The 70,256-nt window shown below is 45.3% G+C and overlaps 7 protein-coding genes across 7 annotated transcripts; 4 read left to right on the plus strand and 3 right to left on the minus strand.

Annotated features, from left to right (window-relative positions):
- Positions 1 to 20,556: 20,556 nt before the first annotated feature.
- Positions 20,557 to 21,700, plus strand: PtA15_8A28 (uncharacterized protein; the record flags this gene model as incomplete). The annotated part of the gene is made up of 3 exons (XM_053171703.1): positions 20,557 to 20,830; positions 20,948 to 21,553; positions 21,639 to 21,700. 3 exons carry the CDS (start codon positions 20,557 to 20,559, stop codon positions 21,698 to 21,700), a joined length of 942 nt encoding a protein of 313 aa, XP_053022682.1.
- A 452-nt stretch (positions 21,701 to 22,152) lies between these two features.
- On the minus strand, positions 22,153 to 22,501 carry PtA15_8A29 (uncharacterized protein; the record flags this gene model as incomplete). Its single annotated transcript, XM_053171714.1, has 2 exons — positions 22,153 to 22,280; positions 22,381 to 22,501. The coding sequence occupies 2 exons, from the start codon at positions 22,499 to 22,501 to the stop codon at positions 22,153 to 22,155; spliced, it is 249 nt and encodes an 82-aa protein (XP_053022683.1).
- Positions 22,502 to 23,661: 1,160 nt separating this feature from the next.
- Positions 23,662 to 26,355, plus strand: PtA15_8A30 (uncharacterized protein; the record flags this gene model as incomplete). Its single annotated transcript, XM_053171726.1, has 16 exons — positions 23,662 to 23,774; positions 23,849 to 24,001; positions 24,101 to 24,263; positions 24,364 to 24,401; positions 24,479 to 24,614; positions 24,693 to 24,726; positions 24,792 to 24,912; positions 24,989 to 25,034; positions 25,106 to 25,195; positions 25,270 to 25,314; positions 25,395 to 25,451; positions 25,522 to 25,556; positions 25,645 to 25,777; positions 25,838 to 25,977; positions 26,071 to 26,155; positions 26,233 to 26,355. 16 exons carry the CDS (start codon positions 23,662 to 23,664, stop codon positions 26,353 to 26,355), a joined length of 1,512 nt encoding a protein of 503 aa, XP_053022684.1.
- Positions 26,356 to 28,457: 2,102 nt separating this feature from the next.
- PtA15_8A31 (uncharacterized protein) lies at positions 28,458 to 30,638 on the plus strand (the record flags this gene model as incomplete). Its single annotated transcript, XM_053171737.1, has 5 exons — positions 28,458 to 28,681; positions 28,837 to 28,894; positions 29,013 to 29,064; positions 29,164 to 30,417; positions 30,499 to 30,638. The coding sequence occupies 5 exons, from the start codon at positions 28,458 to 28,460 to the stop codon at positions 30,636 to 30,638; spliced, it is 1,728 nt and encodes a 575-aa protein (XP_053022685.1).
- A 10,882-nt stretch (positions 30,639 to 41,520) lies between these two features.
- PtA15_8A32 (uncharacterized protein) lies at positions 41,521 to 42,322 on the plus strand (the record flags this gene model as incomplete). Its single annotated transcript, XM_053171748.1, has 4 exons — positions 41,521 to 41,560; positions 41,626 to 41,666; positions 41,735 to 41,912; positions 42,294 to 42,322. The coding sequence occupies 4 exons, from the start codon at positions 41,521 to 41,523 to the stop codon at positions 42,320 to 42,322; spliced, it is 288 nt and encodes a 95-aa protein (XP_053022686.1).
- A 5,759-nt stretch (positions 42,323 to 48,081) lies between these two features.
- PtA15_8A33 (uncharacterized protein) lies at positions 48,082 to 48,821 on the minus strand (the record flags this gene model as incomplete). Its single annotated transcript, XM_053171759.1, has 2 exons — positions 48,082 to 48,786; positions 48,807 to 48,821. The coding sequence occupies 2 exons, from the start codon at positions 48,819 to 48,821 to the stop codon at positions 48,082 to 48,084; spliced, it is 720 nt and encodes a 239-aa protein (XP_053022687.1).
- Positions 48,822 to 61,762: 12,941 nt separating this feature from the next.
- PtA15_8A34 (uncharacterized protein) lies at positions 61,763 to 64,285 on the minus strand (the record flags this gene model as incomplete). The annotated part of the gene is made up of 15 exons (XM_053171770.1): positions 61,763 to 61,885; positions 61,965 to 62,049; positions 62,144 to 62,283; positions 62,349 to 62,481; positions 62,552 to 62,586; positions 62,654 to 62,689; positions 62,770 to 62,814; positions 62,894 to 62,983; positions 63,046 to 63,091; positions 63,177 to 63,297; positions 63,366 to 63,399; positions 63,492 to 63,627; positions 63,715 to 63,758; positions 63,840 to 64,005; positions 64,101 to 64,285. 15 exons carry the CDS (start codon positions 64,283 to 64,285, stop codon positions 61,763 to 61,765), a joined length of 1,419 nt encoding a protein of 472 aa, XP_053022688.1.
- Between the last annotated feature and the right edge of the window lie 5,971 nt (positions 64,286 to 70,256).

Here is a 70,256-nt window from a genome sequence, read left to right on the forward strand (position 1 = left end):
ACTTCAGAAATCCTTGAAGTTCACTTGTGCATGGGACCTCACCTGACTTATCCAAATGTCTCTGCCAGTTGCCCATAATCCTGTAATTAAGATCATTGCTCCAGATCTGGGCAGTTCCATGAATAATCTGAGTAACAGTCTAATGAAGTTATTTGAACATTACAGCTGTCCTGATCACTTCATCATGCGCATGACTGTTGACTGCAAAACGTCTCCTACCAAAACCATGAATTGGCACATCACAAACTTTACACATTACAGCCTGAGGAATCTATTGTCTAAGTCAAAACCATGCTTAGTCTGGTTTTGGTTATACCCAATAGATCCGTCAGCAAATCTAATCACAAAGGTGGATTGTGGGTGGACAAAGGCTGAGTGAAAAAATTTTACACAAGGGGATCATTCTGGAATGAAATCCTCAATATATAAGTGGCTCCTCCTCCTCTGCACTTTCACCTCATTCCTCCCCCATCATCGCATCATTTATTTTTGTGACCCCCCCACATCCTCAAAAACCATTGGCAAAATAACTACTGCTCTCAATTCATATTAACATGGCAGAGCCAGAGTCCAGAATTGCCCCTCAGCTTCCTCAGGAATCAACATCTCTGCAACAACCCCTCCCATCAGATGCTCCGACTCCACCACCAAGTAAGTCGATAGACTTATCCTCATGATCACCCCCCAGGCTGTTTCTCACTTTACCCATATCCCCCTAGGTCAGCAGGTGCTTGAAGCAAACTTTCCAGTCAAGATGTTACCAGCAACCACTTTTGAGGAGTTTGCAATTAGCAAAAGTGATCCCGGCGGCCCTCTTCCATTGAATCCTACCGAACCGATCCTCAATAATGAAATCCAGCAAATTACAGCGGAGGAATTTGGACAAACGATCCAAGCTGCTGAGCAAGCAGCCAAAGGGCTGAGAAATCTCAAGCTTCCCCGTAGTTGGAAACACCTAGTTGATGTCCTCGCTAATTCCATTACCAGCACGAAACGCAGTGAGTTCAAGTTTTCCCAGATTGCCCTCCCCATCCGGATGTTGCCTTCTCTTTTGACTGAAGCTCTTGCAAAGCCTGGGAGGAAACAGGCGAGATTCCGGACGATGAAGCCATCAAAATTGAATCAATCAAACCAAGCTCCACATCACCTCGAACATCAACTGGAGCAACTTTGAGCAAGCCCCCCAAGAAACGAGCCAAAAAAGGTGCCTCTGGTCGGCCAGCCGACTTGTTGGAAAAGAATACCAAGACTCCAACAAACAGTAACGATTCCAATCCAGCAGCTCTCTCAAACAAATCAGACACATCTCAGCTTACCATCCCGAAACATGCCCCTACCGAGAATCCAAACATTAACACCCCAATGGGTGCACAAGCAGCTCTTGCCACCATCAGAGACTTGGAACCGCACCACTCTCCGGATACCCCTGATAATGCTGTGCAGGCTTCACCAACTCTACCTGCCGACTCTCAAGTTGGACCTGTAGCTTGCGACTCAGTGGTTGGAAATCCAGAACATCATATCCCGCCCGAATCCTCTCCATCAGCTGCGACTGAGACCAACAACGCGAAAGCTGGGGTCTCCAACACTAATCTAGCCGCTCCGGTGGAGCCACCTGCACACGGAACAACAACGGCCCCTCAACCATCCCCAACCAACCAAGTTCTGCAACCTTCCCAAAGTATCCCAGAAACCCATTCTGGTCAAGCAAATCCAACCCCAAGTGGCCCATCCAACCCAAACCCTTCCGATCCCTCTTCTCAGCTTGTTGTTCGCCCGCTGACAATCCTCAAGTCTGTCAATGTGCGAATTAAAGTTGTTCATATTCACCAAGATTTCGAGGGATCCAAACCATCTTGGCAAAGGTACCAAACCACCTGGGCTTCCCTCACGTCTCTGGTTCAATTTTGTGTACAGTCCATGCACGCTTCAACTCCTTCAAACCCTGAATTCCAATTCCAACGCACGGCATGCTCATACGCATCATGGATTAAAACAATCAGCTCCCTGGGTAAGTGTTCTTTTCTTTTTTCTACATTTGTGTCTCCAAACACAGCGTAACTAACTGTTAGGTTGTTTCTCCCATGTATCTAGCGGACAGCTTCTTGTCACCATCCACCAATGAACAGTGGTACTGTCCCGACATCATTGATTTCCCCTTGCTTGCCACATTTGGAAACAAGGACAAATCCATCCTGCTGCAATCCTACATCTCTACTGCTGCAAAGACACCCCATCCCGAATCAACTCTAGTCCGGTTCCTTTATTGACTTGCGCACCCTACCAAAACCTCCATCTCAGAGTGGGCAAAGCTTGTTGCCGCTTCTGTGGAGATCATGGCCAATAGTCTGTACAAGCCACCCGTCCCCACAACCCAGCAGAGCAACAATCAAATCATTCAAGGCGTACAAGTACTTCAATACATCGAGGCCATCAAAAACCGCCCCTCCAGCTTTGAGTCTGCCGAAGAAAATCCTACCTCAGATGCTCCAGCCCCCCAGCAATCTCATTCTTTCGATGTTCTCCATGATTTCTTAAACCTCATTCTTGATGTTCTCTCAGCATATGTCATCTTCCAAACTCATGCACTCAGCGAGCCCCCACAGAAAGAGGTGCACAAGAAAACCAATAAGCAGAACCGCGGTGCCACCCACAAATCATCTGATGCTCTCACTCAGACAAACCAAGAATCATCAGAATTGATCCAGCTTCGAGATGAATCAACTCGCAAACTACAGTCCTACCAGCGTTGTCAAAACTACCAGCCCTTGATATTTTTCCTCCTCGGTGGTGTTCGCGGTCTTTTTCTAGCATCCAAGAACCACCGCCACGCCGTTGTCTCTGATTGCATGGAATTCACCCAGGTAATCTCAGTAATTAAACAACACTCAAGTTCAACTCATACGCCCGAAGAACCCATCTGGAAAAACCTCTCAGCATACATTGTTAAGATATTCTCCCCTGTCTTCCGCCTGCCGAACAGAATCTCCCACATGGAAAAGACCCCAACCCGACATGAGATTGCTCAGGCCATTACTCTTGATTTTCTCAGTCATTGGGCAGAATGCCAGCCCACTTCACCTTTCCTTATTCCCCATGCTTCCCGTCATATAGAAGACAGTTGATTTTTTAAACTTGTACATATACATCAGTACATACGCTGAAGTTTATTGCTGTCTGGCCTCTTCTCACTCAAACTGTTCTTCTCGTCTTTTATTCCCTTTGTGATTTGGTCTTTTATATCTCAAATTCAGCTTCCCAGATACCAAGCCTGTACTAGTCAACTGTTGTTCCTAGCCACAATTGTTTATAAGTAATTCATCTTGCCCTGATGCGCTTAAGATTAAAAATTGCCATCGTTCTGCTGATTTCTGAAATGAAGTCTCTCCAATGCTCTCCCTTACATCTGTTTGTGCGTTTTGCAAACCGTGGAATGTGTAACACTTCCAAACACCAAGCAGATTCTTGCCTCAGACAATGGGTATTCATCAACAAAACCTCAGTGACCATAGTAGTCTTCCTTCCATGCATCACTTGCGGTTTCTAGTCATTGGCGCATGGGATATCTTTTCATTTGATAACGGTTTTAATTCATTTCTCCTTTAGGACATAAGTTATATATATGTAGTAATCTTTGAGAAAAATCAAACTAAATGCCAATCGTCACGTTTGGCGGCGGTGAAATTTCTTGGTGGATTTTCTTCGTATAGTGCGGGGTGCCTTCCAATCCTTTGCTTCAATTTTGTATCTCTTTTTTGGATCACTCCTCAAGCCGTATCGAGTTACCTCTGATCGAGAAAGTTTCACTATACACTCAACCTAATATGATATACACCCAGACCACGAGTCAGTGCTTATTGTTAGAGTCAATCTTGATTATATGGAGTATCACATACACCAACAGAAACAAATCCGTAGCGGACACTGGGAACTCGAGCTGCGTTGCCACTAAATCTAATACAATCTCCGTGTTTGAGGTCTTGAAAGTTTTTGAGCGCCTCGGAATTGAGTGAACACAAATTGATTCGACCTGAGTGGGACTGCGCAGGAACAAGGTCAGCAATTTGATGGGGCACACTCAAGCAAATGTTCATGGGCATTTTAGAGAACTGCTATATTTAGTGTTCAGTATAGAGGTAAATCCCATACCTGCTTGATGGTATTATCCACAATTTCAAGATGAGAGACCCTCTCGTGAATCGGATGCCAGTGGACCTGCACAACTCGAGCCATACCAAAGACCTGGGCATTTTCGTATTGATATAGGTCGGGGAGTTCTCCATGGTGAATATACCAATTAAGGTTCTCTACAGTAATCGTTGGTTGGTTGGATACAGGACACAATGATAATTTTCCACATAGGAAGATCTGGCTGAGAGTATTGTCGAAGATTGCAGGAATATCAGGATCATGAAATTTGAGCACAACATGATATTCTTGATACCCAGTGAATGATGGGGGAAGATTAAATGATGCAATAGGGGTCCCAAGGTGTATTTCATCTCCAACTCATTGTATACTACGTGTATTTGCAAGAAGTAAATTGGCAGCAATCTCAATCATTATGATTGTCTAATAGTTTGGAAATACGGCAGGCTGAGTTATGACTGGCAATCAAGGAATTCTAGGGAGGGGTGGGACAAGAAGAGGCACCTAGCATTCAATCCCGCCTTTTAATGGCGATACTCATCTATCCCAAAGTGTTGGAGGGCAAGCAACTTTTGTTTTGGCCTTCCACCCACAAAGGCAAATGACTTGTTCCCTTTCCTTTCCTGCATTATCTCATCTCAGGAATAAAGGATTTTATGTATCAATTTTGAAATGTACAAGTCAATGTGCCTCTTTGTTCTACTGTGTTAATTGGTGCAATTTGAAAATTGCTACAAAGTGTGTTCTCCACAGTAGGCATTTTGGTTTGGATTTGTTTGTCTTTATGTGTAAGATATCCTTTGTCAGGCCTTCCTGTTAACCGTTTTATTTGGATAATACATAACATATTTGTGTGATTAACCTTTGTGATAGTTTCTTGCATACGTACAATGCAGTGTTGACTGCCATGTACGCGCGTACATGATTGTGACCCATTTCACGAAATCCCTTCCACCACCAAAATATCCATGTGCACGACGGACTGCAAAGTCTATTTCTACAATGTGTAATACATAAAAACAACAATACCACCACCCATGCCCCCAAGGTCTTCTCCACCCAATTACCCAAAGGCTAACGTAACAAGAAAACTCTTTCTTGGAACCTCACAAGGGAATCCTCAATTTGGAAGTTCCATCATAGAAATCTGCCTCATTTTCTGACGAGGACTTCATTCCTCTTGTGTAAAGCATGTTTTCTGGCAAGGAAAACTGGACAACATTGTAAATGGTAACTTACTGCTTGTAATCCAATTGTCCTCAAATGAGAAAATGTTTGCAGATAAAAAATTCCCCAGCATACCAGGCAAGACAAGAAAACTTGTAATTGAGTAACATCTGCATAACAACCAATGGCAACCAGCACAAATTGAATCTTCTTAGTAGCGGTTGTGTGAGTCTAATCTAAAACGCCAATTTGGTCTCTCCCGGAGGTTGTGATTATGCCCTGTATTCCTGGGTAGTTCGTTTATATCAAAGACCTGTTGGAAGATTACTGCAGTTAGTTTCCGGAGGGCTCAATCAAAATCTCTCATGATTCCCGCTCAGCTAGCCTTAAATTTTACACACACCTGGATAGTTAATAAGCTGGTACAATCCCCTGGAACAATTGATCCCTTCATCTCGATCTGATCTCCCACCCTGAACCTGGCCAGGTTAAGGTTATTCAGTTGTGGATCACCTACCAGACGCATTGGCGTGGGCTGATTGGCCATGAAATATGCAAAAGGATCAACAGTTGGTTTCCCGCACACATAGCTTAGAGTAGGGAAATGACAAACATTCAATTCGCTGGCATCTACAGCAATCAGAAATCCATGATCTGATTCGTTCCCACCGGGCAAAAAGTCACTTGTGATTGCCACTCTGCCCCCCACATGCATTCTCTCCGTTGCATCCGGTTCCCCCAGGTGGATACATAGCAATCCAGAATGCGGAATCCAATTGCCGTTGTTGGATGTAATAGTTGGTAATGGTATATTTTGTGTAAGGATCAGAGTTCCTGAAAGCAGAATTTGTGTGGTGGATGGCAGAATAACTTCTGGTCTGGGTGTATTACAGAGATTTATATTATAACGTCTCATTTGTTGTGGGTAAATTCTAGCTTGGGAGTTACGTGAGAAGATGACACTATTAAAACTAATCATATCACCATGACTGCTTCGTGGGGTATTTGTGTCTAAGAAGCAATTTGCAAAAGTTTTCATCATTGTGTGTATAATTTGTTGTAGGTGAATATCAGGAAACAAAGGACTGGCTGGCAAGAAATTCCTTTTATGGTTGTGCTGGCATGGTGATATACATCAGGGCCTTCCAGTTTTTGGGTAGTACATCATGTTAAAATTTAGAACTTTCAGGCACGAGAAATAAAAGGGCTAAGATGAGTATTGATAAAAACTCAAGAATTTGGGCAGTGAGGATGACTCTCTCACCGGATGCGGCTCAGCGGGGCGCGGAGAAAGAATGAGGAGAACCGATCAGTGTAATTTCTTGTTGTAGGCTGGCTTTAAATAGACTAAAAACAAGCGGCCAACAAGTGGTTGGAAGACAATAGAATAATGAAAAAGTTTGATCAAGACAAGTTTCATTTATACTATCTCTGAGACTATGCGTGATAACAAGTATGACAAGATATTATCTACTACACACGGTTCAATGACTACTTGGTGTGATAAAATCTGTACTAACAAGGATACTGGCAATGCTTTTGAGAATGACATGAAACAATGTTTTAGAGGTGTAAGTAAGAGGAAATGGCAAAATTCCAACACATCAAATTTATCTTGGCAGCAGAAATAGCTGATATTACACCTGAGTCATCTTCGGAGTCATTATTCTGTTTTACCACTTGAAGATATCCCACCGCCGGAGCTTAATCCTACCATTCTCCGCCCCTATGATTGCTGCCCGTTTAATCATCACACATAATTCGATCAGAAGATCATTCAGAGTTGGATCTTGTTTGAATCTCCATACAAACTTGACTTCCCTGCCAGTGCATCTTTCGATGTCCACCATCATGTACGCACGTACATGATGGGGATGCTTCTTGTTTCCTCTATCTCCAGTTATGTAAAGAATCATGCATGCGCAGACTGAATCATGGGAATACATATGCCCACATGATACAACCTCAGTTCCAGAGGGGAAATAGAATTTTGTACAACTCACTTGAATACAGATTTCATTTCTGCCTTCGCTTGCCCGTACATGACAATGTACTGAGCAAATTGTTTCCTTGCATGTGCCTCCCTGCTATTGAATCTGTTATATAAACATTTCATTTCATAGATATGTATGTAGTCTATTCAAGTGAATTCTAACTTTGTGATCCTTTCAGTGTGATTTCATAGCCAGCAAACTCTGAACAATTGATACACTATACTTTCCAAGATTCGTCACATCAGGCAAATTTTGTATTTGCATGTTCCTCGTGAGAGAGATGTCAAAAAATCACCTCACATGTTTAAGTTCTCAACATGATTTTGTCTGGGTCTGTTTGGGTCCAGATCGGACCTCACCATCATATCCCCTGCTCAAATTGACGTGTACCCAAATAGCAAATCACAGTTGATTACTCAACATGCTGCCTGATATTCATAACGTCATCCAGTTCCCACTTCCCATTCGTTCATTCAAAGGCTTTTCATGTCATTTAGATGTACAAAGCCTCATATGAGGATCCTAACCATCTAGATTCCGAAATTTCTACTCAACTGGACCACATCTCCCTGATCTCCCACTGGCATCTTTCTGATGAACTGTTGCGAAATATTCATGAGGCAAGGGCTTGTTTTGTCATTTTATCATTGAGGACCGTTGAGTACTACATATATGTATTTCCAGTCTGATGTGCTGTTTTATTTTCAATTGGTAGGGTTTTTTGATCTTCTTGTCTGCTCGCTCGCTCTTTGAATTTGTTTCTTACAGCATCACTCTCCCACCGCGCGCCCCTCATTTCAAATGCTTGATCTAGACCCGCTGCTCCTTCCGGTGAGTGCCTCGCACCTGTTTGTACCTCAGCTAACGAACGATCCGAACCTTGTTTTTGAATGTGAGTGTTGCTCTCTAGAGCAAAGACCTCATTCTTCTGTAATCTTCTCCTGGAATCGCTCAACAACCCCTGCCTGCAGTTTTCAGAACCTCTACAACTTGCCTATCAACCCTGATCACTCGTCTGCATCTGTTGTTCAACCCCCACCTTGATCGTTTCATTGCGCGAGCGCTCATCCACCCATCAACCCAGGAGTATCCTGTATCATCCATGGAGCTAACGGATATTGGTTTCAGCAAAGATCGATCAGGAGCGGGCGTAAGAACACCTTTCCCTTCATCTATCCTACAGCGTTGATTCGATAACAGCGCTGATATCCTCTTAAATGACCCATTCTGATTGTTTGCTCCAGGAGAACAATTCGGCTCTTGAACAGGACAGTTCCCCTGCAAGCCCACCTTGGTTTCCTGGAGCTTTTGCACTTCGGGATCAACCCCATCGCCCGATTCCACTTATTTCGGCCTGCCAATCTGTAACAGGTGCAATCGATGCCCCAGCTCCTCTCTTAGTCCACTTTACCAATTGGTGGTCACATCATCCCCTTGTGTACTCCTATCCCACCCGCCAGAGAATCATGTCGACTTCCTTTCCCCTACAGCCCCCATTTCCTCGGACGAGAAGCGGCTCAACGGTGTACTTCCCCCTCATCGATCCCCCAACCATCTTTTCCTTTGGCGGATCGTTCGATGGTGCCTTACAAGGCGATCTATACTCATTCAGCATTGATCCTGCCGTCTCAACACCAAACTTAACCGCAAAACTTGTCGCCACGCGAGGTCCCGCCCCAACTCCTCGATCTGAACCACTTTTAGCTGCAGCAGATGGTCATCTGTTCCTCTGGGGTGGCATGACAGAAGAACCAGGTCGTGCCGAGCAAGATACACGCATCTATTCCCTCTCGCTATCGACTAGTTCCTGAAGTCAATACACAGTCTCAGGACCCTTTCCAGCTGCGACGTTTGGATCAACAACAACAATATTTGAAGGATTCTTTTACGTTTACGCCGGGACTGACATGAATGGATTGGCTCACGATTGCCTTTGGCGAATTGACATCGACCATTGCAAGCTTGTCTCTCTTTCTGGCCTCTACATGATCTCAAAGCTGAGAGCGTCTTCTATTTCAATGTATATCTCTCCAGTGACCTCCAACTCGCTATGGGAGAATGTTTCATACCCCCGTAGCCCAGCAGCGCGAACAGGCCATTCGGCCATTGTATATGCTCGCTCATGGATCGTTTTTGGTGGTTCGAACAGCGAAAACGTTTTCAACGATATATGGACGTTCGATTTTGGTAAAAAGGAGTGGACATCTGTAGCTTGTTCAGGATCTCTTCCCCCTCCACGCCAACAGCACTCAGCACTTCGACTTGGCGAGAAAATGTTCGTTTTTGGCTGAGTAGATGGCCAAACTTCGAAACTGTGCGACATGTGGGCCTTGGACCTCCTGAGTGAGTATCTCTTCTGCTTATTGGTCCAATTGTGCCTTGCTTGCCCTGCACCTGAACACGAGCTTCTTTGTCATATGTAGGTTATGCTTGGTATGAGGTCGCTTGCGAAGGAGGTGCAGAAATGATGACTATCGGCCAACTCACAGTGGCGTGGGATGAAACAATTTACTTATTGGGTAGCAACACTACCACTGCTGGCCTGCCCCTTCGTCATTCGCTCTACCACACGCTTGACTGCTTGAAAATAACTTCATCATCCACACCATCCCGGGATTTCCAGCTAGTATTCGGGGATGTCTGCAAAACTGTTGTGGCGCTGCCACATGAACTGTACCCGACAAACAATCTACCGTGAGTTTTCCTCTGATAGATTCCCTCAATCCTCATGGCTCCCCAAGAATTGGTGTTTTGTAGAGTTAGTGCAGTAGGCGTGCATATCATCCGTGCCACGGCTAATTCTACAAGGCACTGATTCTTGGGGAAGCCGTTGGACCAGGGAGGTTCTGGTGTTATGTACGAGTAGTGCGGTCGGCGTGCACATCAACCGTGCCACGGCTACTCCTATGTACACCACACCTCTTCTGCATTACCACCAAGCGGTGCTCAAGATTATTTGGACCGGCTATTCTCGTCGTATCTCCCTTCTTGTAGTGAATTGTGTAATGTTTTTTTGGCTGATATAAACTCTTCATTTGTTTATTCAGCCCAGGCAAACGCTCACGAATGGGCAAGGACGCTAAGCGATTTGCGCGAGAAAAGGCAAAAAGAGAAGCACCTGTTTGTATCCCCGGCCAGCACGACAACATACACCACTGTACCGTGCCACCTTCTCATCAACACGATCCGTGCCCTGATGAAGTCATTACAACTGACCAAACAATCAGAGAACATTACGTATCCCTGACGCATGGCGTTTGCATCGTTGCGCCGAACAACCTTCCTCCGTTCTGCATGGCAGCTTGGTATCCATTCGAAAAAATGGCGGCCAGCGAGAAAAAAGGTTGGGAAAAATTTGTCCTTCACCTCCTTAGCCGAATCGACTATGTTTCCGAAATCAACACCAACGGGCCCCAAATTCGTGGATCTTTATGGGGTGATGGCTGGCGGAAATGTTCAAAGAACACTGAACACTTTGGACGGTTTTGCTCCGTGGAGTTTTTGCGGAAACAGAGGAAGCTCCTGAAATTCGACCCAGAGGACCAGAAAGCCCGACTCCTTGAAGCTGGACAGTGGATCTCTGACAAATTGAGAAGCTTTGCGCCTGGCGTCCACGACTCGAATCAAAAGCTGCTCATCACTAATCAGTACCCTTCGATGAATCACACGGAGTATGGCGAACCCTATACATCGGCCGACTTCTCCTCTTTCCTGACCTTTACCATGTACGACTTTTACAATCATCCGCACACCAATAACGATGTGAACGACTGGACGCTTGTTGGTTGGATTCCAATCTTCAACCCAAAAAACTCGGATAATCCTCAGATCTTGGCCAATGAAATGTTTGACATGGAGGGGGGTCAGTTCTCCTTTCGTGATTTTCAAGTCTGTCTAGACTTGAACAAAACCCTTGGTGTTACACTGTGTGTATTCAGATCTCAAGACTACCGCCATCAAACTCTGCCTGGCTGTTCCCCTTCTGGAATGTATACCAGAATTGGATTTTCTTGTCAGATAAACAGGAGAATGGCTAATGCTATTACCGCTTATATCAATGGCTTATATAAAAAAGATTTAGACATTGGTGGCTTGCAGAATCAAATTGACAATGCAAATGCTCCTCCAAAGAAAAGAAATAAATAGTTGTTTTCCAAATCTTTTTACAATTAGTTTTAAATGAAATGTCATGATTTCCTCTTTTTTTTATGTTCCTTAATTTCCAAACTCTTCATCCAACCCATGTCTTGAAGTGATCTGTCTTCAATCCAATTCAAGTTTCCTTCTCAAATGTCCCAAACAGTGCTTTGATCCACATCAATTTGTGACAATGTATCTCATCAGTTGTGAAAGTCAATTTCTGAAGAATGAATGGTTTGGATGAATGTGGAATATTAAGTTTTTGATGAAGAACCGGTCAAGTTTCTTTCTCAACAGAATCAATATACCACGCTGAAAATAGTCAAAGTGCTCATGCGGTGTGCTTAAACATTTGTGAAAGTAACTGAGATTAAGATTTCTGGTTCAAATTGACCAAACATATGTGCATTTATGTATGAGTTTTGTCACTTTCTTTCCTTTGGACAATTTGAAACATCACAAGCATTTCTCACTGCATTTTGTATTTGAGGATGAAATCATATATCACAAACCATTCCAACAACTCCCTCAATCCCTTGGCTTTATACTGCAATTTTAATCTGATAAACAATAAATCTTTGTGGAGATTAATTGGGCTTTATTTAAGCCATTCAGAGCTGTAATCAATTTAGACAAGGTGTTTTTAGCACTTGTTTCACTGTAGTTAATCCATGGATAATTCTATGCAAGAATGACTGTGTAACAACGTGAAAATGGAATTATCAAAAATTGGATCAATTCAACATGCCATGAACAACAGCTGGCATCATTGAAATTTAGTACTTCAGCAAGATAAGGTTATTTAGTTGTACATTGAAGCCACTAAGCATTAGCATTAACTATTATTTCTAGGTGCAAGTTGAATGGTTTGTTTGTGCTCAACTGCAAGAAACAACATATCGTTTTCAGAAACATTTGTCACTTCCCGCTGGTGCAATAAACAAATGGCCACAAATAATTCAATTATACTTACAGGAAACTGCTTTGATATGTTCCAGTTCATTTACAACTGATTTGAATTTGAGTTCTGGGTTATATTTCAAGATGAGTTATGGATGATTCCCAAATTAGTTTGAATTCAGTTATGAATTACTTATTGATACTGTCTGGAAGAGTTCAGGGTGAGCTGTGCATCAGTTCTGAATAATTTTCCCCTGTGACAAGAAGACTTTTGGGATGAGTTCCAGACCACTTATGGATGATCTTCCTCACTATATACATCACTGCTTAAGCTATATTTACTAAAGGCCTCCAGCACAGTTATGGAAAAAAATTCACGTAGGGCACTCCCTGGAGAGTGGGAACATATCTCCCCTGGTGTCAAGAGAGTGCCATCCTGTACCCTTTTTCCAGAACTGTACTGCTGGATGCTGTTGGTGAAAAATGAACAATACTTGAACTCATCTCCACAACTTTTCTGAAACTGATTGTGGATTCATCCATAAATCATCAAGAAGTCATGCAGAACTCAACTGGAACTCAATCAGAACACAGTTGAAACAACTAAGACACAATGGCCACAATTAAATCATAACTCAATTCAACCTGTTTGTTGATTGGGATGATTTCTTGGGGTTCAGTTCATATTATTCACATGCTCATGAAGGTGTTCATTTTTTTCACTTTGCTGATTTTTCCCACATGTGCGCACATAAAATGTTGTTATAAATTGCAGGCTGGGCCTCTTTCAGATCAAAAACATATACACACCAGTTAGAATGATGTTAAAGGCCCACCTGAATTCTCATATTTCCCTAAAAAAAAAGGCAGGTATCATCTATAATTGAGCCCAAAAAGGATGAAAATAGGGTGAAAGTATGTCTCAAGTCCAGCTTGGAGGTTTGTGGTACCAGATTTCAGCTAGACAGCCTGGATTCATCATTCTTAACATATAAGCTTGTGAGTCACACTCCATACACTCACTTTTGGAGTGCTTTTGGGATTTTTTTGGAGTGCATTTAGGCTGACCCTTGTTTAAAACCCCTCTCACATAGAGAAATTGATCAACATAAATTCGCCATAAATGATTGATAATTGGGCATTAAGTAAATATCATTTCATTATAGGTTGTAATTGAGTTATCCTTAAAGAATGAAACAGTTCTATACAACATTGCATGAGGTCCTGTGATACTTCCTCATAAATTATGACAGACTTCCCATTGACTTCTGAATAATTTATCAATCATTTCCTAATAGACATCTGACTGACATCTGACCCAGAACAACATAAAATTACAGTCAGGCACTCTCTGCAGAGTGCGTCAAATTCTCCCCTGGTGTGTGCAGCACTTTGGGATCAGTTGGGCGAGTGGCACAAGTCTTGGACTTGGGATTGCCTGCGCATTTGTTGCAAACAGGCAAGTTTTTGCACCATTGTGGCAACAATGGGCCACTACGCTACACTATGCTACGGGCCAATATCCGTTAGTGTATCCATGGTTATTTGGCAAGACAAATGGGGTGACAAATGGGGTATTGTTATTCCCAATTACAGCCCAATACACTAACAGTTAATGTATCCAAAGTTTCTCATTGAAGATCTTGGGTATTGTTATCCAGGATACACTCAAAATACCCTAACAGGTAGTGTATTTCCTTTGGATAACCAAGATTTCACTGAAATTTAGTGTATCAGAGTTAGGATAACAATCTTCTGCACTAGAATATCTGTTATTTCATGGTTTTTGGCCTCTAGAAAATGATTCTCAAAACATTATGTCCTACATTTATTTTTTTGCAACTCAAAGCCAACTTGACTACTAGAAATATACATACACTGAAATTAATTTCATCATTAATTGCAGAGATAGAATAACAGTTATTGTATTTGTTATCAGGAATAACAACAGATAACAATCATAAGAATAGGATCTGGTTGTTGTTGTCCTGTCATATTTCAGCTACACTAACAATACAATAACAGCCAAAAAGAATAACATCAAAAAGATGTATTTTTATTGACAGAAAATCAAGGATAACAGTATTGGTTGTGTAGTGCAGTGGAAAAAACTAGCAATACACTACACTTACAATACAGTTAGTGTATCAGCCCACCATTGATTGTGGGCTGTGTGTATTAGCTTCCAGTGTTGGAAGCACTGTGGGATCGGTCAGATGCAATGCTTGCCTTGGTAAATTTTGGTCTCAAGCAACAGGCCGGGCTTCTCCATCTTTTGTGCAGCCAAGCTTCTGGGTTGAATGGCAGTGAATTTTGAGGCTCTGCAATTCCTTGCCCTCAATACTTTAGTTAGGATAAAGTAGCTCAGGTTTTTGGCCATCCAAACTGTGTTTTTGAGCCAGGCCAATCATGCAAATCCTGCCAACCCACAGAAAATCCGCAAAGATCCACACTGACAGCAGTGGGTGACTTGGCTGCTGCACTTTGCGGCTTGTGTGCACAAATGAGGGGTGGGGATTTCAGGTAGCTTGTTCTCAGAGATACACACCCTAAGACACTTCACTTTTTTGCTGGCTGTGAATGTAACTGGATAAGCAAAGTGTCATTCTTGTGGTGCCGTTGTGGGGAGGTACGGTGGAAGAGCATCCACCACCATTGAGCTAAATCTTTAGCTAAATCACACAAATGTGCTTGGCATTGCATGCATATTTTCCCACGCTTTTTGTGCCAGCCTTTTTGAGATGCCTTTCTCCTTGTTGTCTGTCCCAACATTTCCACAATTATGCGGTTTCAATGTGAGATATAATGAGCTTGGGACTGTCAGAAATCTGACTTCATCTTCCGCTCACATTCTCTGTCTGGCCAAGTGGCCCCTGTTTCCCACCAGGGGGGAAAGTGTGGCACTCCCTGGAGAGTGCCAGACCGTATGTTCCTTTGGGAAGACTGTCTGATGTCAAATTTGTGAGCATGTGGGATTTAGGCTTCAAATATGTTGACCTTATGTTCAACTCAGGCTGATCTTTGATCCACTCCATGGTGAACATTTTGGTAATTGAGTTGAGGGTACCCCCACTTGATGCCTGGTACACCCTGGTATTCTACACTTAGTGGTGTGTTTCAGGAATCAATTTGAGACCCCCTCCACTCAATTAATGGGTTGTAAAGTCATTGAGTGGAGATTCCCTCCACTTGATGACTGTTGGACAACCATTGATTGCAGGTTGTGTCCACTCAATGACCATATCTAAATTACCAGCCACCAAGTGGATACATCCTCCACTCAATGACTGGTTTTTAATGTCATTGAGTGGAGGGATTCTCCACTCGAAGACTGGTGTGTATACTGACTGTTGAGTGGGGGGGTTCCTTACTCGGTGACTGGTTCTACTGGCCATTGAGTGGAGACACCCTCCACTTGATCACAGCTCACTAGGATGGGAAAATCCCAGAGCATTGACCAGTACTGCATGTTGGTCATTGAGCCGGGCCTCTCCCAGCTTTAAGGACTGTATTTACTGTACTCAGCGCGGGGAAAGTCCCGGCTTGATGGACAGTATGTACTATCCATCCTGCTGCACTTTTCCAAGCTGAGTGGCCAGTGTAGGCTGCCTACCGCGCTCGGAAAGGCTGACTAGATGACCAGCATTTGCTGGTCATTGGGCCAGGGCTTCTCGCTGGATGACCAGTATCTACTGGTCATCGGATTTGAGCTCGGAGAGGCTGCAGATCGATGACCAGGGCATGATGCCTGTCAAGCGCGGCCTCTCTGAACTCGATGGCCAGTTTGTGTTGGCCATCCAGTCGGAGAAGCCCTGGTCCGATGACCAGCACCTATTGGTCATCGTTCTGGGCCTGTCTGAGCTTGGTGAGCAGCCTGTACTGTCCACCAACCTCGGAAAAGCCAAGCTGAATGAACAGTATTTAGTGTACTGTTCATGGAGTTGGGGCTTTCCCAGCTCAATGACCAGCAAATAAAGGTCATCGAGCCCGTGTAAACAAGCAACTCGCCAATGTCCACCCTGATGTTCGGCCGAACATGACAGTGGACATAGCGACAAAAAAAAAACACGCTCCCCGGGGACACCCGGGGATACAGAGCTGATCCCTGTTGCCCCGCTGCCACCGTAGTTGACTTGTGCCCAGATTGAAACTCCTGGAACACAAGCTTTTTTGGTGATTTGCTACAAATATGAACACCATTTTTGCCACTACAAAATGATGATGATTTTGATTGTTCTGGATTCAGCAGGTCAAAAGAGCATCATTCTCATCTTACACCTGGTGCTAATAATTACCATGTGATAAGAGCAATCAACCCCATTTTGTTGCACAATGGCCACGGACATAATGGTAGGTGTGATGAAGGTATGCTACCTGGAGGAAAAAATTGCCCAAAACAGTCAGGCAAAAGGTGTGAAGATGATCAATCTACAAGACAAACGGTATGACCCTGCATGCTGAGATGTGTGTGGACATTTCAGAGTTGAATTTTCACCTCAGAGTTCAGACCAGCTATTGAAATCTTTCTCCTGCTGGTTCCAGGATCATCAAAATATTGATGCATCTATTGATATCCACCAATCTGCCCCCTTCCCTCTGTGAAGCTTAATAATTTTAACCTCTAGCTGCTACATTTTTCAGTCAGATGGAGGTCAAGTGAAGGAAAATTGTGCAATGTGTATTCACATACAAAAGGTGCATGGACCCATATGAACAGCTGACCGTATGGCAAACTTTAGCCTGCATAAGTGGACCATCACTTGGTAAACATTGTTGGTGAAAAGGCCTCTTTGATTGTTCACATTTCATATTACAGGGAGGGAAGACAGGTTTCAGAGGTTTTCCCAGCTTTGACACTGTGTTATACTCAAAAAAGAGAAATTTAATTTTACATAACTTTCCTCCCAATTGATGAAGGGAACAGGCATGGCAGAAATATCCCACAAGGATTAATCTACCAGTTAACTGAGTCTTTGCGGTTGCTATAATTTACAGCTATCTTTCATTATGTGATTTTATGTGGGTTTTGATTGAAAAAAATCAGCCCTGAAAAATCTTCCTTCTCACTTGGTCAAGGATATCTTTGAGCATCAGGATAGTTACATTCTTGGCAAAACATGTTGTGAATTGAAGCTCACATCCTGGATTTTGTTTGATATGAACCAAACAGAAAATTTCAACTAAGATATTTCCATGTGTTGGAATTGAGTTACAGATCATCCCGCAACCACTTCACCTACAGTTACACATCTGTTGGGAAGAAAATTGAACAAAGAGTTGCGACTCACATCTAACTCACATCAGACCATTTGACTGACAGAATTACGGCCTGGCACTCTCCAGAGAGTGCCACACTTTCCCCCCTGGTGTCCTGTCTGTCCAAGTGGTCAAATCCTGTCCTGTCCTGTTTGACCAAGTGGTCCTCCTGTTCCTGTTCCTGTCCCCTGTTCCTGTCCCCTGTTCCTGTCACCAGTTCCTGTCACCTGTCCTGTCCCCTGTTACTGTTGTTAGGCCCCCCTTTGGATCTTGCTGGGGGGCTCTCTATTTGTTTGGTTAAAGTCCGCTCCTTGGACATGAAATAAAAATCATCAAGTCTGAGCCCAAACAACCTCTTTTCAAGCTCCTTGTTCCTATCAGTCACCCCAGATAGTCCCTCCCTCTTTGTTGCCTCTTTTTGTTGAGCTGAAATCTTAACAGGGACATTTTTGGAAGTTACAGAATATGTATACAGATTCTCATAGAAAATCTTCAAATGGGTCAAATTTAGAGATTTCTGTGGATTTCTTTATGAGAATCTGTATATTCTGTGACTGATTTTTATGGCCCAACAGCTCTGCTGATATACCAGTGACAGCACACAAGACTGCTTATTGAGTGGTATGGGACAATGAATGAGATGCTGTTGGCCCCATCAATCCATCACAAATACCTGTTCCTTATATGGTTTGCCTTGATAGAATTTCTTGAATCAGATGTCCATATATAATCAGGACACACTTCCAGACCTTCAAGTTGATCTGATCTTGGAAGAAGAGGTACAGAACAACATAGATTTCAAAATTTAATCAGCTGGAAACAACAGTGAAACTGATACTTAACATGTATTGTGTATCATGTGGTATCATATTAAAATGCACATATTTTTTGTGTATCTGTTATACAATACAACACACATTATTTTTTAAAAGTGTTTTAGACTGCCCAATACAGTTTATTTCACTGTGTATTGGGGCAAATACATGTGTATTGTATCATGCTTTGACATATTTAGCTTCCAATACAATACACAGTTGTCCAAATACAGATACAAAAAATGTGTTTTATCAGTTTCACCGTTTCTGGAAATGATGATTTGGATGAATTGAATTTATTGGGTAACAATGAGAATTCTCCAGATTCTTTCATTTTTTACATCACAATTACTGCCAAGGGATGAGGATACAAGTTTGATGGGGACTGGGGTACATGGTAACATGGACAAAGAGAAGTTGATTTTAATGGTGCCAAAGGCTATGAAGAAATCAGAGGGGTATGTGGTGATATGTGGGTTAGAAGGAATTTTTGGCCATTTGGCTGGGCAGCCTCAAGCCAAATGTAGGAAATTAGGCACAAGTCCCTCCTGCAAGCGGGAGGGTGCTTGCACCCCCCAAATACATGGAGGGACAACCTCTTTCAACCTTGTGATTATCACACATGTTCCATGTGATACTCTCTCCTTCTCCCCCAACAGCAAACCCAAACTACACATATCACAAACTACACATATCACAACTGTGAGCTGCCAATTATGGCAACTTGTGGTGCAAAGCTGCCTTGCTGCCGGTTGCTAACACTGTGCCCCAGTAGCTGAAATCAAATATTTGGCAACACAGTTTAGCACCTGCGGTGGAGATGCTCTGCATGAGGACTTGGATATGGAGTGTTGTAGTGGTGTGGTTTCTGATGCAGGTTAGGCTTGAGCTGGGATTCAGGGATGAAGCGGGATTTGAATGAAAGTGTGGCATCTGCAGTACAAGAGATTTGCATGTAGCTGTTGTCTCAGTCTCTCACTTTGTGGTAGGGAGGCCCTAGCTTAAATAAGTCTCTCAAATGGAGGGTCCAGAGGACCCCGCCTGGAGTTACATAGGTGAGTCTTATGGATAATTTCTGCAGGCTGGCAGGGAAAGGAAGGATATTCTACCCCAATATTACTAGAAATTTATCTGAAAGGAGCCAAATGTGTACAAAGAAAACTTAGGCCCCGTTTGGCTGCCGCGTTATACATCATAAATGGTGTAATTTATGACGCCGCGACCCAAAGTTTTCCCCCCGTTGCCACCAAAACTTTGAAACCCCCAGGGGTCGCGCGTCATAAATTTGACCATTTATGACGTATAACACGGCAGCCAAACGGGGCCTTAATAGACAGATTTATGTTCAGTACTGATGCGCATCCTCACCCAAATTTTGGAGCAAAAAGCTCAAAAACCAATGGACAGAATATGATTTGAAGTTCAAAGGAATCCTCAAGGATGTTCCATTGCTCTGAAGATCCATTGTTGGATTTTCTGCAAATCTGCAAGAGTGAATATCATATCAGCAAGAAAATTTCACAATGGGATGGCTACAGGTGTAGGAGCTGAAGATATCTGTGGGTTTGCGAATCCAAGATCCACAAGGCATGAGCATCATAGAACATTTGTTTACATTTCTTCAACTTTTTTTATTTTTGAAATACTAGTACAGGAAGAACAGTAGGGAGTGATGAGATGAGACCAGTTACAAATGAAAGCTGAGGTGCAGAAGTGTCATTTGGATCTGGGGCAGGTCCGCAGGAGCTGAGGGGGAGGCTGGCTGAGGCTTAATATTTTTCCTCCAGCCATTGGACATTTCTTTCCCAGTCAACATTTTGCCATGACATGCAAGTCCCTCGCTGCCGGAGGGGCCGCTTCGCGGCCAGCCACAGCGAGCCTCCCACCAGGGAGGACTTGTGTTATGTTAAGGGAGGCCCAAAGGTCCCTGTAGGAAGAGCTTGAGGAGGTTACTTTTGGGGTGGAAATTGTGTTTTGCAGACTGCTGCACTGATCAGTGATAGGAGCGACCCCACACCTGGTGACAGGTCCACTCCGGGACCTGTGTTCGAATTGAATATGCAAAATGCCCAGATTTTTGGGTGCACCTTTACGCATCTCACTTGTGCACAGACACTCTCGAACGAAACGCAAACATGAAGCAAACCGAAGTCCACGATCACAAGCGGAAGAAGCTGACAACCGCTCCGAGTCCCGACCCCCCAGAGGAACCAAGCTCGGAGGATGATTCGGAAAGTGGGGACGGCTCTGATGGAAGCAGTTACGACGACTCTGAAGACGAGATTGACTACATCAAGAACCTTAACCTCGACAAAAACGGTCGGCCGCGTCCCGGCCAAATTTTCCCTGAAGATCTGGGAGCGGTTGTGGACGAGCAGGATGGGCTGCCACGGAGTGAGAAGACACAGAGTATGCATCGTCCACTCCTCCCCCCACTCGAGTTGATGAGCACCAGCTGTGAATTAATTGATCCGAATGTGCAGGGGACACTTTGCTTTCTTTTTTTTTTTTTTTGATTTCACGCAGAACGGAAGCGGAGAGCACGGTCGCCGACGAGTTTTGGATTGATGCTCTCGCAGGCCTTAGAAGCCTCTGAGAAGTCGAATGCCACCGGCCCCTCGACGACACTCCATCCAGCGACCCGACAGGCCAACCGGATTGCCAAACAACAGGCGGCCAGCGAATCTCAGCGGAAACAAACGGCGGCGACGAGACATGAGCTCCAGGAGCGTGGACATATCAAGGATGTGATTGGCGGATGGACCCCTCGTCCGGCGGTCCCGTTCTCCGAGTGGCTCGTCCAGGGCGACCGGAAATGGTCGGAGGAGGGCGCCTATGTCGGCGGTGCAAGCCAAGAGAAAACCCTCCGCCGCCTCGCCCAGACCGGTGTCGTCAAGCTCTTCAACGCCATCCGGGCTGCCCAAAACGTGGACGATGAGGACGCTAAGGCCTCCTTGACTACCCTCAGTGGCGCTCAAAAGAGGAAGCTCAACAAACTCGTCGGCGATAAACTCTCGAAGAAAGCTGCCGAAAATCCGGACCCCGCCGCCCTGGCTGATGCCCCCGAAGGGGAACCCTCTGTCGGTCGATTCAAGCCCAACGTCTTGGGAAGTCGGGGAAAGGACGAGGCTTGTACGCGCGTCTCGACCTGCTCTGGAACCAATCTGCTCCGACTAATCATTTACATCCCCTATCTTTTTTTTCTGACGGAAAACAGTGGCCAATTTATCCAAAGCGACGTTCTTAGAGCTTATCAAATCGGGCGGAAAACCGAGCTGAAAGCCTCTCAGGACGGATTCCTCTTCCTCATGTTTCTTTTTAGTAATCTTCACCACCAAGTCTTGCTCGCAGATCTAACAAGTTTCTCAAGTGACGTAGTGACGACAAGCTCAGCTGAGGCACTTCCTCATTCAAAAATCTGAGGCGAAAAGCAAAAAGAAAACAGCATGTACAATGGGAGCTAGATAACAAAGAGTGGTGTGGATGTTCGTGCGGCTTTCTGAAGTTATGGTGATCAGGCAGGATGGGGGATGGAAGGCTATGGTGTACAATGCTCTGGTTCAGTGGGATGTGAAAGAGAAATAAGAGATGAAAAAAGACAATGGGAAAGGAGACTCTAAGATAAGTCGGAGGGGGTTAAGAGTGGTTTACAAGCTAAAATAAAGACGTCAACTGGAATAACGAGGTAAGGAAGCGGATTGGAAATTTTATTGGCGGGCTAGCAAGGGCGCTTAGGCGAACTTGCTGGAGGGTGAGTTTTTGGTATCGGAGCGATCTTGCGTGGCCGCAGAGGACTTGAGAGAGTCGTGTTCCCGCTGGGAGTGCAGCATAAGCTGTTGGGTCCACTTGTAGAGGGCGCCTGTGACATAGCATGGGAAGAGGATGGCGAGGAAGCAGAGAGGGACTAGTGATTAGGACTGGTGCGGTGGGCATGAACATACTGCCGGGGCAGGGCTGACCGTTGTACTGCCTCAGGGGGCTAAAGTCCGACTTGGGGGCCTGCACGGCTTGGAGGTCGGAGGTGAGCCCGGGGGGGAAGAGGGTTGAGGCGAGAACGGGGGCTCGGGCGGAGTGGGACATGATGGACGGTGTGGTGTGAGTGGTGGTGGGTGGCTATGCAGGGTGCTGGGGGGTGAGGGCAGTGGCACAAGGGCAAGGATGATTAAGCCAAAGGACGGTGACTGGAAGCGGGCGAGAGGAGAGACTGGCGGATAAGGATTTGCAGCTGGCGGGGGAGATTCGATCGCCCTGATCTGCCCAATCTTTATGCTCGCCCATCGACTATCGAAATCACCGATGGCTCGCGCGGCCTGCCAGTCATCCGATCAAGAGCTCGCCCGGGGCCTGGCAGGACCTGGCCATCGGTGTGTTGGGGCCCCTGACATCATCAGTCATCACAGTCAAGCTCGGCATCCCTCGGCCCGAGCCCAGGCCCCAGCTTTCCCCCATACGAAACTCGCCTCATTGGAGCACACAAGCCGCAGCCAAGCATCAGGTCACATGAGGAATAGTTGCAAAGACCTCCTCGCTCAGACCCTGTTTAACCAGCTCTTCAAGTCATCCAAGCGGTCGCAACTCATTTATGTACATATACAAACCCATCACAGATTACCCAAATCGCAGGGAGTTGGCCGGCGCGAAGCTCATATGTAGTTCACTCGCCCCCGTGAGCACGGGAGGGACTGTTGCAGAGTCCGACATCTTTGCCTTGGCGCGAACCTCCGAAAGAAAGACCCTGCGAAGCCACACAAGAGGCACTGTGATGCCCGAGCTCATACAAAATGATGTATTGGCGCAACAACCATCGGTCTCGATTGATCCTCGCTTGTATGTTTTTATGTCATTACAACAAGCATGTCCGGGACGCGGCCTGGACGCGGCAATGATCCCGTCGGAGGGTGAAGCTTCATACACACATCCACAGTAACCGGGGCATCAGGCCCAGAAAAGCGGAGCAAAGTCGTGGGGGTGGCGACAACTCATCTCAATCCCCGCAACCTGCGCAACCTACACAGTATCACAAGGGTGGATGCGAGCCTCTTCTGTACACAGTTCTATCGCCCTGATGGTGCACATGCCAACCACCCCATCACCGAACTCTTGGCGTTTCCTTTTGGCGGCGACCGGCGTCGCCGTCACGCCAGTGGACCCTGTGGGCCTGTCAGCCGCTGTTCCCCTTCAATCCTCTTTTCTCGGCGGAATATGGTCGTGATTGGCTGGTAGGGTTTGGCTGTATTTTGATGTGTGCTCACGACCCCAAGATGACTTTCAATTGTCGGTGGTATTTTATATATAGAGCCCTTGTCGGCACATCCAGAAGTCCCAACCATCATTGTCTATCTCCCTCTCGAGTGTAAATTTCTGGTTCCAATCTACCATGGACTCTCCGGCTCATACCAGGCTCTCTTTCTTTTTCCTGTTACTAAGTGTTTTGATTGTCCAGCTCAGAGCTGCAACACCTCCTGGTACTAAACCATCCACTCCATCAGGATCTGGTCACCTTGTGTTTAAATCACCATTGGCTCGGCAGTATGCGGTGCCTGAGCGGTTGCCTACGGTACCATTCCCCATCCAACCAAGGTTGGACACAATTCCAACTCTACCGAAGACTGTGTAGACGTGCCGAAGCTATTTCCGAGACTTATTCCTTCTTTCCCAAATTCCAAACTTCGCGCACAGTTATGCCGGACGCTTGGATGCCTCGCCCACTCCCAAACAGGCTTCCAAAATTTTCTTTTGGTTTGTTCCTGCAGACGATGCCCGTGGCAGTAATGACTTGACCATATGGATCAACGGCGATGATTGCAGTGGTCTCATTGGTGCTTTCAATGGAAATGGACCGGTGAGCAGGCTGCGCTGCCAGAACGATTTTTTTGGGCACTGCAGGCAGACGTAGCAACCCGAATAAATACTAATTAATTACTCTTTTTCCTATTTTTAAGATCACGATGAGGGGCAAAACGGCTGTCAAGAACCCAAAGTGAGTTGCAGTTTAATGACCTGGATTCACCCGGTTACCTCTAGGCTCTAACCAATTGATTTGATCTGCTCCACCAGCTCCTGGACCCGCTCGTCAAGTATGCTCTACCTCGATGCCCCGCTCAATGCTGGCTACAGTACCGGGCCGGTCAAGCAAAAAGGCTCGGCGGATATCGGTACTCTTGTTTTCCACTTTCTGGTCTCCTTCTTGAAGGTAAGCTTTTATCTCAGCCCTTGCCTATCTCTCGACTACCTTCTTCTGAGCTCACTAAATATATATTCCTCTATGTAGGTATTTCCTGAAATGAAAGGCAAGAATTTATACTGTAAGCCGTATTTCTACTGCTGATCAACCCAACATGAGCTTAACTCCGAACTGCGAATCTTGCAGTGGCTGGACAAGCTTATTCCGGAACGTACGTCAGCTATGCTGCCGACAAGATTTATGCCCAGCAGTCCATGTTGGCACTAAAATTACAGGGAACCCTCTTGGTCAACGCATTCATATCCACGTGAGAAAACATTCGTTATGATAACATAACCGATTGGAAAAAACAGCATATAAACTCACTGCAACGTTGCCTGCAGCGCCGAATTGCAGCAGCACATACCGGCCGCGAGCTACGTGACTAAAGTGAGTTCTCTCTTCATTGATGTGACAACATCTGAAGCCAAACGCTGACCAAGTTGGTAACAAATAATCAGAACAACGATGTATTCCAGTTCGATCCGAAAATGTTAAAGGATTTGCAAGCAACCGACAATGCCTGTGGGCTTACTGAGTATTTGACTCAGGTTTGTTTCTCTCTTTCCCCGCTCCGATACATTACCCTTTCACCTGACCCGAGAACCCGTTCTCTCTTGTCCAGAATTTGAAATATCCACCCCGGGGAGCACTTCCACCAGTCACCAAGGTACGCACGACTTCGATCCAACCTATGGCTGAGCCTGAACTGAGTATCAACGTCCCTGTCTTGGCATTTTTGATAATTAGGCTATAGACCCCAAACAAGCCCCATTATTCAGGGACAAGTGTTTGATTTACTATGATGTAAATGATCTCTCTCTTTCTTTTGACTCCGTATAATTAAATAACCTCCTGCTTTACTTTTTTTAATCAGATGTATCACGGAACATTTGAAGATTTCAACCTCTGGTATTACAGTTTTCTTTTCGCTAGAATTTCATCTTCCAATAGATTTGAAAACCCTCTCTCTGACTCTTTGTTTGAAAAAATCTCTCAGGAATATCCACGCCAAGCGCGGCACGTCAGACCCTAACTACACGAAATTTACTTACCCCGGTCAACCTGAATTCCAGAAGGCTTTCCACGTGGATGGAGCTCGACGTTGGCATTCATGTAGTAATATGGATAGCGTGAGTTCTTTCATGAAGTGATCATGGTGTAAAATTGTTGCTGAGACCGCCCCTCCATAGGTTTTTCCAAATGGAGACGCCTCTCCACCTGCCACTTCGAAGGTTTTGCCTAATGTTATTGAGCGCAGCAAGAGGACCGTCATCGCACACGGATCATTAGATGGTTCCCTTCCAGTTGATGGGATCAAACTTGCAATACAGTGCGTCAAGCAATCTGACTAACTACGACTACGCCACAAAAAATCACGAGAATCTCTTTGACTAACAGCTATTGATTTGGCATTTTCTTTTAGGGGAATGACATGGGGCGGAAAGCAAGGCTTTCAAACACCCATCAACTCGAACTTCTTGGTTTCTGGAAAACCCAGTGGCAAATTCGTCAGTGGTCACAATCCCGGAGATGTAAATTGGGTAGCGTTTCGCGCTGACATTTTTCATTTATTTTCATTGATTAGCATACGGAACGCGGCCTGACGTTTGTAGAGGTGACGCAGAGTGGAAGCATGATGCCCCAAGACCAAGGAGAAGCAGCTTTGGCGCTCTTGGAGTTCCTGCTTGGCCATCGCCCGACCCCTTAAGAGCCATCTCTCTCGTAAAAGGCGCGCAAGTACTGACCACCACCGGACCGCGCCCCCTCTTGTTCCACATATTTTTCTCTCTTTCTTTTTCGATTTTTCCTCCAGACCAAGCTGGTCTCGAACAAAGCGAGTCTTTGGCCTTTATATCAACGTAATATTGCACCTTGATCTTGACCTCCCAGGATCGATGATGCATTTGCATCTAGGATATATCCACACCATTAATAGGAATTAGTATCCCGACCACTAGTAAACTGAAACTCACAAAATTGTATATTTAGATAAAAAAACAATTGTACATACAGACAATCAAATCTTCCTTTTCATCTTTCTTCAATCAATTTGATTTCACAATCACGCCAATCCAGACTTTTCGCCTAGTCAGGGGGACGCTTATGAAATGACCAATCAGCGAGATATCGTTGGTGAAAAAGTGCGCATAATTTGTTCAAAAACCGAGTCGAGGGAAAGAAAGCCAGCGCATCTTCCCTTCCAAAAGGCTAGAAATCCAGCTCTTTTAAATGCGCGAGCTACAGGCCGTCTCACTACGGCACTTTTTCGAGTTCCTCTCAGGCAAACAATGCCGTAAGTTCCTCCCTGCGATCGGCAGAAATTCGTTCACCACCCAGCCTCAACTTGGGTGGGCTTTCCTCAGTCAGGATCATTCGATATCCGTGTAGATCAACCGGTCCAGTTTACCCCCCTCTCTGGTTTCTCCGAGGAGGACTCAGGAGGACAGCGAGTGGGGTGAATGACTTCGAACGACGGCGGGAGGGTATTAAACGACAGAATACTTCCGCCACACTTCTTTGTTTTTTTTGGGGGTTCGCAGGAATCGGATGAAGAGTGATCATGTGCTTCAGAATATTTGTATGTACATCAGGCGAGAAGATGCCAGCGGAAGTCTTGCCTCACTCATCTGAGCAATTATCTTTACCAAACCACATCGCCTGCGGCATCGGCTCAATTTCATTGCATCGCCTCAAGTCCGACTAATTTGGATTCAAGCAAACTAAAAAGGGCACCTTTCGAGACGGCAGCAGAACATATATTGCCTCATGCACAGATTTGTGTTGTAAGGGTCGGATTGATCGATGCAAGGTACGGGGTGATCACTTGGTATGCGCGCTCGTTTACAAATGCAACTGTTTATGCCTCCTTTGCGTAAGGCGAGCCTGACAGGGCATGTTTATCCTCGATTATCCAATTTCGCTAAATCCAGATTCCAAATACTCTGGGGTGTGTTTGTACCGCGAAGATAAGCCAGATTTTTTTTTTTTGTTTCGAGACTGCCGTTGGACTCGATGGGGATCTCGTTTGTATAGTCTTCAGAAAGTATGTATGTCAGAGACTTCAACCAGCAGAATTTTAATCTGACATTATGTGATCCAACTCTTGTACTTGCTCATCGGGCTATGTGGAATTAGGATCCAGGAAGCGACGTCTCTTATTTGGAACTGCCAAGTCTCAAGCCATTCGATCAGCCAGCAGGTGCACCCTCGCTGATTATGACGTAGGGCCTAGCCGTTTCGAATTAGAGTGATGCTGTCGAGTTTGGCCGTGTTTGATCCACCTCAGGTACGGGTAGGCCCGTTTTCGTAAAAGGTTAACAAAGGAATCTTTGCCAAGTCAAGTTCATGGTTCGATTGCTTTGGATTGTTACTATTAGTGGCTTTTTCTGAAATTTGGACAACCCTCGGCTTTTCAATCGGCAATTGTTTACACTTTTGGCTATTTTCTCTGATTTTGCTGTGCCTATCTCTGCCATAGTTATTTATAGAGTTAAATTTCCCCATAGGGTTCGGATTCTCCTCCCCCTCCTCTCTCTCTCTCTCTCTGCAACAAGTAGCTTATTTCTATTTTAGAAAGCCCCCCTTAGTTACTATTAAGCTCCCGACAGCCTCTTCATTAGTCACAAGAGTGGAGAGAGCCTACAAAAGAGGAGAGACAAAAAATAAAAGAGAAACAAAATCACTTCAACAGAAATCAATCCACACCCCCGAGTCCAACGATAGTCTTGTTATCAACTTCCTCCAATCCAACTGAGTCGCCTCCGTCTTACATCTCCCCATTCCAGCTCAAAGCAATATTCCTTCATCATCATGGCTTCATATAACCAGGATAGTCAAGTCTCCGCGAACCGGAATCGTGTCAATCATTCTCCAATCGATGTTCTTGTTATCGGCGCGGGAATTTCCGGTCTCACTGCTTCACTTGAGTTAGTGCGCGCCGGGCACCCGGTGACGATAGTGGAAGCCAGGAATCGAGTAGGTGGAAGGATCGATAGCCATGATTGGTCCAATGGCACGATCGACCTGGGTGCTAGGTAAATTGTGACTCCGAAGTTTAAGCGAGCAGTCATTCTCTCATTATGTACCCTTTTTTGTCAAGCCTGATGAATCCACACCACTTGATATATAATGGTATGTTGGGAGGTAAATTTTCTCGAGCTAACAGCCACCCCAATTGTTTCTTTGGCAGCTTCTTACACGGGGTCGACGGAAACCCGCTAGTTGACCTACTCAAACAATTCGATGAAGTTGAGCAATTCTTCCCCTTTCTTGAGACCGGCTGGACTAGGACTGGTCTGCAATGCATCCTAACAGACCGGTTGATGGCTTGTTGTGAGGACACCCTACTGACGTCGATGAACGCAGCCTCTTCATTTCGAGAACGAGACAGATCCGATCAAAATCTATCCGAACCAATGTTCGTCAAGCCCACCACTTTCGTTTGCAGCGGTCTTTTTAGTGCGATCCAATCCGGACCGAGCTCGTGTAACTGACATTTGCTTTAACTTGCCATCAGCCGACAGATTGTCCGACCAAACGTCAAAGGAACTCTATGATCATGCCAACGAGACCTTCTTCTCCACTGCCAGATCGTTTTCTCAATCAACCCTGTTACCACATCCACATACTCCTACGTCTTCTGGTGTGCCCTACAATCCGCCCCCGAAATCTCTATACGATTTCTTATTGGAGTCGCCAACCTCTCCATTGTATAAAAGCCATCATACAGCCGACCAAAAAAATATCCTGCAAGAGATCGTCCACTCGTTAGATTCGTGGACCGGCGCGACATCGGACCAAGTCTCACTGAAGTGGTGGGGTTTTGAGAAGGAGTATACCGGTGAGGATGCGGTCTTGCCCAATACATACATGAATAGCTTGATCAAAAAGATGGCCCGCGAATTCGAGAGCTTGGGAGGCCGCATTCTCTTGCAATCTGAGTGTGAGCGCATTCAGCTCCAGATCCCAACGGGTCGGATACGAGTAAGAGTTGCTGGGAAGCCAGAGGAGATCGAAGCCGGCTGTTGTGTGTGCACGCTCCCTCTCGGCGTCTTGCAGGCCAAAGCTGACATATTCGATCCCCCGCTTCCACCGCGACGATTACTTGCTATCTCGAGAACTGGTTTCGGCCTGCTTAACAAAATCGTCGTCCGCTACAACACCTGTTGGTGGCCCAGCACAGCGCGCTGGTTCGTCCTCTTGCCAGCCGAGGCTGAAAGTGAGACGGACTCAGAGAGTGAAGGAAGTCATCCCTCGCCCGACAGCTCGATCACATCGGCCAGATCTTCGACTCCTGAAAATCATTGGCCATCCCCCGCAATGAGCGGAACAAAAAACTCTAACTCAAGACCGGAATGTTCGGCACTCTTCTCAAAAGGCGTCAAGGTTCAGAATTACGTGCCCATCACCGGCGAGCCGGTATTGGTTTTCTATCTGGGAGCGGAAGCGGGGGAAGCGGTCGAGCACTTTACAAATGAGCATGTTGCTGAACTTGTCCATGAAAAGTTACTCTCGCAAGTTCCAGTAGAGGAAAGAACCGTGGACTATCCAGAAATTCCGATCGAATGTCTCGTCACTCGCTGGAGGAGCGATCAATACGCGAGGGGCTCATATTCTTTTATGAAGACCAAAACTTCTCTCAAGTTTAACGACCATGGCGAAGTAGAAGATCAAGAAGACTCAAACCCACTCGACTTGATGGAGATGAGCAAACCTCTTTGGGATGGTAGATTGGGATTCGCTGGAGAGCACTGCTCAGTAGACCACTACGGTACCTTTTTTCATGCACAATTATATTCCAAGGCTCCCCAGTTGATTTGAGATTGATTTTTCTCTTCTGCGCCTCGAACAGCTTGCGTCCATGGACCTTATATGACTGGATTGGAAGAAGCTCATCGCATCCAGTCCAACTACCACAAGTTCAACCCTCATCCAGAACAGGATCAAAAAGACATTTCCAAGTTGACGACGAGCTTCGACCAGCTCATCTGAGAGGGTGAAGCTCAACGGCCAAGACTCAACCCACCAGTTGAAATACGGAAACTGCCCTGGATGATTTTTTTTTTTCACTCGAGTGTCCCACACATAAATCAACATCTTGTTTGGTTCTGAATTTAAATATATATTCATGTATTAATTTTGAATCCCTTGAAATCAAAAGAATAGTTGAAGAGGATGAAAACAAAATGAATAAATGTAAAATCAAGACAACTTTGTATGTACTTGAATTGTAAAACATCAAAAATGACTCTTGTTCTTTTTATCATTCTTGTTAGTTTCAATTGTATTGCCAAGGAGAAAACAAGAAAACTAAATACACAATGTACCATAAAAAAACAAGATAAACCTTACTCAACTTCAAATATTATAACTGTGTTTCCTGGCACACTTGCATCCCGGCTCCCAATGAATATCCATTAGCCCGGTTCACATTGGCAACTTTGAACCTATTTTTATCTGATTTTATCATAAAATTTTGACAAATTTTTAAATCATCAGAAAAAGTGGTTTCAGAAGAATCTGACCAACTTGAAAAAAATGATAAATTTTAATGACAAAATGGATAAAAATGGCCTTAAAAATCCAATATCCCGGTTCACGTTGGGCTTTGACCAGCAAGATTCAAATTAGAATCATGCGTGTTTAACGTCAGCTCTTGCTGAAAGTCGGACTCACACTGTCAGCCTTAGAGTCAACACAGTTGACCTAAAACTGCCTTTTATATCCATTTTATACCTAAATGTGCTCATATCTTTTTAACCTTAAGACATAAGGTTGTTTTGACTTCAGATTCTGTTTTCTCATGCAATTTTGACCCTAGTGTTCACTGATCACTTTACAATATCTCTACTCCTTCATAGAGTTTGTGGTTTGTGACACACATGCGCAGCAGCGCCGTGTAGTTGCGCCTGAGCGCTCCCAACCACATGTACATGTGTGATTATGTCATCCAACTTTGAAAATTTTCGAAGTCAGGATCCCCAATGCAGCTGGAGGATCCACAGACTTCAGCACACCAGAACCATACCCCAGAGACACCCAGGATCACTAACCAGAGGCCACTTCACTCCCAGTATCACTACAGGATATTGACAGTAAGTACCCTCTTCTACTGACCTTGTTTATCTCAGAGGAAACTCTGTTGCTCTTGACTGCTCTCTCCCTGCTTCTGTTTCTCTCTTCTGCTTCAAAAGATCTATAGGTTATCTCTTGTTAAGACCTTTAAAACCAGAGCAGAGTAGTCATCCTACTTCTGAATCCCACCACCGTTTCCTTGGTGTGAGTGGAGACTGTTGCATCTCTAGCACAGTTGGCAGCCTACTTTTCTAGGTAGAGCTTGGCCCATATTAAATCAAAACTCAAAAGATCAAGTTTCTCTCTTCTCAGTTTCTCTCTTCTATTTCTCTTCTCCTCACTGCTTGTATTTCTTTATCCCCAGAAATTCAACCAGTGTCCTTTTTTTTTGTGTCCTGTTGTCACATAAGAGACTCAGGCTCACACACACGGCCATTTTTAAGCTTTTTAAGCTTACTTTTTTATTGATCAGCAACACAATTTTAGTTGGGGGCATAAAATGCCCCAACGTGAACCGGGCTAGTGTGAACTGGGCTATTGCCTTCCCAATTCTGCAAACATGGTTTTTTTTAGAATGGCTTGTACACTCCGGGTTATGTTGACAAGGCTTGAATACCAAACCCAATGTGTGTCCATCTCAACATCCATTTGAGGCAATCAGACTTATATCTGAACAGCCAAATCATTGTCTGAGGTTGAATCTCTCCAGCATTTGTGCCTCATGATTCCCCAAAGAATATTGATGCATCCAAATTCAATACAACTGGTACCAATTTCCTGTGAGCTTGATACAAGTGTTGCATTGTGGCAGGTGTATGTAAATCACAATTTTCTCCCTGCAGAAGAGACTCAAATCCTGTTTAATAGATTAGCAAAACCAAGTGGGATGGCCACTGGTAGGAGCAACATTTGATATGTAATCAATCACCTAAAAAATTTGAGGATATTTGGTCAGGGTTTCTTAAAGGAGATGTACAACCCAAATGCAAACTCACAAGTAGTCAAAAATGTGATACCACATGCCTATGTGAATAAAAATGTTTTGGTGAATGGTAAGCAGAAGCAAACCATTTAGAAGCAAACAATTTCTGCAGTGCAAGTGCAGTGCAGTGTGAGATGCAAAACTAATCACAACTTAATGGTGCATGCAATTATGCATGTAAATAAAAAAAAAGCATTAAAATTATGTTAGAGGATAATCCCAAAACAAAAAAATTAAATCACTTTCCAAGAGGATTACTAAACAGACCTACTTCGCGCACTGCGAAAAACTCTTTGCGCACTGTGGGGGTCGTCATCTTGACGTCCCGCCCCCAGTGCGCGCTTCCGCCACGGCTCTTCGCGCACTGCACAAGAAGACCAACATTTTCCAGCTGTTTTTTTTTCTATAAATCATTGAAGGGGGTTATTATTACCTCCCTAGAATTTTCCTGAGGTGCTTGTGTCTTGAACTATAACTCTCTTACCGCCTCTCTTGGCTGATACTCTGTATGTAGCCGCTCGCGGCATGATCACATACTGGGGGCTGTCCTTTCAACAGAGGAAAATTATGAAATAATTAATGAAAAAAAATAATCCTTCGGTCCCCTCGGGGGATGTCCGGCAAGGGGAATGAACCCCGGGGGTCTCACACTAAGATACTGTACATCATACTTTAAACTTTTCACCCTGCCGACAAACGATAATGGATCCTCTTGCCGCTACTCCTGCCTCACCGGACACGAAAAAAGGCGACAAATCTTCAACAACTGACGATGATCCTCCAGAAGAAATAGCCCGCAAACGTGCCGAGATAGCATCCGGATCGGCTGGACTGAAGGCTGCCCCTGGCGGGCCGATGGCTGTTCAGCCTAGTGTCGGGCCCCCAAGCGTGCCTAAGATTGATCCGAACCTGGCAAACGCTCAAAAAAAAAAAGACTTGTATCAAACCTCGCAGGCTGAAGCCGATCCTGTGGTAGCCGACAACCGTTCCAATACTCACTTCAATAAATCCTTGCCGGGGCCTATCGGAGATCCTTCTGGCCTTGTACGCACAAGAGCAACCAACGAAACCGCAACAGAAGCTGACTCTGAACTCAATCTTACGATTCCAGCGCCCCCCGAACAGAGCTACGTGTCGAGGAAGGAGTGCTACGACAGTATCCAGAAGTGGGCCCTAGAAAATGGTTATGCCATTGCTACTGCTAGATCATACCCTTTCAAAGGTTCAACTCGAGTTGTTTATCAGTGCGATAAGTCTAGCTATTATCGGCCTCATCAAAAATATGTAAACGACACTCTAGATGACGAGAACCTCGATGCTCAGCCGGATAATACTCAGGAAGCGAAAGAACATGAAAAAGATCCTCTCGGCGAAAAGAAAAACAATCCTCTAGATGCTCCTTGGTACAACAAACAAGAAAAGAAAGACTTGACTGCTTTGAAACCCAAAACAAATGTTGGGCTAACTCGCAAGGCCATGTGCCCATTCCGCTTGAATCTAACACATAACCTAGATACCGACAAGTGGGACTTGGAAATCAAAAACTCAGCCCACAATCACGCGCGGTCAGACCATCCTACATCCCACATCATCCACCAAAGGCTCACAGCCAATCAAATCGAAGAGGCCAGAAAGTTCCAAGCTGCAGGAGTTATGCCAATCAAAACAAAAAACTCTTTGATGAAATCTAGTTCAAATCCACTTATGGCGCCGTTGAGAGCAATCCACAACTTCATTACCGAGAAAAGAAAAAGGAACTTGAAGGAAGATCCCCAATGTTGGCCATGATTGATTGCCTCAGATCCAAATCTTTCAATTGCCAAACAAAATCCACCTTTGATATCAGAACCGGCTCTGATCACTTGTCAGCTTTGTTTTTCACGCTTCCCAAATCTCTAGAGCTAGCTTTGAAGCATCTGTACTGCCTTCAGATTGATGCAACTTACATGACGAACCTTTACGACATGCCTCTGTTACACATCGGAGGTATCAACTCGTGTAACTGATCATTCACCCTTGGGTTTTGCTTTCTTGCCAAGGAAGAGAAGATGGATTTCACTTGGGCGTTGCAACAGCTCAAAGTGGCACTTCAACCTCACATCCCTTGTGTCATCCTTACCGACAAGGAGTCAGCCCTCATGACTGCAATTCAAACTGTTTTCCCAACTACCCGCAACCTCCTGTGTCAGTGGCACATTGCCCAAAACCTGTTTGCTCACTGTCGTCCTATCCTCGGCGATGAGGGTTACAGGAAATTCCGCCAGGCATGGAACTGTCTTTTGTTCTTGAGATCGGCCGCCATTTATGCAAAGAACTATGTCAAGTTAGAGTCAACGTGTACACCTGAAATCATGGCTTATCTCACAAAAAACTGGTTCCCTCTGAATGGCAAATTCATCCGGTACCTGATCAATGATGTGCTTCATTTTGGGAATGTCACCACATCAAGAATCAAGAGCCTTCACGCCTCCATCAAGCGGTTCCTCAAAGGAAGAAACTTGTCAAGGCACACCACGATCTCTGACATGCACAATGCAATCAAACATCAGCTACACAAGCTCATGATTGAATGCGCAACTCAAAAACATGTTCAAATCAGCAAACTACCCAAAGTACTCAGTCGCCTCAGTGGCCAGATTTCTCACCACGCACTTCAAACAGCCCAATGTTTGCTATCTTCTGACAAATCCCGGGAGTACAAGAATTGTTCTCACAAGTCTTACATGGGGATTCCCTGTGCCCACCAGATGCAAAAGCTAGAAGCAGATGGTCTTTATGTGGATATCGATTCTATTCACAAGCAGTGGCATCTTCCAGAAAAATTGGTATGTTTCTTTCTCTTTTGGTTGTCTTGATCTCTTGGCTTTCTGATTCAACTGTTCCCCTTTTTTGTTTACAGGAGATCAATATCTCTCAGCAAACTCAGACTGCTCCTTTGCCTAGCGACAAAGACTACGAAAAAATATTCCTCCGAGAGATCTACGAGCGCTTTCAGAAGCTGCCCACGCACGACAAGCCCAACTGCATCAAGGAATTCACTCAGTTACTCGACCAATCACATTTCCTGAAACCCCTCAAAAATCCTATCAAACAACCACACAAAGGCCGTCCACCAGGGGCGGTCAACAAGCCCAAACAAGAATCACAAAAATCAACCAAACGTGATCCTTCGGCATGGGAGTACCAAGTACCAAAGAAGAAGCCAGGTCAAACACCAAACAAGAAATCCCCGACTGGGGAGCCCGGAATTGGTGAAACTGTAGAAAAGCGCAAGCAAGGAAGACCTCAAAAGATGCCCAATGAAACTGTTGGAACTAAACGGCAAAGTACCGTGGTGGCAAAGGTCAGCTGCATCTCCACTGCCTCATCAACTTCTTATGTGCTTTTGTTCGCCGCTAACATTCCTGGCTTACTTGAATTCAACCAGAAAAAATCAAAACACCTCAAAAGATTGATCTCGGAAAGCTCATCAAGCAAGTCCGATAACAATGAGCTTCCCGCCGATCCATTAGAAATAGTAACCGTAAGCCTTGTAATCAGTCTTGATTGAGATGTTTACTGATTCAAATCTATATGCAACAGAGGTCGGGGAGGGTCGTGCGAAAAACTAGTCAACAAACAAAGTCGGCTGTAGCTTTGAAAGAAGATGGAAGCCCCAATGACAATGACAAAGAGTGGAAATCAGATGTACAAAGCACGGATCAAGAAGAAAGCCACGATGATGCATCCAAAACCCACAACAAGGACAATGCAGCAAAAAGTGATCAAGAGCAGCATGATGCTGAAAACCCGGACAGCGAGCAGGTTGATGATGCAGAGGAGGAGGAAAACTGGGTCAAATTCAATCAGGTAAGAGCTCATAAGCAATCTCTCATGTAACTACCTTTGCAGATTCAGACTAAAGATTGGTTTGATTTACATTCTATGCTGTGGCAGGTGCATCCTTTTTATTGTTTCGTTAATGCAACAGTGAGGCATAGTATCTCAAGGTTATTCAACGTTGACGGCGACGGTCACTGTGGTTTCAGATTGGCAGCTGTAAGCATAGGTCTAGAAGAAGGATCTTGGCCAGACATTTGGAGGGACATGTTAAAACAGATGGATCTTCATGCTGTCTACAAGGACAAATTTGCATCTCGACAATATCCGATTTGATTCCTTTTGACCAATTACAATCCAATCTCAACTACTTCCGTTCCCCTGCCCAAACAACGCAATATTGGATGAACTTCCCTCGGCATGGCGATCTTCTGGCCAATGCATTCCAGAAACCAGTTATTCATATTTCCAACCTGATTATTGCGACTTTCCTCCCTTTGTCGCACGGCCCAACCACCAATCCACCGATATTCATTGTGTATATCAAAGGTAAGTATCACTTTAATGCTTTCCAGTTTGAGGGAAGCATTTATCCTGCTCCAAATATCAGTCCACATTGATTTAAATGGAAAAGCGAGGATGCCAAAGAGTGGGAAAATTTTATCCAGTTAAATCATGATGAATGGGATAGAAGATTTCCTCAAGATCCCACTGTTGTTGCCGCGCACCCCTTATATCTCATGTTATCATGACACACTATTGCCAAGAAATTTATGGCGCGGAAAATATCCACAATGAAAACATTTCTGAAATTTTGGGACTGTTTGGGTGTGTAACAAAAAAGATATACAGTTAGCAGTAATTTTCCTACTAAGCCTGCCATGCACCCCTTATATCTCATGTTATCATGACACACTATTGCCAAGAAATTTATGGCGCGGATAATATCCACAATGGAAAAATTTCTGAAATTTTGGGACTGTTTGGGTGTGTAACAAAAAAGCTATACAGTTAGCAGTAATTTTCCTACTAAGCCTGCCGCGCACCCCTTATTGTCTGGAAAAAATTCTGGAAATTATTAGATCATGAATTTGCACATGTACCATGATACTGTGAAACTTTTGGGGCTACTGGGGCACAGGAAGCGATATTACAGGTCCCTGCCGCATTAAAATATGATTATTTCATCTCAATTTTCTCTAGGCTCAAGGAGACCACCAAATGACTTGATTATTTTTTGGGGGGGTCATAAAAGGTCGTTTTATCGACTCATCAAAAAATATCTCCAGAAAATTAAGCCGTTCTTTTGGGGGAATGCACAGTGCGCGAAGAGCCGTGGCGGAAGCGCGCACTGGGGGCGGGACGTCGAGACGACGACCCCCACAGTGCGCGAAGAGTTTTTTGCAGTGCGCGAATTAGGTCCGTTACTAAAAGCACCAAAGTTAGGGTATGAACCTCAAGACCAATGATTAGATAGATGCTAATGCCCTATCCCACTTCTCTAGACAAAGTTACTGAAGAAAAGACTACACTATGAAAAAAACTTCAGAAACTGCTGTCAGTTGACACACAATAACCAGGTTCATACTTGGAAATTTACCCAAGCCATGTTCATACTTTGGCCCTTACCCAGGTTTTTCCAGGATCATTGTATGTACTTTTACAAAAAAGGATACACATATTATGCTACAGCTAGCTTTTTAGATTTTTAATTTGGCAATTTTTTTGGCTGCTACGCTCCTACTACAATATTAAATTTTAATAGGACCCTGGAAACCTCTGAAGTAGGTGGATACTGTAAATGTATGGATATTTCCATTTTTTTCTACAAAATGGTTGCATGAAGTTTGTTGGGAGTGCTCTTCATGTAGTCTGCTTCAATCTTATCTTTCACTCTCATTTCACAGTATGTGACACTTAGTATTTCATTTCACTCTCCTACTTAACCTGGAGTAGCAAGCTTTTGGAAAGTCTTTTCCTCATCCTCTCCAACACACTCATCATTTTGTGCTTGCTGCTTCAGTTTGGTTTCTTTCTCTTCATATTGTTTCTCTCTATGTGTTTGTAATAAACTCATCCTTTCCAACAAACTCATCATCTCGTGCTTGCTGCTTCAGTTTTAGTAACCAGGGAAGCTTTGGGGGCACTCCCCAGGGAGTGCCACAGATGAATTTGGTGTTAGTTTCTGTCTAAACTGAGGCACAAGTCCTTACTATCTGATGTTTGAATTTTTTGAATCACTTGGCAAGACAAATAGGCCAAAATAGGCCACTCTAATTTGGATTGATATGTAACTATTCAATGTGATTGAATTTTTTGAATTACTTGGCAAGAAAAATAGGCCAAAATAGGCCACTCTAATTTGGATTGATATGTAACTATTCAATGTGAACTATCATTTGCCCATATTGAAGGCAAGTTTTGTTGAGTTGTCTGTTAGTCTGCTACCATGATGTATCACCACAGTATGGAGGGCTGTCGGATCAACCCATGAGCACTACCAACCAACCACCCAGCTGGCAGCCACAAGGGTCTGTATCCTAGTTGGTAAAGGCAGCACTCTAATATGTGTCTCAGCATAGCTGAGGTCGTGAGTTCAACTCTCACCAGACACATCTTCATTTTACACTCTCTACAAGTTTATTTCAATCCTAAATCTGGTTCTTTATTTTCAAATCAACTCCTGCATCCCCAATTTCTTCTTACTGTGGTGTGAAATCCCTTTTTCAGATAGATATAACATCTTCAAAAGAACTGCAGATTAAAACCCTTTGTGGTATCAGCTACAAGCAATGCTGGACCAGCTATGTTCACCTCAGAGTACTGCAATTCCGCTGGAAGACTCAAATTGGCTGTGAAACCCTTTTGCTGAATGGAGAAGGGGATGATGGAGTTGCAAGCTCTGCTCTTCTAACTACCAGATAAAAAGACCCACCAAGGTAGGCTTGGCAGGTTTTAATCACGTGATAGGATTGGTAGGTTTAGGATGAAGTTGTTCAATCAATATGTGTATAGAGTTTTAATGAGTGTTGGTGATGAAGATGTGTCGAAGAGGGAGAATAGAACTGAGGTTGGGTGAGGTATTGTTATCAATGAACAGAGTGGGGATGGAACCCGGGCTGGCTCCGGTGAGGTATGAAGGGTGTGGGAGCACTATGCTTCAACCAGGATTGGAACCAAGGACAGGGTACTTGTCAACCCTTGAGACATTAATATGTCCAAAAGGGTTTCAAAAACCTCAAATTTATTATGTATATAAAATTAATGTAATTAAAAAAGACCATAATGCTACAAGTAAGAGCACTAATCAAGAGCCCAGGCGCCCTACTTGAATAGTGCAGTGTGAACGCTACATCAAAGCAGAAGAGCTAGAATAAGAGCAGCGCAGGCGCTCAAAGAGATTATGAATTCAAACTAATATTGAATATGCTTAGTCAAACTAGTATAGTTCAGTCAAGAATCCTAAACAAGATTATCAACAAACACAAGACTGAAAATATCCAAAGCTGTAAGATGAAAAATGCATAGCTGAGTTCAGCAATGAGAGAACATAGAGAGACACCTACAATTAGACAGAGGAATGGCTTCTTGGACTCTGCTCCTCAGAGAAAACTAGATCAAACTTTTATTCCCATCCTTGCAATAGATATCTGAACTTGGTAAGATAACTACTTAGACAGCCTTCTATATTAGACTACATACGTACTCTAATGTTTGACTCTTCTAACTAGTGTTTATATCCAATCCGTTATCTTCTGCCTGAAGGAAAAAAAACTGAATAGTAATTCTTTTGATTCATCAGAGCTCAAACTCGTAAATTAACCGTACGTGTTAGAGAGAGCGCCAAGGATCTTCCTTGTAAGTTAATAACTTAGACTTTATCAAAGTCTCCATTCTAATTGTTATCACAATTTTGAAATACCTCCCATTTTACTCCTGTTAACAAATTATTCATAAATATATACATATACATATAATCCAAGTATATTAAAGCCAGTGAATCACAGAAAAAAAAATCAAGGGTTCCCCCTACAAATTACCAAAAAACAGGAAAAAAAGTCAAGGGTTTCCCCCACATTAAAAAGCAGAAAGAAAAAAATCAATGTTTTCCCCACAAAATACAAAAGCACAAAAGCACAATGAAAAAACAATACACAAATCCACAAGCCCGCAACCTGCCACCCAACATCAGCAAGCTGATGTACCGTGGCCCACTGTCCATCCCTGTCCAGCAGGGTCAAAAAACAAGTGAGAGGATGACCCCCAGCGGTTAAGCACAAGGGGGGCCAATGAGTATTCCCCCGTCAAACTGCGCAAGTGCAACAGTGGACAGGGGTGAGACAAACCCCCGGCTGGAAACCAGCCCAAGGAGTTGCCTGAGGAAATAACTGTCCCTCAAGGTCCGGTATTTATAGACTCCCAGTCACCAATGCTCTTGCACTTTGACATCTGTACACCACCCAACGCCACCGCCGTGGCCCTATTGACTGAGCTGCACCACCCTGGCAACTGTCACCGTGTGCTCCGCAATATTGGTATGGTTGTCCATATCTTGCTGGACTACCTTTTCTCCTTGTATCAGAACAAGCGGACGCTACAACACTGTACAAATCATCACCACTACAGGTCACGTGGACCCTGCTTGACTCAACTTGTCCTTCTTTTTAGCCTGGCTGCACCTTGCTCTTTGACTGAATCAGGCCCACTCCGATCCTTTCCGGCCTGGTTTAAGACAATTATCTCCAACTTTCACCGCTGCGGGCTTAATTATAGGTTGTGAAACATCGATCAAGAGCCTTGGTTCTGCCCCCTGGACTAAAGAGGAGTTGCACTGCATGGATACTTCCGTCGGCCAACTGGGTGATGATCTCCGTGGTATGCAAAAATTGTGCACCTCAAGCCAAAACGTGTATTTGCGATGGATCAATAGTTACGTGTGGCGCTGGATAAAATGTAACCTGTCATAAATTAACCAAATTCTTTTTTGCGATTGAACAGATGCATGCACCTGCTCCAGTGCAAGAAGATAACCATAGACGTTAGTCACCAATTATCAAGAAAGGATCTTCCTACTGACTCACTGAATTGTTTGCCTTTACAAAGTCCCAGTCAAAGAACAAAAGCCTTGTGGCCCTTATGCCAAGGTAAGTTGAATTTGAGTGTTCCTCTTTTCCTGGTGATCGTCATTGACTTGGCCTACTCTGATTTTCAGACCCTCAAAGCCCTTGCTTCTCGTAATTCTTTGATAACTCCAACAATCACGGCCGCCTCATTGCAAGCGCCCCTCCCTTCAATCCCCACTCGGTGTTCACCACCAGCACCTCAGCTATCATCATCCGGACCTCGACCTATACCAACTCAAGCAGCTCAACAACCGCCTCGCAAAACGGGTACGTCCCCGGGTACCCGCCGGCCAAACCTGCCTCAAACCCACAACTTGGCTCAGGGATTGGGGTGTTCAGCAGTCGGACGGCCGCTTGTCACTCTATCAAGGGCCAGTTGGCAGTACCGGCCCTTGGGAAAGTGTATGCACGGCAGTTGCACAATTTAAGGTTTTGGCCATCAAAACCACCGTCCAAGTCAAAGAACCAATCAGATTTGGGCCTCCGGTCAGTTGTCAAAATTGCGACCAACTTGATCATGGCAGACCCGCTGGCAACTTGAGTTCAGACAAGTTTAACATAACTTGCCTCGGTCGGGCGTGATCCGGCTATTGGAGGGACACATCACCCTCAGCGGCCAAGGCAGATTTTTCCAAGTCGTTCATCCAGCCGAGGGGCCAGACTTCAAAGTCCGCTGATCATCAGATGTCACATCATCCTCAGCACATCCAGCATCCACACCCTTTGTCACCTCTTCAGATGAACACACACACTTCACGCCAAACTAGATCCTATCAGCCTATTCACTGTTTCCTCCAAACCAGGTGGTCGTGTTTTTGACATTCGGACGGGCCCAGACTTTGATTCTCAAAAATGGCTCACACTCCGACCAGCAACCATCAGACCATCCGAGTCAGAGATCTCAGCACCAACACTTTAAACTTGGTCCCACCCAGCTACAACAAAGATTAATAAAAATTTGCAATTACTGTTGACTGGAGCTCAAAGTGATTCTGGGATTAGATTGTCGTGTAGAGTGAGATTACATATTGGCAACACTGATTGAATTCATAGCCCGCTCACCGTCTATGCCTCCAGTGGTAATAGTCCCCCAAGTAAAGTTGCTGGTTCAGTCCGCAATGACCTGAGAGTACTCGCCTAACAAGCAGAGGGAGTCGAGAGTACCATCTCTAATTAATTAAAATTTAAGACAAGTCTTCAATGTTCTTTGGACTATTCAGGAGGAAAAGCACCTAGATAGCGTTAACGTTAACTAAATCGGCCCAATTAGGAAGGTCACAATCAATCCCCTCCCCAATCCGCAGGTCCCAGCTTTCAATGAAGCAAAGTACCTCATCATGGTATACAAGTAAATTGAAAGCTCTTATATCCAAAAACTTCTGTTTTATTGCTTACTCATCACTGACTTGCTTGCTCAGGACTATTTTTCCTTAGGAACCAATCAGATCAGAAGTTTTTGAAGGATCACAACAAATAACTAAGCTGCACACACTGTCCTAAACCTCAGTATTTTTACAATAGTGCCCTTCTTCTAAATCCATTTCTATTTCAATCATTTTTCCCTTCTTTTCTACTTGAATATTCTGTTCTGTTAGTTCAACTTGCTCTTTGCTTGCGTTAATAGAAATTCAAAAAAAGGCCTCCTAGACATCATTAGAGCCCCCTGTAAGTTAAAAAATCAGGATGAACACAAAACGGGTGAAAAAAAAGAGTGGTGAGATCAGCACTGTACACTGGAACAAGCTGTTTTGGTTGTGATTGGGTTTGACATTGAATTGCCATCAGGTTTGCACAAGTTTTGACTGGATTTTGGTGGGTGGGGGCGTTCCAATGGTGACGGCTTGTTTGCCGGCTGACCAGAGGGGTCAAAGCCCACAGAGCGAGGTCTTTCAAATTGACCTCCAAACTTCCACCTTTTTTTGGCGGCAAGCTGCAACCTCTGTGGATCTCCATTGCCCCTACTGGCCATGAGGGGAGGTAAAGTCAGCATCCAAGCCTAAGAAAACTTTCCCAAAGCGTGCTTGGCACGTTGTGTCCGATTATGAGAGCAATGATGATGATGATTCTACTCTCTCGGAACCATTGTCTGTTGATGGTTTGTCTTTGCCTTCATGTACTTCAAAATCCCTTACAGATTAAAAGTTTACCAACCTCTGACACTTTTGTTTTCTCAGATATGCCAGCAATCTCCGCTCCAAAGTGGGCAAGTGCCACCCCCAATCAGCTATGTCATATGCTGGTACTAACTGATGTGTTAAAAACTCACCTCAGTCCACAGCCAAGTCAAGCAATCCTCTGGGCAATTTCATCAAGAAAGATCTGACCGTGAGTTTTGCGCTCAATCGCCTGTGATATTCTACCCTGACTGAAAGTTTTCTGGGCTGCACCTGCAGAAAACTGCCAAACCAAGACCTACAAAGATCTGAGGTCCTTCCAAAAAAGAAAAAGAAACAATCAACAAACCAAAACTAGCTAGACTTACCAAGATTCTGGATATGTTCCTTGACATGGTCAAAAATCAACCTGAATTTAAGGAGGCGATTGAGAACCTAGGAGGTCGCCAACTAAGTGTGGCTACAATGTAATTGTTAATTGTCTATTTTATGAAGTAAAGATGCCTCTGAGCTAGACTGATAGATAAAAAATTGTGCAGTGGAACCAAATAACCATTGCTGGCGCTGGGGCTCATCGCCGGATCCAGTAAACAACTTTTGAGAAAAGATTTCAGAGTCCAGCATGTATTTTACTGCAAAATCAAACCATTCAAACAAGCCTACATTGAGCCCATTTTTCAACCTCCACTCCTATTTCGAGATGTCTGCAAGCTGGGAGAAGATGAAGCCACAACCGCTTACGGTGCAAAAGTCCCTGCACCAACTGATGTTGTCATGTTAGTGAAATGATGTTGTCATGTTAGTGGTGGGGACCAGTTGCGTCAATTATTTGGTTCTGAACAATCAGAAGAAGGTATCACTGCAAAAAAAAAAAAAAAACGTGTCAACTGTGAGCAGTTGACATGTGGTAACTCTGAGGAAGATTTTGCTGTTACACCAGCCTTACTCAAGGTTTGACTGAACCCAAGCTTCAATGCACAGTCACTGGGCACCTTGCACAGTGACTGTGCCAACAAAGGCACTTGTGCATCCAGGTGGAGTTACAATGGCAGCTTGACTTGATTATCCTGCGTGTCAAATGCAAGCAGTTGACCAAGTTTTTTTTGCAGTGTATGTAGTACCCTTTTTTTTATTTCTTAAAGTGCCAATCTTGCCGCGGTATTTATAGATAATAGATTCTGGTGGAGAATCTGGCGGTACAGGCTATCAAGGGAGCTTAGGAACGGCTCACCCAGTGGCAGTGGGTACCCGCCTAGCCAGGTACAGGTAAGGTTACTGGTGTCTGGTTTGGGAAAAAGAAAGATGCAGTACCTGTACCCGCCGCGGCGACAGTGGGCCTTTACTTTACAGTTATTGGTAAAGTAAAGATATAGTAGATGTTTTTGGCTCAATACTATAACAGATAGCACTCCAATCAGTAAAGAATTTTTCTTTACTATAAAACATATTTGATTTCTTAATTTTTTTATACAGGTACAGTATCAGTTAAATTAATTTGTTTTTTTTTTTGTTGATGGGAGCTTGCAAAAGGCTCCTTATAACCACAAAAAGGAACTTACACCTATTTTTTCCCCTTTTCATTTCAATAAGCAGGTGTACTAAAAGTACATTTAAAACCACTTTTACCGCTGGTTATAGAAATAACTAGGGGTTAAACATGTTTATTACGGCTCTCTACTATATCAGCCCATTGGAAAAATTCCTTTACTATAACCAGTAAAGTACCAGAGATGATAAAAACATCTATACTTTACTGGAAGGGCCTGGTTATAGTAAAGCAGAGTAAAGGCCCACTGTTGGCGGCAGGGACCCAGGTCCCAATTGCTATCAGCTTGGGATGCAGCAAGGAAGGGTTGAAATTTATCTTGGCGCTGGGTAATCTACATGACTTGAGGACTACAGCGGCGCAGCCGCCTTGGCCTCTAGTGATTATCATTATATCTGGGTTTATTGGTAATAACCCAACCGCGCTCCTTAGCCGGAGATAAACCAATTAGATCTGATAATTATCTGAGAAAAAACCTCCAATAGCTTCTCTATCAGAAGAGGCTAGGATAGTCCAGCTTTATCAGTCTATCATAGATTAGTAAATATTATAATTAAGAATCTTAATCAAAGACTCAAAAAACTAAAAGTATTTCCTTACTTCCTTGGTTCTTTTCTCTACTATTTTGTATCCAGCCCATATTAATATAACATATTACTATAACCTTTGTCTAGCTAGCTCTCCACAAGAGAACCCCAGCTGACAGTACTGGCACTAGGCACTTGTTATATTGATGACAAGAAAAATGTGTTAGAATTTTTATTGCACTTGTAAGGGTAACTAGAGGCCAAGGCGGCTTCGCCGCTGCAACCACAAGGTCTAAGTCCCTTGCTTGTTTCCCTTAAAGTAATGGCCTGTAGTAAAACTCCCCTCCTGTGACTAAAGCTATTACACATTTCTTCATGCCATGCCATGAAAAGAATTGTTTAGCATTATTTTTTGGGAATTGCTGCAAGATTACTTTATTTCTCACAGCTTGAAGTGGTCTTGAAAGTGTTGTGGGATTTATTTTCACAAATATTGCCATTGAAGTGTCTCTGGAAGCCCCTTGGCTTCATATGAATTTCAAATTTCAATTTGAACTGTTATCAAGAATGTTCACCCACAGCTAAACCAACTCCTTGAATTAACTCTGCTGCTTAATTTTGGCAAGTATCAACTATGCACATCTTTTTTCAATCCTACAAGAACCTGAAATGCTTGGGGATAAATTTTTAAAACTCAATCAAATAAACCAAAACAGATTCATTGCAATTTGCTGCAGATTTATAGAGAGAAGGACAAACTGGTGTAGAAATAACAGTTATTTTTGGAATTGGCTATTTCAACAGAATGATGGAAGATTTGGAAGACAAAACATCATAGTTTTTTTTATTTTCAAATGATCCGCCTCTTGGAGGGGGAAGCAACGGTGAAACTGATACTTTACAAGTATCAGTATTGTGCGTGTATTGTATTGAAATAGATGTATTTTGGATGTATTGGTTATCAGATACAATACATGGTTTTCCAAAACTGTGTATTTGGGTGCCCAATAAAATACAATACAGCATGTATCAGGGGAAATGCATGTTGGATCATATTGAAATACATGTAATTGTGATGTATCTGATATAAGATACAATACACACTTTTCCAAAACTATGTATTGCCAATAAAGATACAAATACACATATTGTATCAGTTTCACTGTTGGGAGAAGGCAGCCTGGAAGGGTATGGGCAGTTTTGATTTTTCAGTGATTTACTAATATCTACCAAACATGAAGGAGTGACTGGAGAATAGATGGATCTCAATTGGCTAAAACACCAATTACAAAAATTTCAAACCATACAAGGTATAGTGGCATGGAAAACACCATGACAAAGGCCTTGGTCATGCCTTCACCAGGGAAAATGTGATGACAGCTGGTGACAGGTGACATTGAGTAAAACATGTTCAGACGCCTGAGCTACTGTGGCAAGACTCCACTATCAAAACAATGGCCCCTTTGTAGTCATTGGGGAGTCCCACTCAATGGGTTTTAGAGTATGATTGGAGACTGAACAAGAGTCTTATTCACATCACCTGCCCTCAGGTGACCTCAATTTTTCCCTGGTGCTTCCTCCTCACTAATTTTAGGAATCATCTTTAACCACTTTCCTCCAAAAGGTGACATCCAAAGACCAACATATTACAATTTGGCCTGGCCACGTGGTGCTGCAAAACACATGCCATTTCATGGGAATCAACTGGTCAAACCACAGCAATTAATAAGAATCTTTCTAATCAATTTCCCTTTTGCAAATTTATAGCCAACTATTAAATAATTGTTATCTGCTTGTTCACTTGTTTATTTTCTGACATGTGAGGGGAGCTTGTGCACATCAGTCAAGCTACTTTTATCGGCTTGTTCATTTGTTTATTTTCTGACATGTGAGGGGAGCTTGTGCACATCAGTCAAGCTCAGTGGTACAAAATTTACTATGTACCTTCAAGCTGGTAAGGGTTCCACTCTGCTTGCATCAACCAGTGGTAAATGGTCATCATCTAATGCATGTCAAAAAATTTTTGTTTTCAACTCCTACAGCATCTATCTTATTGAAGAGGTACAGGCCCTTCAACAAAGGAATTCTTTGTCCCACAGCTCGTATATGGCCATATATGGGTCATGATGAACAACACAAAAGGCCTTATTTGACCTTGGGAGTTGGAGATGTATCATCTGTACAAAAATGGAGTAAGCATACACCATGATGATGAAGAAAACATTATGATTTTCAATGTAGGCAAAATTTCAGACTTGCATGCTACTCATGGCTTTGGTGATCCCATCAGCGCCGCCGCGGTTAAGATCCCAGAAGACGAGCTTACTGTTGAAGCCGGAGGTACTGAGATGGGTGACGGCGTCGGGTTGGCTGGAAAAGTTACAAATGCTGGTGGTAGTGTTAGAATGGACGGTGTCGACGCCGGTGCGGTTTGCGGATGTGGCGGCGCCTTTGATGGAGCACGTGAGGCCGCGAGAGTTGGCGAAACAGAAGAGGTTAAAGGCTTCGTTGTTCAGCCGGCCAATACCGGCGGCGGCCATTGACTTGTCCTGTGCGGATGCGGAGGCGCTCGTTCTCTCGTCGAGGGTCTTGACAAGCTGCCAGCTGGCCTCAAGGTTGCCCTGGAAGAGCATTGGTTGAGAGTTGTGGCCGGCAGCGACAAGCTTAGTCTCGGAGCAGAAGCTGAGCAAGATGAAGGGCAGACTCGGGAGCTTAATGACATAGATTGCATGGGGAGGTTGATGACATGGATCACATGGGGAGCTGCGTCGGGACCGCTGGGGTGGACCAGCGTGACATTGGAGTCGTGGGAGACGAAGGCAAGAGCTTCCACTGTGCAAGATGCAGACGTTGTGTACCCATCCACCGGGCGCGGCGAAGTTTACACAGATCATGTCGAATGCAATCCGCTTGCTGCAGACGGTGGGGGCAGGTGGGGGCGCGGAGTTGATGCTCTTGATGTACGTGATGAGACTTGACAGGTGGCCATGGCCGAGCTGGCGGCAAGCAAGACCGAGTTGGGGTGCCACGCAGGACTGGGGACGGTGGAGCGGAGCGGCTTCTTGAGATGTTTGTGTTGTGACATACATGTCACAGTTATCTCTCTGACTCGCCGCAGCACAAACCACACTCCTCCTCCCGGGACAATCCCGGGCCGAGGGAGTTCTACAAGGAATCTACCAATTATTTGCTCCTACGTCACAATAGGTTATGAGCCTATAATCTCGGTTCTCTTATAAAAAGATCAAAACTCTCTTAAAACCTTGCAAGCCGCCAATTCGACCTGACAGCTAGATCTTTTTGACCGGTAGCTCAGCCTAGAGCGTAATCAACCGACTTTGGAAGGATTGTGTTGCTTTGTCGTAACACTGTGGGGTACTTGGGGATAGGTAGAATCCGTTTTTCCCTCAAACCTCTCTGAGCGGCTTCAATCTACTGACCCAAATAAGCTAAGCGGACTAGCCATCCAGCTGATTACGGAGGTGCGGCCCACCTACTGGTGCAGAAAGGGAAAGTCTGGGAGGAGTCGTTCTACTCCCTCTCTTATAACCAAGTACTCTCGCGGTGTTGCGGTGAGTAATTGCTTTCTTTCTCATTTCACTTCCGGTTTTTTTTTTTTTTTTTTTTTTTTTTACTTCCAATTAATTTTTCTTCTTCACACTCTCAATTTTCTCCGGGGACGACGATGTCTAGACGAGGTTCAATCACCAGCCATCAATCCGACAACGAAGAGACCGGTTTCGTTCCAGATGGAGGCGCTCGGATGGCGAGCTTGTTTGATTCGATCGCAGGGAGCTCTGCTGGGGCGAGAGGAGCCAATGAGACGATTCGGCCGGCGGCTTCCTCCTCACAACAACAAACTGCGGCACTGGCCGCGGGCCACGGGAATACTCAACAGACAACACAGTCATCCAGTCAGGCCAATCAACACAATCGGGGTGTGCCTCCTCATCTTGCCGGAGGATGACAAGACGCTGCACCATCTGGTGGAAATTGCAACCCGGTGAGCGATCTGTCGAGAGCACACCAGGACTTCCTGGCAGCCAAACTTCAACTCAAACAAGCAAAACTTGTCAGTCAGACCGCCAAACTCATCAACAATGTAAGACTCAAAAGGTGTCGTGAGACCCTTTTGCTGAATGGCAAAAGGTATGGGTGAGGTGCAAGGTCTGCCTTTCTGTATATCAGAAAACAAGACCACCAAGGTAAGCTTGGCAATTTATTTTGTGATAGGATATGTTCAAAGATGAGATATATAAGAGGATTGTTGTCAATGTCTGAGGTTGATGGGGTTACTGATGTATGAGATAGGTGACAGTGAATTGATGTCTCGAGTGGGGCTTGAACCTAGGTCCTTGGCCTGGGGGTACATAAGTTCAGAAAGTGAGGAGTGATGAGGATGAGAGGGAGCTAAGCTCAACCAGGAGTGGAACCGGGGACTGGTTACTGGTGAAAGGTGTGTGACTGAGTGGTGATATAAATTTCAAATAGAGTGTGAAAGGTATGTGAAACTGAGTGGTGATATGAACTGATAACTGTGATATGGATAGATGATAATATGAGTGGTGATCAGTGAGTTGGGAATATATACTCCGGATGGCATGAGGAGGGAACAACTGGCAGGCAGAGGCCTCCTTATATAGACAATGATGAGGGAATTTAGCTCCAGGGGAACAGCTTTGAGGGAATTTGGCTGCTGAGAAAGTACAACTGAGGGAATTTAGATAGTCTATCTACAATGCGTCCCTTTGATATGCAAATGGGCTCATATATATTCATACAAGGATTTTCCGAGATCAAAGATATGCAAATGGGAAACAAACATACGCAAAGGAAAATAGGAGGTGAGAACTGATAAAAGGAAGGAAGAAAAGCAATTCATGTGCCGTATGCATTATGCGAAGTATGGTAGCCAAGAGTTGAGTCTGTGTGTGAACCCACTCGGACTGGTGCGTGAAAGGGATGATTTGCGTATCTTCTGATCCGTTAGAGATATGAGAGTGGTTTCAGTGGGTGACTAGGGGTTATTTTGGTCCTAGATTCCATTTCTGATGTCCATTTGGCCGTATCTTGAGGCGTTTTGTGAGTACACATAAAAGTTTGAATTTTTCCTCCTACAAACACAGGAATAATGACCACAACAACCAATGGACAGAAGGAAAGCAATTGGCGGCAAACGGAAACAACTTGTTGCAGTGGCTGAAAGAGCTGGAGGAAATAGGATTGGCCCACATGTTGAGTAGCTTGTTTTTTGTCCTACCGATCCAGAACTCAACTTTCGAGAAAATAGCGCGGATGGTCATTCTAGATGGGGTTCACAAGTCGTTGGTACCAGATCTACAACAAACCAGGACGGCTCTCAAAATGGTGGATCTCCTCAAGAAGTGTTTCTTGGTGGTTTCTTGAGCAGCTCAAATGAACGTATTGAATTGTTTTCTGGCATTCTTGGTCAAGGATGGCGAAGGGGCCGGCTTATCTTCGACGATGCGGAACTTGTACACAGAATGGAATAATTTGAACATGAGAATTCACTTGGATGCGTTTTTCGGCTTCATGTTCCAACAAGCCGTGATGCGGTCCGGAGTGCCTTTCAAGAAAGATTTTGAACAACGTGTAGAAAACTCGATCCAGAATGATGAATCAAAGAGCATTCCCAAGTTCGATTTCCCAGTGAATGTTTCCAACGTGTGCAAGAAGCAATATACGGACTCAGCCTTATTGGATAACACCCTGGCGAATTCATCGGCACCCTTGGTCCTTCAAGCATTGACTGATGAGGACGACTTTGACGTCAACACTTTCTTGGCGGAAGTTCCAGAAGAAAACTGGCCTGATGCGTTGGACTTCTATGCCGCGACGGCACATCGTTGTTGGCAATGCGGAGCGGCGGACCACTACCTGAGAGCCTGTCCACAGAGAGCAAAGCCAAACCAAATCAACAGAAGACTTTGTGGACCAGGGGTCTCTCCGTTTCCACAACCTGTGCATCGGACCCAGGCCATGTTCGTTGGGTCCCTGTACACACAACCGTCCAACGCAGCAAATCCGGCGCAACTGACAACTCGAGCCTCCCCCATGTTGCAATCTCAAGCCCAAGCAAAACGTCTGGCCGACTATTATTGCCCTCGATACACCAACACGGACAGCCACCAATCACCTGCATCAATCTCAACAGCAACTCAACCAAGCAACACCAGGGGGGGAGGCATCGGCTCAATTAATTGAGATCGGTGAACTCCCGGACGATCTTGACTTGCTGGATTTCAAGAACATGGCACTTGGGGATGACATTGTAAGTAACCCAGCTATCTTTGATACTGGCGCATCCCACCACTTCACCGGGATGCCCCAGCTTCTACATGATTTCAGGCGTATTTCTAAGCCGTTGCCATTGTCGGTAGCTACCGCCACCACCGGATCCTTCATTACTGGTGTGGGATGCCTCCGCTTTGCCAAACCGGGCGGACAAATAATTGTTCTGCGAGGAGTTCTCTACTGTGAGGATGCTTGCTCTACGCTAATATTGATGGCGGCTTTGCGCAAAGCTAACGCACTTGTGTTCTACGACAATGATAAAGACCAGTTTGATATCTTCTCGAGCTCGAGCAAATATGCTTTTAGTTGTGTCAAGGAGGAGCGGCGTAACCGCTGGTGCATACCACACCCAACGGTGAAGGCGGACTGGCAGGGTGGCGTGGCTACGGATGATGTTTCTGTTTTTTTCTCGGCTACCTCTAATGTTTCCTCATCGACTCTCAATTCCTCGATTTCTCTATTTTCTTCTCCTCCGCATTCTTTCTCTCCTTCTACTGTTTCATTTCCTCCTCTTTTCTCTCAATCAAGACCCTTGGATCCGGCCAAACATTCCCCTCCGTCACCTAAACCTGTCTTTAAAGTCTCTTTCCCAGTTTCTAAGCGCGGAAATTTAACTTCATCTGTTGTCCCACAAATGACAAAGAGTGAGGAAATATCCTTAAATGCGGCTAAGACCGCCAATACTGGTTCAAACCTGTTCAAAGAACCCGTTCCCACAGAAAACAAGTTGGACTATAAGAAATCTACTTCTCTGACTAACAATGAGAAGCGTCTGCTATTCTGGCACCGAGTTTTTGGGCACGCGGGGCTCAGGGTTATCTGTAGACTAATCAAAGAGAAGGTTGGATTGGGCTTGCCGAAAGAACTCCCGGCGGGCTCAATAAATTGCCCAACCTGTATGATCAACAAGTCGACGAAAATCAATCCATTAGGATCCGGGGATTGCAAAGCGGATCGAATGGAGATCTGGGCAGCAGACCTCATTGGCCCTTTCCAAGTCACTGCAGTTGACGGAGGAAACTATATCCTCACACTGTGTGATGTAGCAACGGGTTACAATTTTGTAAAGATCCTTAAAGCAAAATCTGAGGCAAACACGGCAATAATCAACATGATCAACCGCCTAGAAAGGGCAACCAATTTGAAGGTCAAGATATTGAGAAGTGATAATGGCGGTGAATTTGCCAACAAGAAGCTTGAAGAGTTTCTTTCCGCCAAAGGCATCCATACCGAAAGGGCATTGCCCTACCATCACTATCAGAATGGAAGGATTGAATGCTTTAACCAAACAATTCAAGCAATGGCTCGCACGGTTCTATCCGACGGCAACCTACCACAAACCTTCTGGAACTATGCATTTTTGTGGGCAAGCCATATTCTCAACCATATCCCTAGCAAGGCCAGCGGCCGTGTTACCCCTTTTGAAGCAATGTTTGGGCAGAAGCCCCAGTTTGATACTTTCAGGGCATTTGGCAGCTTTGCCTACATTCACATCCCTCCAGAGAAACGCCAGAAGTTGGATGCTCGGGCTTTTAAGGGACAGGTTGTTGGACACCTCGAGTCAAGCAAAGGGTGGCTTTTCTGGCTGCCCAATGAGCAGAAATTCATATGTTCAGCTATGGCTCGTTTTGTGGATGAAGACAAGGAACATTTTGTGAATGTACCAGGGACTGAGAAGGATCCTGTTGCACTGGTAACAGATGCTCCGAAGAAACTATTGTTGGATTTTGTCATGAATCTAATTGAACTGGGAGATTTCACGAGAGAAATAGAGTTTCATGATCAGGAATTGATTGTGGATAAGATCATCAAGCTATGCCAATTTTACTCCATTTTGGTACCAGCCACGTTCAAGCAGGCAATGCGGTCTCCAGAAAAAGATGTGTGGTCAAAGGCCATTGCAGTAGAACTCAACAATCTGGAGCAGATGAAAGTCTGGCTGCTAGACCTGAAGCCACGCGACAAGAAGATTTTGAATGGGCGTTGGGTATTTGCCGTTAAACCTGATGTTGACGGATCTGGTGTGCGGTTTAAGTCACGTTTTGTTGCTAAGGGTTTCACCCAAGTTGCGGGGACCAATTTCCTAAAACCTTTTGCGCCAACAGCCACTTTTGTGGCGCTGCGCCTGCTACTGACGGTTGCGGCAGCAAACAATTGGGCTGTCCACAGTTTTGATTTTGTCGCCACTTATTTGAACTCACCAATTGATCAAGAAGTTTGGATTGAACCACCTGAAGGAATGAAGGTCCCACCGGGACATGCTCTTCTTCTGAAAAAAGCGCTGTGTGGAACGCGTCAAGCAGCACGTTGCTGGTGGCTGCACCTGAAGGGGGTTCTGGATAATCTCGGCTATGTTCCTTCACAGTATGACAACTCTCTCTATCTTCTACGGCATCCTGTTTTACATGGGGTGATTTGGCTGCATGTAGATGATGGGGTGGTGACTGCTTCAAGCGAGGAGCTGCTGAAGAAGCTTGAAACTGACCTCAGCGATATTCTCAAGATCAAGTAGAGCCGTAAGCTGAATGCTATTGTGGGGCTGGATGTGGAAAGAAGCGACAGAGGCTTCAGTTTGTGTCAGAAAACCCTTATAAAGGGCCTGCTAGATACAGAGTGGGATGGCACAAGCATATCACGCACGCCTCTTCCGCCTGGTTACAATGGGGTTACTGATCCTGATGGTGACCCAACAATGTCTAGAAAGTATCTGTCAGTGATTGGTACGCTTAGCTATTTGGCTGTTGGGACAAGGCCCGATATTTGTTTTGCAGTCAATTACTTGGCGCGTTTCGCGGCTAAACCAGGGGTAATGCACTGGAAAGGATTGAAGCATCTCATTGGATACGTGGCGGGCACTGCCAACAGGAAACTTTGCCTGTACCCAACCTCAGATGGAAAACCCCTCAAGACCTTTTGCGACGCGTCTTGGGGTGGTGAGTTCGGAAGATCAGCTTATGGTGTTTTCATTTCTTTCCTTAACAGTCCTATCCTGTGGGTGGCTAGAAGGCAAGCTGCAGTTGCCTCGTCTACTTGCCATGCCGAGTACATGGCGCTCGGGGTTGCGACGCGACAGACGTTATGGGTAAGACATCTCCTCCGAGATGTTTTGAAGACAGATTTCATAGGGCATCTTCACTGTGATAATCAGTCGGCTATAAAAGTTTCTACTGACAATGCTTCCAATAAGCGGACCAGGCACTCAGACAGGGATTTCTACATCACAAACAAAGCACTTTTTCAAAAGAAGATGGTGCTCCACTGGGTAAGTACAAAAGAACAAATTGCTGAAATTTTTACTAAGAGCCTTGGTCCAGAAATTTTCTCACGTTTAAGTTCCCTAGTGTTGTGTGACAGGTGATTTTTACTACCTTTTCTACTTCATCTAATTTTTTGTTTTTGTTGAGTTTTTATTTCTTTTCTTGTCTTTTCTTTCTTCCTTTTTCTTTTTTTTTTAAAGTTGTACGTAGGGTGGCGTCTGCGGCAAGAGGGGGGGTGTTGTGACATACATGTCACAGTTATCTCTCTGACTCGCCGCAGCACAAACCACACTCCTCCTCCCGGGACAATCCCGGGCCGAGGAGAGTTCTACAAGGAATCTACCAATTATTTGCTCCTACGTCACAATAGTTTGGTCACCCACCAGTTCAACTTGTTGTCGTGCTGGCACACTGCAATTGCCTGTGCGCCTGAGCCAACGGCAAACTGGGCCTGGTTGGGCGACCATCGGACAAAGGTGGCCGAGCGGTTCAGGGGTAATAGGACCAAGGACGACTGCCAGCTTGCCGGCGTGCTGGGATCTAACAGGTCTGGGCCATGCTGCCATACATATGCATTCTTGTCCGCTGAAGATGTATTGAGTCAGTTTGGGAGCAAGGCTGGCTTGACAACTTGTCCCCAGCTTGAGTTTTCCAAAAGAAGACTTACAGTTGAGGAAACCCGCTTCTGGATTCCCAATCTGACAAAGTGTTCCGCTGCATTGATGGTATTGAAATGTATATAGGCATGTCATCAGGGTCAAGGGGTGGTGGTGTATGGTTACAAGTTGTACATACCGTAAATTCATCCAAACATTGCTGAGGGTCCAGCCTGTTTGGGCGATCTGTGGGCCTTGGAATTGGTGTTGTGCAAAGTTGGGAAGGGCACTGGTGGTTGGGATGCCTATAAGTAGTGGGTCACTCACTGGGAAGGATGTTTCCTCAGGCAAATTTCCGGGCTGGCTTCCAGCCCGGGATCTGTCTCACCCCCGTCCGCTGTTGCACTTGCGCAGTTTGACAGGGCGCTACTCGTGGGCCCCACTTGTGCTTAACGGCTGGGGGTCTTCCTCTCACTGCTTTTTAACCCTGCTAGACAGGGATGGGCATGTCGGAATACTGCTTCTGATGCGCAAAACGCCAAGAGGCGCAGGGGAGAAACTGACTTCGATGCACTGCCTCGTAAGCCAGTCAGTTTCATCCCTCCAGACAACAAGCCACAGCTAACCCTATCGTCTCGTTGCCTCTACAACAGGTGAAACATGCGACAAGTCCCCGAGGGCGCAGAAATTGGCACAAGAACTTAGCGACACCAGGGCAGCTCCAGGATTTGGATTCCCGACCCTGTGAGTATTTAAGGAGCAGCTGAAGCTAGGAGTTGGTTCATTAGACTAATCATCATCTGACTTCCATAGCTCGCTTTCCCAAAGAATAACAAACAGCCCCAACAGTCTCACTACTCGCATCAGTCAATCGACCGACAAGTAAGCTCTTCCAAATCTCAGTTGTGTAGATGGTCAAGCGCACAGACGCTGACATAGGTGTTTCACAATTCCAGTCTTAACAGGACCAGTCTGCCGTTATCCTAATTGACACCGTCAACGCCAGCGCGCAGAACAAAAGAGGTATTTAGCCTTCATCCAGTCGTATCAACAATCACACCATCATGCTAACATGATGTGTGAATTGCATCTTCAGTTTCAACTCTCACCGTGTTCTTAGCCGATCCCATATTCTTCCATACTCTCTTCATCATCAAGACTCTTTGTCTCCTTCTCTTATTTCATCCACTAGACTCAGAAGTACGGCTAAGTTGCCTGCTCTTAGGTGAATAAGATGTTTCTCTCAAAGCTCTTAACGATCAATTGTAAATAGTCTTCAATCTAACATGAAAACAATAAATCTTAGTTGTCCATAATTTTACAGGGCAGTGGGCCACGATGCATCAGCTTGCTGATGTTGGGTGGCAGGGTGTGGGCTTGGTTTTTTTTATTGTTGTAACTGATTATTTTTGCTTGTAATTCTTTGTTTTGTATGAAAAAACTTGTTTTTTGTCTTTCTGTTTTCTGAGGGGGGAAACCCTTGATTTTTTTTTTGTAGATTTGAGCAATTTGTAGGGGGAACCCTTGAATTTTTTTTTCTACAATTCTGAGACTTTAATATACTTGGATAATATGAAATTTTAGGTAGTATATAATTCGGTGTGATGTGGGGGAAATTGCCAGCATGGGGAACAAATGGCTGGAAAGAGGTCTCCTTTTATACCCATGGGTGAGGGATTTTAGCTCCAGGGGAACAGGCTTTGGTGGGCTAAATAACTAATGGGGTACATCCCTACAACATATAGTTTGACAGAAGCACAGCCTCAAAGGGACCTACCCTAAAGAAACAGGGTGCTACCTACAACAGAAAGGGTAAAACCCCACAGGGTATTATAAATACAAGCAAAAATATGCATATGTAATGCAAAGTCAGTTTAAAAATAAGCAAGAGAAACATTCCATAGGTTATTTTGTTTGAAAAGTAAATTTCTGGGGTTAATTTTACAATATCTCTCATGTATAAAGAAGAAAAGGAAATTTTTATATTTCTCTGCATAGAAACACAGGAATAAATACCACACCACTACAAATTGGTTCAACTTCCAAGTAGTGGATTGCTGAAGCTACACAAAAAGGGCACGAACAAGTGCCTGCTATTCTGTACCAACGCTGCAACTGATCCAATACACATACTGGATTGGTTTTGTGTCCAATAATACATAAAGGGTTTTCAAAGTAGACCCGCGCATGCAACTTGCAAGGCAAGGCAAGCAGGCCTTGCAAAGTGACCTGCATGCACGCGTGGGTCTACTTTGAAACCCCCTATTGTATGATTTGCCAACCAATGAAATCCAGATGTATTGAGATACGTGGATTGGGTCCCCAATCCAACCCAATATTTGATATATTGCTTCAGGGGGCCATTGGAATTTTTCCCAATGGCCCAGAAAAGAATGTATCTGTCTGACTCCTTGGTACCGGCACTGACCAGCCAGCCAGAGCAGTACAGCTGTGCAAGGCATCCTACTGTACAAGAAATACCCCTGGGGGAGCCCTGTCTGGAATTTTAGGGCCAGTTTTTTATTTTTCCCTGATTTTATTTTGGCAAAAATGAGTTGGAAAAGGGGTTAGGACGGGTTGGGATCACAGTGTAAATATTTAGCAGACTCCATGTTTGCCATGAGGGCCCCAAATTTACCAGCTGGGTCACCTCAGGGCCATTGGAGGTTGATTGTAGGTGTTCCAATGTTGATTGGAGGTGCAATATCTATGGACTTATAACCCATACATATGGTTTTAGAATATGTAAGCTGAGGCTATCAGGTTTGGGTTCAAATTTTGCTTGGCAAAGATAATTGAAGGACAGCTGGTAGATTGCAAGCATATATTAGTATCATGAGATGTTTTTCATAAGTATCAAAGAAAATATGGCATGTAGTTGAGAAGCTTAGTCATTAAGCCTTCCTTGTAGATCAGAATCTCCCAAATACCCTCACATTGGTTTGCAGGCAGCTCAGTTCAAGAAGCCGCGACATCAGCACCCTCGTCGTCGGGATTGGGCTCATGGCCGGGATGAGGATGGCTTGTGTGGTTGAATTCAAAGAAGGACTGGACAAGCTGAGTGTGAGCTTGATGATTTAGCACTCCCATCCCAGCCGGTTCTGGATCAATTGAGAGCCAAAGGATTGGGTGAAGATTTTGGGGTCAACATAGAGAGCCAAGGCATTGTGCAGGTTGTCAAAGCAGACCCCAAAAAGATTCAGATGCCCAAATTTGTCAACCAACTTGGTTGGTGCAACCAAAAAACAAGCAGGTAACGGTTGTTGGCACAGGTTTGGAGGGTGCACACCTGGTCTGGTTGCAAAAATGGCACCAAGGGAACAAAATCAGTATTTGGCGTAGGGGTATGCAGTGTGGGGATGATACAGAAAAAATATGTATGTAACTACCAAGTGTTGTGTGATCCACGTTGAGTCAGGATGGGGCTGAGTGGTGTAAATTAATCCAACCATTGTCCAGCCTGATTGGGCAAGCTGTGGGCCATGGAAATGGTGCTGTGCAAAGTTGGGAAGGGCACTGGTGGGGGTGGGGTGCATATAAGTATTGGGTCACTGGCAAGGGTTTTTCCTCAGGCAAGTTTCCGGCCTGGCTTCCAGCCGGGGATTTGTCTCATCCCCCTCTGCTGTTGCACTTGTGCATTTTGGCGGGGTGCTACTTGTGGGCCCCCCTTGTGCTTAATGGCTGGGGGTCTTCCTCTCACCGCTTTTTAACCCTGCTACACCACTGCTCAATTCTCAACTTTGAGTTGTGTTGGCGCGCCTGCAGGGTCAAGGGAATGTCAGGTTTGACCTGCCTGCCACAAATTTGACTGCAGAGGCAGGTCAGCGCCGGGGATGGGTCAGACCTGAGTTGGTTTGACCCATCCGACCCAGCTGTCATGCCAAAGCGACCAGCCTGACGGCGGGGTCACAATAGTGCCATGGCATAACCCAGCCAACCATGTTCGGCCCTGCTGAGCAGGCCGATGGTACGGCTGGGTTGGGCCAACTTGTTGGCCCCGTTGGCTTGACTGTACGTCAAACAAGGGTCCAACACGGCAGAAAGCCAACAAAGGCTTTCCAGCAGCAGCAAGCCAACACCGCTGGCTGGTTGGGCCCGCATTGAGCATAGGTCATGATTGGCTCGCCGTCCGGGTTGGCAAGCAATCATCAGATTGTTTTTTTTTGTTTTTTTTTTTGAGTGAGGGTCCTATATATGCTTTTGCTTTAGGAGAAAGGTAATGAGAGTTCCATTTTTCAAAAAAAAAAAAAAAAAAAAAAAAGAGAGAACATGTTGAAAAAATGTTGTCAGCAGGAATACTGAACAGGAAAATGTGGGGTTTAGTATAGCACACTGGCTGATAGGACAAAAGGTATTTAGTCTAGATCAGGTGGAAGCAGGACCCTGGTTGCTGGACCAGACAGCATCTGATAGCTCTGGGTTCAAGCCTGAGCTTGAGGCAATTTTTGCACCAGCCAAGTGATTGCAATTGTTACGCAGGCATTGCGTACTGCAATTCGCGTTGCGCAAGCCCGGCGCAATGCATTTTGTGTTGCGCTGGGCTTGCGTCAAGGATGTGCCGATGCACTTCCATCACGCAGGCTTTGCGTCAAGGATGTGCCGACGGCGGACTCGGACGCAAGGCCTGCATCGGAAGAAATGCCGACTGCGGCGCCGACGGCCTCCCGCGTAGAGACATCAGGTCGGCCACCAAAACAATTTGGTGGCGTCGGGGGGGTCGCGCCGACGCAGTTCTTTTCGTTGTCGCTGTGTCAACTGCAAACGCTGGTGTAGACAGGGATGGGAAGTGGGCCATGGTACATCAGCTTGCTTGTGTTGGGTGGCAGGGTGCAGGCTTGGTTATTTTTATTTTTGTAACAATTTTTGCTTGTAATTCTGTGTTTTTTACAGAGTCTTTTTTTTGCCTTTCTGTTTTCTGAGAGGGCTTGATTTTTTTTTTGTATTTTTGAATAGTTTGTAGGGGGAACCCCTGATTTTTTTTCTACAATTCTGAGGCCCCGTTTGGAGCCAATATAATTGCGCAATATAATCTGGAATTTTGTGACATCTGATCAAGTTTTGGCGGACCTGATCAGATGTCACATAGGATGTTAGGCAAAAAAACTCATATATTGCCCGGATTATATCGGCTCCAAACGGTGCCTGAGACTTTAATATACTTGGAGTAATGATTTGCAATTTAATGGCCAGGGATATTAAAATGTGGCATTGTGGTATGCTGCAACTATGACAGATGATCTAGTTATGGTAAGGAATCATATAATTTTCATTCACAGAAAAATTAAAGGTTTCAAATAGAAAAGTAATTTTGCTTTCTTAGTTCTGCATTTATGAACCAGGCAAGCCATTGAATACTGTTAGTAGGAATATGAAGAGCAAAAACAGTCCTCTGTGAGAAACGTTTTTGTAAACCATTGTGAGATTACCACTTGATAGCTTTAATATTTGACCAGTTGAGTGCTATTCCATGCGTAAAGGTCTCTTGTTCTATCCCGCCACCAGGCATGTTCTACGCCTAAAATGTGCGTAATGAAGTCTGAGAGTTCGGCTGATGTCAATAAATAATGAGTGTCCTTGGGCCAGGAAGTTGACCATGTCTCCTATATTTACACTATTTGGTATATGTACAAGCAGCCAAGAATTAAGAGGAAGCTAAGCAGAGAGCTAAAGAAGGATCCATTTTCCGACTAAAAAGGTCGCATTGAACCAACTTCGGCCTGACTTGGAGCGCTAGTGCCAAGGGGATTCCTGGCATTGGATACTTAAAGACTGGCACGATTACCCAGTAGGTACTCGAAGATAGCCAAGGCAGCCACCGGTGCGTCTTGTGGGATCATATGGCCAGCTTCAGAAACTTGTACATAAGTGAGACCACGCTCGGTGCGCTTGATGATATTTTTCGAAGGAAGATGATCAGCAGATTGCAATACAACTTGAACAGAGCGTCCGTCACAAAGGACTCACAAAATTCCCCAATGACTTGCCATCAACTTTGAAATCCACATCGATAGGCTTTGTAAAGCCTTGCTTTCCTGCCCATGTCATCGACCTGAAATGTTGAAAACAGTCAGCCTTGCTTGGATCTTTGGAGAGGCTTTTCTTCTCCGCAAAAAATGGTCTGTTGATTTTGATGTCTGACTTACTGTAGGCCCAGACTAATTCCTTGAATCGGGAGTCGACCGTCGAACTTCCCGTGTGCAACAATGGTCCTCTTGCTTTTGGCAATGACATTAGGCAGAACTTTGCCTGAAGGGTCAGGTGAAGAGTCATTGTCGGGAAAAATCTAGTCGAATCATGAGAAGCCTGAGTTTTATTGGTTACAACGGCATAGTACTGCGGGAGACTTACGGTCTTGGATTCGGAACATCCGACCCAAGGGGGGGCATTAGCAACATTCAAGGCCTTTCTAACGTCCGGGCGGTCGAGATAGGTATGCTTGGAGAAGAGAGGATCTACTCCACGATCTTTATTGTAAATGTTGCTGTGATGCAGAGTAGTTGAAGTCTCAGATTACATGGACCACAACTGGAGAAATAGAAGAATATACTAACTAGAAGTCGAAATCGTCGGGTACAACCTTGGACACCTTTATGAAAAAGAGGCACCTGTTAATGAAGCTTCACTTCTCGGATAAGACTAGAAGGAAGTGGTACCTTGTCCCATAGCTGGCATTCTTTTTTTGTGTTGACCTAGTTCCGGAAATACATAAGGAGGAGGGCAGGGTGAGTCGCTGAGATACCACATAAGAGTGAGGTAATATCACCCATACTTTTGATATATCGGGAAATTTTCCTGGAGCAGGGTATTTCAGGAACTGCACAAATTTTTGAGTTCGCAACAGTCAAAGACTTTCACAACAAGCAATGCGATAAAAACAAAAAGAGGGGATGTACCTTCTCGAGGTAGTCGGCGTATCCACACGTTTTGTGGGCAGTTTCAAGTTCTTTCATAAATGTAGGACTGAGCTTGAAGATATCTTGATGCTTTAAACGCGAGATGATGATCAGTAAGCCACATACAAGCAAATTGGCGCATGAAGACTAACCAATTTCACAAAAGGGTAGATAGGAACATCCTCTTGAAATACAGAGCTGAAGGGTGAAAGTACCAAAAAAATCAGGGATCCGATATCGACCAATCAGCAACAATTTGTATGATTGAGGAATGGCTGCTCACGGTGACAGAACCGCGTCAATGAAAAGTACACCTTGTAGTTTCAATGCCAACTCAGATTGCCTGGTGTAGATCAAGTTGGCTGTGTAACTCAAATACATTCCAGCATATGACTCCCCCGTTACTACATCCATCGGATGCGAAAACATTAGTTTCTTGATAACCACTCCAAAGGAGTTCTGTGATGCGTACGATAAAAGTTTGCCGAGTTCAATTCGGGAAAGATCTATGGTAGAATTTAGTCAAAACGTAAGTTTGGACGGCTGGAAAATCAGGGGAAGGGCACGGATGGACAGCTCCGGATAGCGATTTGCTCACTTTAAGGAAATTTGTCAGAAATTTGAACATATAATCCGCGACCTGTTTTTCATTATTGATTACGACCTTCCCAGTACTAAATCCAACGTTGACTGGATGCTCAAGGTAAAGCATGTGAGAGACTCGAGACCAGGAACTTTTGGGGCAGGGAAATGAGTTAAGTTGGTAAGGATTGATCGAATCGAGGTTTTCTACAATAAGACCCAAGAAGGATACAACCTACTTCGGATTTAGGGTAGCTTTGGGACTACCCCTTTTCCACATTATCTACGACGGGAAGGTATTATTAAATAAAATTTACAATGACCAGCGTCAAGGCTGTCTGGAAAAACCAAATCAAAGTCTTACAGGTCCATTTTCTTGGAATGCGCCAAGCAGAGAGCTGCATCCAGGTCCTCCATTGGTCCACAAGGCCAAGTTTCTTTGCGCGGCGAGGTTTTCAGTGGGCACGAACCAAAAGAACAATTGTTCTGTTTCGTCAGGTTTCTCGGAAAGCTTCAACAATCCAGCATATCTGTGTGAATTTTTGTAATAAGAATAAATAGTCAGGGAATGCTTTAGCCTTGATATGCTCGTTCTAATTAGTCTCAAAGACGAGAAACTGCGAACGTTTGGGGAAGCAAAAAGTCCATCAAGGGCAGTTTCCGGGGCACCATATATTTCTGCGCAGCTGCCGATTTGAATTCGAGGGGTGAGCCTGCTGCGGAAGGGGATGGGATCGCTTTACATTGTATCCCGAAAGCAAAAATTAAAAGGTACGCTGATAAGGAGTGCATCCAAGTTGGATAGCGCATTGTAGAAAGTTTTAAACTGATCAGGTGAGTAAAGCGGTGAGAAAGGGTACTAGACATCAGCGGGTGTGGATCATAGCCTTGTTTATAACGTGGTTGCAGTACATAGGGCACTATTTCATGGATACACCGCGGGGCGAATCCGGTCAAGGCGTGGCGCCAGGCTTGGGTCCCAGCCATTTTCAGCCCCTAAGACGCCTCATGGACCACCACTTGCGCCACTATGCCGTACATGGGACCAGTGGCTATGCAAGGCCCCCAACACGCAACATGGGGCGCCACGGGTCACCAGTTGAGTGACCCGACGGCCAAGGGGCGCCCCTGGAGATGGCCACGATGCGCTTCGGCCGGGACCGCCTCTGTGACTGGCACGCCTCAATGGCGTCAAAGTCCAGTGACAACCAAGAACCCGACTTCCCACAATGACCTCGAGAGACACCTTCCCAACTGAGAGTCCGAGAAAACGAGTCGGTTCAACTTTTTTTTTATTTTTTTCGGACTTGTCGAAAATTGTTGTGCCATACAACTGCAGGGAGATGCGGGGATTGGCGGGCTATATATCTCAAAGTCGCTGATGAATTCAAGAACTGCTTGTTTGACGCAGTTGGATAAAGGATCATGCCATGAATCTTATGTCAGGTCTGGCGAGCAAGTCCAATGTTCCACCCTTGGGCGAGATACTTTTTTTCGCTGCCGGTGGTACTCCCCGCTCCCCCGATTAGGAGCCCAGGCCCAGTTGCAATGAGTCTCAAAGACGCCTCCAAGACTGCTGCCTGCACGCCCTGAGGACTGCTGGCGCCCATGGGGCGTCAGCCCTTGTCGCCACATCGGCGTACCTAGGGCGCCTGTATGCGGTATGGTGGAAGCACGCCTCCGAGGCGGCTTTTGGTTTGCGGGGTCACAGTGGCTCCACGGACGCCGCCACTGTGACTCACTCCTATAACGGAGTGTGCTTTGGCACACTCCTATATGTCCAGATATGAACGCCACGAAGGGGTTCAAAGAAGGGCTATTCCACACGGCGCTCTTCTCGTTGAAAGAATTCTGACATGTGTACACATGTACACTGCACCAGTTCTATTTGTGCTTAGGGCCTGTACCACACGAAATCTGTTTTTCCCGCGCAAGGAAAACAGCTTTCTTTTTTTCAATATTCAGTTTATCAAGAGGTAAAAACAGCCTCCCATGATGGTGTACAGCAATGTCAGAAAAGCTTGCGGCCAGCTTTTGGACCGCTGATTTCAGCCTCAAAGCCTGTATGGCTCCTGTACGTCAGGAATGCCATCAGAAGAAAAAAACCAGTTTCTTTGTTTTCCACACCATTGAATTCCTGGAGTGATTTTAATTTGATCCAGCCCTTTGCCGCCCCTGCCACCCTCACCCCTTGCCCGGCCCGGCACCCATGTCAAGCGAAACCTGCTGCCCGAATGGGTTTTGTCTGCCTGTACAGTGAAGCTGTACAGGCCTGTGGCTGAAATGCAGAAGCCATTTCAGCCACAAAATTTGGCAAGCTTTTCTGACATTGCTGTACCACAACTGCAGGCTTCCTGCACTGCTCTCCCGGCCCAAACTGTGTATGTACATACATAAATACATAACACATGGGTCTGGGGGGGATGGAAGGTCCTCAACACTAGACCAATACATTCATTGTGTATCGGTCCAAGATGAGAGGAGGTGGGTCCAAACCTCTCCCTTCCAATACAATGTATCAATCTGAGGAGAACACTCCCCTTCTTCCTCTTGGACAGATTGTATATCGGGCAGAGAGGAAGACGGGGAGGATTCCTCTCGGACCGATCCAATAGAGCGGTCCGAGAGGAAGGGGGAGAGAGCTACTCAATACACAGTATCGGTGGCAGAACCCTCTCTCTTCCTCTCCAGCTGATCTAGTTGTATTGGTCGGAGAGGAAGGAGAGAATTCCTCTCAGACTGATAATATCAGTCTGGGAGGATAGACGGACCGACATGTTGAGTTGGTCCGAGGTGAGAGATGGACCAATACATATGTTGCATCAGTCCAAGATGAGAGAGAGACCAATACCCATGTTGCATTGGCCGAGGAGAGAGGCCCCGGTGTCTTGGTTGGAGGGGGCTCAGCAGAAGGAAAACACCTATGAGAAACAGGGTCAGACCTGTTTCTGGAAATTGATCGTTTTGAACAAAAAATGAGTTCTGGTTTCCCCCAAAAACAGGTACTGTGGTACACGTTTTTGAGGGGAAACTGTTTTCCGGCCAAAAAACAGATTTTTGAGCCGCTATGGTACAGGCCCTTATGTCACTTCAAACATTGTTGGATTTCCCGCGCGGAATATCCAGTAGCGGTCACGTGATATCCGGTAAATACCCGGAATATCTGGTCGGATTCTTGGATTGGGCTCCCCACTCTCACACCCGTCGCCCATTGGGCCCTATCTTGCACTAGAGATGGCATATGGCACCCGGGTACCTGTGGCGGGTGCAGGTACCCCCTTGTTTCTTCACAAATTCCTCACACCCACACCCGCACCCGGCACCCGCCATGGAAGGTACCTGGGTGCAGAGGGGGAGGTACCCGGGTGCCAGGCACAGGTACCCGGGTATCACCTTTGATGGCCGGCTGACCGGTCATTGAGAGGTTGTAGCGCCTTCGATGACCGGCTGACCGGTCATTGAGAGGTTTTATCCTCTTTGATGGCTGGCTGATCAGTCATTGAGAGCCTTTATCCTTTTCAATGACCGGTCAGCCGGTCATCAAGAGGTTGTATCCCTTTTGATGACCGGTCAGCTGGTCATCAAGAGTGTAGCCTCTTCGATGACCAGTCAGCCGGTCATCAAGAGTGTAGCCTCTTTGATGACCGGTCAGCCGGTCATCAAGAGTGTAGCCTCTTTGATGACCGGTCAGCTGGTCATCAAGAGTGTAGCCTCCTCAATGACCGGTCAGCCAGTCATCAAGAGTGTAGCCTCCTCAATGACCAGCCGACCGGTCATCAAGAGTGTAGCCTCCTTGATGACCGGCCGACCGGTCATCAAGAGGTTGTAGGCTCTTCAATGATTGGCTGAACGGTCATTGAGAGCTTTTATCCTCTTCGATGACCGGTCAGCCGGCCATCAAGAGGTTGTATCCCTTTCAATTACCGGTCAGCCGGTCATCGAGAGGTTGTAGGCTCTTCGATGGCCGGCTGAACGGTCATAAAGAGGTTTTATCCTCCTCAATGGCTGGCTGACTGGTCATTGAGAGGTTGTAGGCTCTTCAATGACCGGCTGAATGGTCATCAAGAGGTTTTATCCTCCTCAATGGCCGGCCAACCGGTCATCGAGAGGTTGTAGGCTCTTCAGTGATTGGCTGAACGGTCATTGAGAGCTTTTATCCTCTTCAATGACTGGTCAGCCGGCCATCGAGAGGTTGTATCCCTTTTGATGACCGGTCAGCCGGTCATCAAGAGGTTGTAGGCTCTTTGATGGCCGGCTGAATGGTCATCAAGAGGTTTTCTCCTCCTTGATGGCCGGCTGACCGGTCATTGAGAGGTTGTAGGCTCTTCGATGACCGGCTGAACGGTCATCAAGAGCTTTTATCCTCTTCAATGACTGGTTCAGTCGGTCATTGAGAGGTATCAGGAGGTATCCTCTTTGATCCGGCTGACCGGCGGGTACCCATCCAGGTACCTGCCATCCTTCCCACCAGAATTCTGGACACCCGCACCCGCACCCGGCACTCGCCGGCGGGTACCTGTAGGGGCAAACGGGAACCTGCCAACGGGTACTGGGTACCCGGCAACAAGTACCCCTTTGCCATCTCTATCTCGCACACATCTCAGATCATGGATGCAAAGCTGCCAACTCTCTTGCATCCATCGGGCCCTGTCTTGCCCGCATCTCAGATTGTGAAACTACCATAAAACCCCCAGTTGTACGTGCGACTTGCACCCAGACAATGAAAATAAATGAAATAACAACAGGCCATGAGCGGGTTAAGGGGCTTCTTTTTTTTTTTTTTTTTTTTTTTTTAAGTGCAGATTTGATTTAACATTGCGCACTATGCATATTCAACTAGCTAGCAAATTTAACTACGTAGCAGAACCACACAGCCTTACAATTGAAAATAGAGGGGAGAACTTTAAAGGGCTTTTTGGGAGTTTGCTTTTGAGAGTTTTTTTGCTATTTATTTATTTAGAAGAGAAGAAAGAAAAAGGAGGAAAAAGATGGGTGAAAAAGGGAAGAACCCGTGGGGAGAAGTTGGGTCCAAAGAGCTGGAAGGGGGATCTCAAAGGGTATCCCCAAATTCACTTTCCCGTTGGAGTTGAGGGAGTCTGGCCAAGAGTTGGATGAAGGATTTTTGTGGCCAGAAAGGCCAAGGGGTTGTGGAGGAGAGTTCTGGTTGTGACTGTGGTGATCCTCTTGTTGCGGAGGATTTTCCTGGCTACTGTTGAGTTGTCTGTTAGTCTGCTACCATGATGCATCACCACAGTATGGAGGGCTGTCGGATCGACCCATGAGCACTACCAACCAACCACCCAGCTGGCAGCCACAAGCGTCTGTAGCCTAGTTGGTAAAGGCAGCACTCTAGTATGTGTCTCAGCATAGCTGAGGTCGTGAGTTTGACTCTCACCAGACACATCTTCATTTTACAGTCTCTACAGCTACTGCCCTAGACCCGGTGTACCTGGAACAAGAGACAAGGTAGTGATCCACTGTTTCGGGGACCCCACACTCCAAGCAAATTGGGTATGGAGCTCGACTGCACTTGAATTGGAAAGCATTCAAATGGACATGCCCTGAGCAAAGTTGATGGAATGCCGCCTGGACAGGAAAGGTCATTCACGGGGACCCTTTCCATAGTTTCTCCTTCCGGAGCAAATTGGTCTTCTCGGCTGACATGCTGCCCCTGATCGACTTGTCAAGGAGGGAAGCTCCTCTGGCCTCCGCCGCTTTTCTGTCGGCAAGCTCGTTGCCCTTGATCACAACGTGGCCCGGGCACCATCGGACCATAATCTGTTTTGAGATTGGGATAGAGTCAGCTGTATCCTGGATTTGAGAAAGAATGTATTGGCCTGATTTTGGAGCCCTTGGGTTCCTCAATCTGTCAATGGCCGCTTGGCTGTCCTTCAAGATGATTATTTGGGCCCCGGTTACCGGGAGCTTTGCCGTGCTGCCTATCTCCAGTCCAAGCCGGATGCCTACCAATTTGCACTCAAAGTTGGAGGCCGTGCCTGGCGGACCTAAGAATGCAAGTTCAGACAGACTTCCATCTATTGAGACCGCCGCTGCTCCTAGCCCTTCCTCTGGGTGAGCAGAGCCGTCAGGTCAGAAGCGGGGTTTACTGTTTTGAGGAACGATACCACTGATTTTTTTGCCTCCTGCTTGCTGGCCCTGTCAACGACAAGCTCCATATGTCTTTCGGGTCACCATGGGGGCCTGCTAATGTTGACAAAATTCACCACCTCAAGCCTTTTCTCCGCGAGGCCAGCCAGTACCTCCCAGTTGAGGGAGGCGTGGACCGGGCTAGGGAAAGTCCTGGCAGTCCACAAGAGTTCAGTTTGAATCTGCTGCTCTATCGCCGTAGCCCTGTGAGTCACCCTAGTCAGCTTAGTAAGGTAAAATTTTGTAATCCGGTTTATAGCAGTTGTTTTGATGCATCTGAAAGGCCAATACTTGTTGAGGTATTTGACTGGCGTGGACTTCAGAGCCCCTAACGCGAATCCCGCCGCCGAGCGTTCTATGAGATCATGTTTGAAACTTTCTGCCTGTTCAGGGAGGTGAACCAGACCTGCGCCCCATAGAGAACCCTGGGCACAAGAACGGCCGAGACCAGAAGCCTGCGTTCCTGCTCCCGTATTCCCCACGCCGAGCTGCCAATCCAAAGGAGCTGGCCTAGAGTGTCATTGGCTTTTTTCCTAACCTGTGCGTGTTGCTTCCCGAACGTCAGTTTCTCATTGATCCAAAGGCCCAGAAATTTGACATCCCGCTGCGGGGCCAATTCCTGGTCATTAAAGAG

Source organism: Puccinia triticina, chromosome 8A, assembly GCF_026914185.1.
Source record: "Puccinia triticina chromosome 8A, complete sequence".
NCBI classification, from domain to species: Eukaryota; Fungi; Basidiomycota; class Pucciniomycetes; order Pucciniales; family Pucciniaceae; genus Puccinia; species Puccinia triticina.